The sequence below is a fragment of the Microtus pennsylvanicus genome, chromosome 6, assembly GCF_037038515.1.
Source record: "Microtus pennsylvanicus isolate mMicPen1 chromosome 6, mMicPen1.hap1, whole genome shotgun sequence".
In the NCBI taxonomy this organism is placed as follows: Eukaryota; Metazoa; Chordata; class Mammalia; order Rodentia; family Cricetidae; genus Microtus; species Microtus pennsylvanicus.
The window spans coordinates 113,216,289-113,281,937 of NC_134584.1; the positions used below are offsets into that span (position 1 = coordinate 113,216,289).

At 45.2% G+C, this 65,649-nt stretch overlaps 2 protein-coding genes across 2 annotated transcripts; both read left to right on the forward strand.

Moving 5' to 3' along the window:
* The first annotated feature begins 39,889 nt into the window (after window positions 1-39,889).
* Mon1b (MON1 vesicular trafficking associated B) lies at window positions 39,890-49,460 on the forward strand. Its single transcript, XM_075977398.1, has 5 exons — window positions 39,890-40,646; window positions 42,023-42,382; window positions 42,895-43,714; window positions 44,014-44,161; window positions 46,392-49,460. The coding sequence occupies exons 1-5, from the start codon at window positions 40,499-40,501 to the stop codon at window positions 46,590-46,592; spliced, it is 1,677 nt and encodes a 558-aa protein (XP_075833513.1). The 5' UTR covers window positions 39,890-40,498; the 3' UTR covers window positions 46,593-49,460.
* Window positions 49,461-51,020: 1,560 nt separating this feature from the next.
* Window positions 51,021-59,924, forward strand: Syce1l (synaptonemal complex central element protein 1 like). Its single transcript, XM_075978019.1, has 12 exons — window positions 51,021-51,058; window positions 51,168-51,229; window positions 55,354-55,584; window positions 56,467-56,526; window positions 56,693-56,767; window positions 57,329-57,376; window positions 57,790-57,844; window positions 58,404-58,479; window positions 59,193-59,262; window positions 59,342-59,426; window positions 59,544-59,642; window positions 59,801-59,924. Exons 1-11 carry the CDS (start codon window positions 51,021-51,023, stop codon window positions 59,617-59,619), a joined length of 876 nt encoding a protein of 291 aa, XP_075834134.1. The 3' UTR covers window positions 59,620-59,642; window positions 59,801-59,924.
* Window positions 59,925-65,649: the final 5,725 nt, after the last annotated feature.

Sequence of the window (65,649 nt, forward strand, 5' to 3'; positions counted from 1 at the left end):
GCAACTGTCAGGAAGCCACTGCCCACCATCATCAGAGACACATGGCAGGGCACTCTTTTTAGGTCCTGCCGTGTAAGTTTCAAAACCCAGGGCCTGTCCCCTTCAGCCACTCTTCAAGATTCTTCTCGATAGCTAACATCTGAGCATACTTTGCTTCTAGGCTCCAGCTGCTGGCTTCTCCCCCAGAGCTTAGCCCAAAATAGCAATGGAAAGACCTTGCTAATGCAATAAATATTAGAGCACCAACACAGCCTTGTCCATTGGCCTCTGACCTTTCAAAAGTCAGGTGAGCCACTTCTCACGGGAGCGGACTTCAAATAAAACACCTGGAATGGCTTAAAACACAGGGTATTAAGTTTGGTTGTTATTTTATAATAATTCACAGGTGGATTCGTCCCATTCTGACATGCAGCTATTCTCATGACCGCTATCCATAATTTTTGAAATTAATCTTCAAAGCCAGGCATTCCTGCTTCTCCCTGCTGATCCAGCATCTTTCTCTCCGAGGTTCATTTCTCATGCAGGATGTGAGATGGCAATCACTGCCCACAGAAACCACTCCTTGTCTAATGTATCCTTTGGGCCATACTTCAAAGATTTATTTTATACTTAATTATGTCTATCTGTGTGGGGGTGAGTGCATGAACCACGCACCCACATACACATCCCGGAGGCCGGTGGTATCAGATTCTGTGGTCACTCAAGTTATTGCCGGGTGTCAGCCACCTGACGTGGGTGCTGGGAACGGAACTCAGGTGCTCAGCAAGAGCAGCAGTATATGCTCTTAACTCCCCAGCCATCTCTCCAGCACTGACACCCAGCCTCACCCCCTTATGTCGCTCTTGGTTATTACAGATGGGGACATGGCACATTCAGGTTAGTCAAAACTTCCAAGTTCAGGGGACCAGCTCCTTCTGCCATTCATCACTGCTGCTAGTCACAGGAGCACCTTAGGACATTTTCATCTCAGAGGCAGACGTTCAATGCATATTTCTTATGTGGTAAGCTCTGTAGCAAGCCCTTCCCACAAATTTTCTTATTTTATATCACAATGACACTATGGAGTCATTTCCCAGATAGCGAACCTCAGTCTGAATCTCAGAATTAAAAAAACAAGTCATCCAGAGGATTTAGGGTTTGTACCCAAGAACTCTGGCTTCAGACAGCATTCCCTGACCCACCAAGTCAGCACCCTTGCCCCCACCTCTTCTGTTTCCTGTTATCTTGGGATCTCAGAACCTCAACTGATCGGCACGCATGGAATAAGGATTTCCTGTAAGGGTGGGGCAGCTTCCCGTAGTCTGAAAGACCTGGCTTGAAAAGATGAGTTGAACCCATTTGCATCTCATTCTTTGACATTTGAGATACAAGAAATCTCCCAGGTAGCTATGGAAACTATGATTTAAAGTTTACATGCTAGCTAAGGAGTGTATTGACAGGCTAAATGATACACAAATAAAGCTGGGCCCCAGAAATCTGAGCAGTCAGGGATACTCAGTTAAGGGGGTAGGGAAGAAGTTGATGGGTGGGATCAACTGTGTGAGGCTCATTAACACAGCACTAGTACTAATTCAGAGATTCTGTTGTTGAGGGTCTCTGGTGGTAGTGCAGGCTCTGTACGGCCAAGCATTGGCTCCTGTGCATGAGTTTCCATGTGTGCGCCTAGCAAAATTTCTAAGATGAATCCTGAAGATGTCCTTCCCTAATCCCCCAATTCTGAAGCAGGAGATTACGTTACAAATTAATTGACCTAGAATTAGGGATAGCGTGTTGGTTTACTCAGGTGAGTATCCCGAGCACCCGAGATCACACCGAGTTGCCCGTGGATCATCACACAAGAACCAGGATGAGAGCAGCGAGCAGAGGCAGGAGTTGGGAAGAATCTCACACAAGAAGATGGCACACTGTTGGCTCCCTGAAGGCAGAGGGGCCATGTGGAAAGGGACCGGAGTCCTGCCAATCATCAGAGCTTAAAGGAGGACCCAGAGCCCAGTCTTGGAAATTGCTCTAATCTGAGCTGCACAGGAAAGAAACTGTTTGATCCTGATATAAGAAAGTAATATGAGATAATAAATGTTTTAGGCTTTTTGGGGTGAGTGGAGAACCTGATGAACCAAAACCAAAAACTGAGGTTAACTTAAACTTAACTCCAAGGTCTATCTCATATCATCTTGTAAACATCAGAGAGGGGATTTACACAAACCTGCATCATATGGTCTATTACATACACAGGATACATTAATGTGTGCACGTCTGTGTAGAAGCACATGTGTGCCTATGCAGGATGTTTGTGCATATGAGAAAATAAAGAGATAGGATAAATGGTAAACTGACGAGCCTACTGCCCAGTCTATGAAATACGTTTCACGAGACTTTGTTTTAAAAGAATACACTCACACACAGTGGTAAGAGTACAAAGTGATAAGTACTTAGAAGGGTAAGATCATCAAGTTTCATGCAGTGTATGTAATTTTACAGCACATGCTATGCTTGTATGACTGACAGAACCACGGAGCTGTCTACACCAGCATCACTTCAAACACAGCCCAGCAGGAATCTTTGAATTCCAACCTGATCAGATGGGATGCTGCAGGATGTGGTCTCTAATGCTTGGTGCAATCTCTGTGCAAGACATGACAATAGATCTTTAGTTTCTTAATTGCATGTATTTATTTGAACACGTGTGTGCATATGCATGTGTGCAAGATAGTCAGAGAACAACTCCTGGGAGTTGGTTCTTTCCTTCTAAACTATGATTCTTAAGGATAGAATTGAGGTCACCAGGGTTGGTGACAAGCGTTCCTACCTACTGAGCCATGTTGGAGCCCACATGAATAGATAGATGCTGATTAAAAGTTTTCCTCTAAGAATGGGAAAACACAATGTCTGTGTTTACGATAAACATCATTCCCCTACTTTCCAAGCATGTATTTATTTACATTTCTTATTTACTTCCCAAAGATTTATTTATTATTTACATGGGACAGGCCATGTGCTTGCCATGGCACACAAGTGGATATCAGAGGACAACTTGCAAAGGTCAGTTTTCTCCTCTCATCACGTGGGTCCCAAGGATAGAACACATGTTGTCCTACTTGACAGCATCACTCTCACCTGCCAAACCATTCCTAGCCTCATTCCCCTATCCTACTGGAGCTATACTCAGTTTATCAACCAGTTACCTTTGAGGATAGTCAGTCAATAATGATGGAAAAATGGGAGGTATGTAAATTGTGGCCAATTGAGCTAAGACAAGCATTACAAAAGCAGTATTACTTCTTTGCAATTTTACAAAAAAATACAATTTTAGGAGGAAAAAAATCCTATGAAAGACAGAAAAAAACACTGTATTCTTTAGAGTTTCCAAAACCTCAGTTATAACTGTACAGTTGTGATCTGTATCTGTGATCATTGCTTTGAAAACTAAGTTACCAGTCCAGAGAATGCACAGAATCGCCTGTCAATGAGAGAAGATCCGACCCATTGCATCAATGACATGAACGAGTCATTGTTGACAACAGAGCAGAGCTGGAGGTAGGGATGTAGGGAGTGGTGCTTTGGATGAGAGGTCTCCCCATAGTCCCAGGCAATTGCGTACGTGGTCCCCAGTTGGTGGTGGCACTGTTTGGGAAGGTTTAGGTGGTGCAGCCTTGACGGAGGAAATATGTCACTAGGAGCAGGCTTTGAGATTAAAAACCTCCCTTGACTTCCAGATTGCTCTCTCTTCTTCACATTATGGCTAAAATGTGAGTTCTTGGCTTCTTTATTTCGCCACAATGCCTGTTGCTAGCTCCTATGATTTCCCACCATGATGGACTCTTATCCCTCTGGAACTGTAATCCAAAATAAACCCTTCCTTCTAGAAATTGCTTTTGGTTGTGGTATTTTATCACAGCAATGATATAAATAAGAAAGAGAAAGAGGGGGCATTGTAGCGAAGGTATGTGTTGCATTATATAATCACTTAGGATATGAGGAAAGACAAATATGCGATGTTCTATATACAAAAGATGGACCACAAATCTTCATCATTGTCATTCACTCCATTTCTGACCCCGGTTATTTGGGGACAGGGTAGAATGGAAGGCAATAAAGCAAAGAATTTCCTAAAATAGCAAACCTAGACTATGTATGAGTCCTTGTGCTGTTACCAGCTGATACAACCAACTGTATCAGAAGAAGCGCTCATCACCTCTTGAAAATGCCAAGCATATTTTCCTATAGCCACGAACACAGGCCATGGAAAACAGACTGGCAAAATACCAGAGTCAAGGGAATCCAGCCTCATTGTCCCCCACTTACTTAGAAAATAATCACCTGGCAAGCTGCTGAAAGGAAGGAACAAGGAAGTCCTGGGGTTCTGGTGAGGGGAACCAGGATTGTCCTACAGGGGACACAGTAGACAGCACATGCTAGTAACAGTTGCTAGGCAAACTAGACCCGACTGTCTTCATCTTTTTGTCACACAGACTGAAAGTGGGTATGCCTACCTGGAGAGCAGTCATGGCTCCTCCGTCCACTAGCTTAGCATCTTTGGAGGGATGCCGCAGCTCTCCATCAGTCAGTTTTATCAGTTATGAATGAATGAGCATAATTGTGGAGGCCTTACAGGACTCTTCTGAGGATTGAGTTTGCTCAGTCACTGGCATTAGCAAAATGTTAAACTTTTTAACCTTAATTTAAATATATCTAACATTTTGTTTAAAAAAAGAAGCTTGATTTGTGGCTGGTTAGATGACTCAGTGGGTAAAGGCCTTCCTCCAAACCAGATGGCCTGAGTTTGATCCTAAGAACCCACATGGTAGAAGGAGAGAACCGACTCCCACAAGTTATATTCGGATTTTTACACACATCACTGTGGAAGGCTAGAAGGCACGCACACACGCACACACACACACAGAGAGAGAGAGAGAGAGAGAGAGAGAGAGAGAGAGAGAGAGAGAGAGAGAGAGAGCTAAACAAATAAATTAAATTAATAAAAAAATAATTTTTAAAAGTTGCTTGATTTTACTACAAATATTGTTACAGTTAACTTGAAACTTGAAATGAGAGATCTGACACTTTTCAACCTGGTGACAGTGTGTGTGTGTGTGCGTGTGTGTGTGTGTGTGTGAATGTGTGTGTGTGTGTGTGTGTGTGTGTGAATGTGTGTGTGTGTGCGTGTGTGTGTGTGTGTGCGTGTGAATGTGTGTGTGTGCGTGTGAATGTGTGTGTGCGTGTGAATGTGTGTGTATGTATATATATGTGTGTATATGTGAATGTGTGTGTGTGTATGGATATGGTGTATTATGACTGTGTGTGTATCATATAATATAAATGTTATATACAAATGGCCCTCTTCATCACACGCCCAACTTCCTCACAAAGCCAGTCAGACAAGGCATCTTGGTTTTTCTGAAAGCTGGGAGTAGCGAATTGCTCTCGCCTCACTAGGCTGTGCATGTGGAAGACTGAGATGTGCACTTGAAACAATGCTGACATGGTGAACACAAGCATGTGGGTGTTTCCCATTAAAGAGCCAGTTGTCACCCACAGAGTCCTCAAGATAATCTCCTCCTGTGCCCTCTGGGATCACTGTTGTCTTACTTCTTATGTTTGACTTACAATCCACCTGAAATTGATTTTTGTTGTGTTATGCTGACAGTTATTAAAAATAAGGCCAGAATGGATGTGATAGACTAGCTCTTTGTAGACTATTCTCAATCCACAGGATGTGTTGTTCATAACATTTCCCCCAAACTATTGAATTGTCTTTCTTCCTTCCTTCCTTCTTTCCTTCTTTTCTTCCTTCCTTCTTTCCTTCTTTTCTTCCTTCCTTCCTTCCTTCCTTCCTTCCTTCCTTCCTTCCTTCCTTCCTTCCCTTCTTGTTCCTATGCCAAATTATCTTTACTACTCTTTGAGCCCATTTCCTACAGAAGCATAAATATACAGGAAATAGAATAGATCGTTCTCCCCTCAACACACAAAGAACCCAGGCTTTGTTTAAAATAGTCAACACACTAATACTTCACGGTGGGGCAAACCAGAGCACTTCTCAATCTCTGCCTTCATCTCCCTATACACACTTATCAGGGTATGAGAGCAGGATAAGGAGGGGCAGCATAAATATCTGGAGAGCCCTCTGGGAGCCTGGCTCCGGTTCTAACTCTTTGCTCTCTGGTACTTCTGCTCAGTCCCCGAACAACTAGACACATGGCATGGATCACTCTTGGTACACCCAAGGGGCCATGCAGAGAAGAAAGGGGAGAAAAGACCCAGAGCTAGGGTCCAAAGACTTGCAGGTGGCACTCGAGGGTTTACCGACTCCCTTAGGGAAATGATCTTGAACTCCCTGCAGGACAGAGACCCTGATGCCTAGCAGAACCATCACTGGTGTTCAGACTGAACTCCAGAACCTAGGCTCTTGAGCATGCCTAAAAATCACAACAGTGAAGAATCTCAAATGTGAGCAGCTGGAAATAATGTTCATTAAAAGCAACTAAAGTGGGCTCTGTGCTGTCAAAGGGCTATGTGACACCTGGAAAAATAGCATTCAGAGAAGTTGGGGGAGAGGAAAGGCAACATGTTAAAAAGAGAACAGAAGAAACAAAAATAAAAGCGTTCCTCTATCTGCAAAGGCACAGATTTTTTTCCCAGTTCTGGGACTGAATCATAGGCGACTTTAAAAGTCCTTTAAATTAACAGGTTATAGTGGAAAACGGACACAGCCTTATCTAAAAGTAAGCAAGAACAGCCCCATTACAATGAGAAAACAAAACCATAAGCCTCTGAAGTTGGCTGCATTCTGAGACAAAGAAGTGTTTAGGTCCTTGCATAACAGCGAACAGTGTGCCAACATCGACCGACCGAGTCAGTTTTCCCTCCTGGAGCAGAACAAACAGCGGAGGAATTGGTGGAACTGTTGGTGGCCAGGACGTTTACTGACAAGCAGGAAACTCTGGCAGCAGACACAAGAGTAATGAAAACATAAGGAGAAGCAGGAGTAGGGGCACGGGGAGCCAAAGGAAGGCTTCCCAGGTGTTGGCAGCTCCTGAATCCAGCCTCCTGGGGTTCAGACACTCTCCACCCTGTCAAAAGGTGCGCTTCAGAGCCGCCTGAAACAGGCTTCTCCTCATTTTGTCCAAGAATCCCGATGGCTCTAGAAATGGAGCACTGAGAAACAGGCGCTTTTCTGGGCGACAGACTGAGTTGTAGCACAGGACAAGGCTCTCTGTGCCCTCAGGGTGCTGAATTATAGCTTCAGATCTTGGCCATCAGAGCCACACTGAAGGTGGGAGAGGATGGAACTACAGCTTTCCTGGGAGGAGGCAGGGGTTAAAGAGCTGGTCTCACAGGATGGGACGTGTGGCGTCTCTACTCCCTCCATCACGCTAAAGATGGTCATGTAATTAGAGCCAACAGGGCAGCCCTGGCTCAAAGTGTTCTGCTCACATTGGCCTGCCCATCATCACAGTAGCCCCCTAAGAATTAGTGCAGCAGTCACCCTGACTCGGGGAAGCACAGCTCAGACCATTTCCTAATGTGCTTCTCCCAGGGGGGCTAGTAATGAGATGTGTTCCCGGGTCAAGAGAGCAAGATGTTTTCACACGAATTCATAAAGCCCCAATGTCGCTGGCAACAAGCATTATTTTTTTTTATGTGGTAGACATAAATTGAAAGAAAATACCCATCTCCTTTTCAAAAAACGTGACCTTGAGAAAATTCCTTGAATTCTCCGGTCGCGTTGAACTTTCCTGGGAAAGATATTCTGTATGTAGCATGTAGCACACACTTGCTGAGTAGTTAGGAAAACTCTCTGATGTAAGAAGCTGAGCATAGTTCCTGGCTGTGGTTGCTGACAGAAGTACCGGGCTGCCCTCCACTGACCGGACTGTGGGACCTGGTGAACTAACTCCCTTCTCCTAAGCTATTCCATAATCTAACTGTGGCCGTTAGAGATCCGTCACTTTGAGTTGTCAAATAATGTCTACAGAAAACTCTAGTGGGAAACATAAATTAATAATGAAAGATGTAAAACAATGAAATATCAAAACACCTGAGAAACCTTGCAGCCAGTTGGGCTTTTACAAAATAGTTCTCAAAGTGGGTTACTGCCTCCTAACGGGATCCAGTAAGCAGGAGGTTCAGATTAAGTCTAAAGACTATTGGGACAGGGTCAGATTTGCAGCGTTTACATAGGGTTGGGCTGGCATCACCATGGTTCTTTATCCCCTGTATCTTCTGGCCTCAAAGCAAGGCGGGGGCATTTTGAAGCAGGTACATGGGTTTTTCCTGCCATCTAGTGGTGAAACTTGAGAAGTCAGTCAGCTTTCTTTAAGGAGAGCTGTCCTTCTCTGGGTACTTCATTCTCTTTAGTTCACACATTGGAAGAGGTCGCCCTAAAATCAGGTCTACCACACATGGAAAACAGGCAGCTCCTTGCAGTGTGGACTGTGAGTTTATGACTTATGGTCTGCCTTCCAGAAGGTCCTGAGCAATGTATTCAATGAGGTAAAATGCAAGAAGAAAAGCTAGGAATGCTAGCTCAGTGCAAAGTTCTTATCTGTTGTATAATGCCCTAAATAGACATGACACACTCCCTATCCACACAGCTCAAAGAACAGTGTGGAAATGGGAAGCAAGAGAGTGAAGAGGACAGGGTGAAGGGATGTCTTCAGGACAAGACTGACCATTAACTCACGACCCCATAGCAACCGTGTTTACCTGAACCAGATCAAGTCAGTCAACACTGCCCCAGGAGATGGAGAGGTACTCAAGAGCCACCACCACCACCACCCTCCACCGCTGAGAAGCAACTGGCATTTGATGGTTGTGGGATGAAGAAGGGACAGTTTTCTTAAGGGTGTGTGTGCTCCAGTGACTGGTCCCACCCCCAGGCATATGGACAGCAATAATCTCATTTGGATCTTTTTTTTTAAGGATATGAAGTTGAGAGGGGTATATGGAGGACCAAACTGAAAGATTTGGTAGGGGAAGTTGGGCTGAACATGTTTGTTTGAAAAACTTTCTATATGTGTCCGAGATTCTCAAAGAATACATTAAAATAGGTTTTTAAGGAAGTAGATAATAATTGAGAGAGAGACAGAGAGACAGAGAGAGAGAGAGAGAGAGAGAGAGAGAGAGAGAGAGAGAGAGAGAGAGAGAGAGAGAGAGAACCCTTGTCAGTAGGAAGCAGTGGGTGCAGAAAGGAGAGAAAAATTATCCACTGAGTACAAAGTTTCAGTTTTAATGAGGAATGAGATCTGGAATCTGGGGCTGGTGCCCAGGTGGAGAGAGGAAGCTGGTGGTGGAGCAGTGTACCCCAGTGATGGGGTACATGGATAAGCCACACACAGCAAGGTGACTGTGGATAGCAATATGGATCACATCCGCAATCCCTGTGCTTAGGCTATTGCAGCAGGATCGGGAGATCACGGTCATCCTCCTCTCCCATACAGTGAAGGCAAGGCTGGCCTGACCCCATCAAAATTCAAATCTCTCAGATCTTTCAAAATCACTGAAAGAGATTTCTTGCTTTCTCAACACAGAGAAACTGCAATACTGCAGGCAAGGGGCGTACAGATTAGCGACATTCGATAAATCCGCTGTGTATGCATATCTTGAACTATCCTTGGAGGCTGGAGAGGTGGCTCCGCGGTTAAGAGCCTTTGCTGTGCAATCCTTGAGTTCCAGTGGGCATTCTCTTACAGTATTGCCAATGGGCACAATCTTTAGCTTTATCCTGCAGGGGGCAGCAGTGTCTAAACTTCTCCTTCATAGTCTTCATCAAGCCCTCCAGTTAGATTGTCTTCCTTCACCTGAATCTGATGAATGACTGGCCTTGCTCACTGTAAACTCATTGACTTCTAGATTCCCTTCAGAGCAAATGATTTACAGGAAAGTGTTGTTTTAATAGACAAAGTAACACCATATAGAAGTTTTAAAGGGGAAGGACCCAGGGGACCTCCCATCTCCTGTCGCCTTAGAAAGGAAGAACATGATGTATGTATGTATAAACCTGCATGTATGTATGTACACTGCTTATGTCCCTGATGCCCACAGAAGCAAGAAGAGGGTGTCGGGTCTCTCAGAACTGGAACTAGAGATGGTAGTGATCAACCATGTGGTTGCTCGGAGGAGTAGTAAGCACTGCACTCCTAACCACTGAACTATCTGTCCAGTCCCTCTGATTCCCATAGAAAAGTAAACACTGGATGCAATTTGGCATAAGAAATGTCCAAAGAAGCCCACCAGATCTGATGGCTTCTTTAACCTTTAAACTTGTGAGCATATTATGAAAAGAGGAAGCACAATTAATGTTGCAAATGGGATTGAGTTTTAAATCTAAACTAACAATAGATTATCCTGAAAGTTTGGGTTGAGTCTTGCAGTTGCCATGGTCTTTTAAATGTAGAAACAGGACAGGAAAGATGGCTCAGTGGTTAAAGCACTAACTGCTCTTACAGAGAACTGAGTTGGATTCTAATCATTGACAGGGCAGCTCACAACTGTAATTCCAGCTAAAGAGTATCTGATACCCTCTTCCGGCTTCCATGGGCACTGAACCCACTTTGTATATAGACATACAGACAAGCAAAACACGCAGAAGGTAAAATAGATAGATAAATATAGAAACAACAAAAGTATCTGTATGATGTAAGTTATGAGAGACTCCCTGGCTACCAGTGGCTTTGGAGGTGAAGTGGGCAGTGAGCTGAAGCAAACCCAAGCAGTTCTAGGAGATGGGGAAAGTAATTCTCCTCTTGAACTATGAGAAAGTAATTAAGATACATAAAACTCAAATACCATCAGTGTGGTAAAAGTGTTAGAACAGAAGGGACTATACACAGATGGAGAATAGATGGATGGAATAGAATAGAATAGAATAGAATAATCTTGATAAAATGTACAAGAAAACGTGGTGTGTGGCAAAGACAATGTCTTAATCAAGTATGCAAAACCTACCTTTGAAGTAATCATATTTGACTAAAGGAATTTCCATGAGGAAAAAGATAAAATTAGGTTCATGTTTCACACTGATGCAAGATGGATTCCAAACATCTAACTACATTAAGCAGAAGTGGCAGCAGAGCTCTTCCGGAAAGGCCTCTAATCCCTTCCAGTACAAGTCTTCACTATGACTCAGACTGCAGAGGGAAGAAGCTGTTCTAGCATCACTATGTTGCTAGGATAAAACACCCTGGCACAAAGCAACTCAAGAGTTTATTCAGCTCCCAGTTCCAGGCTATTGTGCTACTAGGGAAGTCAAGGAAGGCACCCGAAAGAGCAGGTCACATCATAGTCTTAGTGAAGAGCAGAGGAGAGCAGTTAATGTGTATGTTCCCCTGCCTGCGTGCGTGCTGGTCCTCAGCTTGATTTCTCTGCTCTTCCCCAATTCAAGACCCTCCCCCCACCTAGAGAATGGTGCCACCCAATGTGAGCTGAATCATACTTGCTTGCTCATTTGCTTGCTTGCTTATATTCAGCTCAATTTCTCTACTCCTATACAGTTCGGGACCCCTTGCCTAGGGAATGGAGTTACTCACAGTAGGCTAGGTTTTCCCATAACAGTTATTTAAGACCCCCCCCATAGACCCATCCACAGACCAATTCAATGTAAACAATCTCTCATTGGGTCTTCCTTCCCAGCTGAGTCTTAGTTCTGTCAACTTGGCAACTAAAACTGATCATCACAGAAGCCAAAACCATTGTTAAATGGTGCTTGGCTTCAGATTACTGTCTCACAAAGGCACATGTGTTAAATAAAAATTTTGTCCCTTGATACTGTCACTATTGGAAGCTGGTGAAACTGTTTAAGATGTGGGGCTGACTGGGACAGAAATGAAACAACCTTATTGTTAAAAGGACAAAATTAATAGCAAGCAGATTCCAATGCGCACAATGCACTGTGTACTTAAGAAAGGACCACTGAAGAAAGACTTCAGAAATGGGGTCAGTGCTCAATAAATACTCAAATAAAAGATGATATCAAAGAGTAGACCCGTGACCATGCAAAGCTGTTTGCTCAGGATATTTGTCTCTGAGGGAGCAGGCTCACTTCTGCTGAAACAACTTGTAAGAAACACACAAATCGTCCTAGAGTTGACATCCCCAAACTTGCTTCTCTGTGACCCCAATATTTAAACAGAGTGGACATTGGTAATTTATCTAAGCCAACTTTTCTTAAACAAATTGCAAGCATTGTGAATATTTACTTTTGTTGAAGAGCCTCAGCTTAGTGGAAGGGAATTGGACGACATGGGTCAAGTTCATAAAGAGGATATTTGGACACTGACCCATTCTCTCTCTCTCTCTCTCTCTCTCTCTCTCTCTCTCTCTCTCTCTCTCTCTCTCTCTCTCTCCCTCTCTCCCTCTCCCTCCCCCTTTCCCCCTCCTTCTCTCTTTCACTTCCTGACTGCCATGATGTATTTTGCTTCATCCTGCACTCCCCACCATGATGGATGTACACTCTAGTGTCTGGTGCAATCAATCAGTGACCATGGACTGTATAAACTCTGAAATTGTAAGCTGAAGGAAACCTTTCACCCTCTGAACTTGCTGACCTCGGGTGTTTGGTCACTTCAGCAAAAACTACAAAGAGGTCTAACAGCACATTTTGTTTTCAGAAAGCTCAATTAAAGTAAACGCTAGCTTTCAAAATGGCAAAGGGGTGGGGTTGCAGCCATACTCTCTAGAGCTGCTGTGGTTAACACAGCAGCCCTGAAAAGGTGAACAGGAGATAGAGATGGCAAAGAAAAAAGCAAATGTTACCGAATGCAATACTATTTCTAGGAATCACTCCTAAAAGGTGTTTTCAAATAAAGCTCAGGTGTAGCCAGATGTAGTTCACTGTAGTACAACATTCCTTACTTGTCTGCAGTTTCACTTTTCAACACTGCAGAGATCTGCAGGCAATCTTTATCTGAAAATACTAAATGAAAAATTCCAGAAATACATAACCCATGAATTCTAAACTCTGTGCAGTGTGAGCAGTGTGGGGGAATCTTACGATGCCCTAAGCCAGTTTGGCCAGCTTATGAATTACTCTTGTGTCCACTGGGTCCACTCCTCAGTCAATGCATTGCCTCCTCAGCCAGTCACTTACACAGCTTTCCCAGTGATTGGACTGGCTGCACCACGATGCTTACGTTCCAATACTCCTTGTCTTCCATTTTAAATGTTTATTATTTTATGCACATGGACGTTTTCCCTGTGTTTACATCTGTGCAGCACATGTGTGCCCAATGCCCAAGGAGTCCAGAAAACTACACGATGTGCATGCTGGTGATCAAACCCTGCTTATATGGAAGAGCAGCCAGGGCTCTTAACCGCTGAGCCACCTCTCCATCCTCTCCCACAGTTTACCTAATCTTGGCTCATAAGCCAAACTTTTGTTACAACATATTGTTACCTTTTTTGTACTTTATTATTCACTAGTGTACACTGTTAATCTATTACTGCCTGATTCATAAATGAAATTTCATCATAACCTAGTACACGTGGGGTTAGGAAGAGCCCTGGTTCTAGGTTTCTTCTGGAGGAGGAAAATTGCTTTCTGACAAATGAAATGAGTTTCTTAATTGTTTTAAAGAATAACAGCAACAAAAAAATCAAAGTCTTAATGCAAATGCAAATTATACAAAGTATATAAATAACTTTTTTTTAGAAAAATCAATAGAATGCTTTATTTGCTTGGTATGGCTTACAAAACGTTCTGCAGAGGGATGACTAAAAAAGTAATAATAAGACTTCTCAGAATCTAAGAGCCTGGAAGTCTGATCCATCTGCCTAAAAGATGTTTGCCAAGGATTATATTGTGATCTCAAAAACAATGCTAAAGACGAATGCAAATGAAAGAACGGCTCCTGATGATGGGCAGAGCCCGAAATCGATGGGTTCCATACCGAGAGATGTGTCCAGTCGCGTGAAGGGAAAGACACATGAGTGTTTAAACTCTGTGGGACCAGACATACTGCAGAAGCTTGGTGCGCCATGGCTCATACCAGCAAAGGTAACGCATTTGAACTGTAGAGCACCGATTTGCTACATGATCTGATATGTGTCCAGTTCAACCTAGTTTCTGTCCAGAACTAGACCATGTCATTCAGGTCCCATCACGAGCACTTCATTCCTGCTGGCTTTTCCTGTGCTGGTGGCAGCCCAGGTACCCAAGGGTCTCCAGGAATTTCTGGTCACCAGCACACAGGTAGCCTGAGACCCATAGATTTCAGAGAATCTGTTGGACTCCATGGGCCTCATAGAAAAGGTAGAACAAGTACACATTCCAATTACATTTGGACCACAAGAACCTCAGTAACAGAAATGAAGTGGATCTGAAGATTTTTCAGGGCTTCAAAGACAACCAAGTCCTTCTAGACCCATTGGTATGCCCGGTCCTTGCTGGGGTGGTGAGACAACACTAGCTTTGGAGGTAAAATGTTTGGTGGCTTTCTCCTGCCTTATGGACACGAGCCAGTGAATTACAAAATCAACACTGAAGAGCTTAAGTCTCCACTCAGATGTGTTAATGGACAAATAGAAAGCCTCATTAGCCTTGATCGCTCTCATTAAAGCCTTACTTAGAACTGCAGAGATGTAAAATACGGCCATTCCAGTGTTGTGGAGTGGATTGGGTTGACGATAAACGAGGCTACAAGATGGATGCCCTAAAGGTATTCTGTAATAAGGACCAGAAGAAACATGTATATCTGTTGAAATAAGAGCGGCGGGGATGCGTTCCCAGCACCCCAGCCGCCTGCTTGACTAGCTTATGCCCGAAATAACAACACACAAACTGTATTCATTTAAACACTGCTTGGCCCATTTCTATCTAGCCTCTTCTAGGCTAACTCTCGCACCTGGACTAGCCCATTTCTTATCATCTGTGTAGCACCTGTCTTACCAGGAAGATTCTAGCCTACGTCCATCCTGGGTCGGAGCTTCATCACGTGCATCTTCCCAGGAGCGGGGAGCATGGCGTCTCTCTGAGGAGTCTGCTCCCGAGAGGAGAGCTGTGGAGTCTGAGCTCACTTCCTCTTCCTCCCAGCATTCTGTTCTGTTTACTCCACCTACCTATGTTCTAAACAATAAAATGGGCCAAGGCAGTTCCTTTATTAGCCAATGACCTTCCTCCATCATATATCCACCCTTTGTCTCCAAGGTAAGAACTGGTGGACAGACCCTGGTACTGCTAAGGAATATATTTATTTGAAGAGTCCACGAGAAGTTGTTTTCTGTTTAGCTATGCTGACTTTGACCTTCCTAAAGACGTCCTCCAACCTCTTTCCAGCTGGACCTACCAGAAAACCACAGACTAATGCCAAAATAGCCTTGCCTGTCAGGATGAGACCAGTAGGATATAAAGTCCTGAGGCTGATGAGGTCAAATTAAAGGTGAATTCAGCACAAAGGAAAAAGTAAATTGACTTACGCTGTTCTGGAATATAGTTATGCTAAATACATGGGGAAGGGAGAAAAACTGTCTTTGAATATCAAACACATAGGGACTGAGACTACTAACTACAGACATTGTACTCCTGATACCAGGAGTCTTTACCAAGAATTTGGTGTGGAAATTGACTGTTTACTTTCTATGAGCTGGTCTCTGAACTATAGAAACACAATACCTCACACCTGAATTTCAAAGTTGAAAATTCTAATTTGGTACATGTGACGAGCTGTCCTGGTTTTCTTTCTGATGCTGTGATAAACACCATGACCAAATGAGACTTGGGGAAGGAAGGGTTTATTTCAGCTCACAGTTGTAGTCTCTTGTGAAGGCAACTCAAGACAGGAACTCAAGGCAGGAACGTGGGGGCAGGAAATATGGGGGCAGGAACCTGGAGCCTCCAACTGAAGCAGGAGCACTAGAGGAAGGCTGTGCAATGTCTTTCTCCCCATGGCTTGCCCAGCCTGCTTTCTAATGTAGCTCAGGACCACTGCCCAGGGTGGCACCACCCTCGGTGAGCTCCCCCTTTTAACTGTCAATCAAAAACGTACCCCACAGACTTGCCTACAGGCAAATCTGATGTAGGCAATTTTTCAACTGATGACTTGTCTTCCCAGGTAATGCAGTTTGTGTCAAGTTGACAAAAACCAACCAATATTCCAACTAAATTCCATTTATTTATTTCCAAAATGATTTAGATAACTACAATATGACAGAAAAATAAACATTTTTCTATCCCACCCAATATACTTCAGAGGTTTTCAATTTACTTTTTTAATCAAACTCAATTCCCAAATGTCTCAAGGATACAATAAGAAATCAACTTTAGCATTCTAACCATGGGACAATAAAATAATTCCATGTCTAGGTATTCAGATAACTCCTGTTGCTACTGGTTGCAGCACTTCTTACTAAATGTAACTAGGAAATATATACATATATTCCAGTCATTTATAATCACCAATCAAAATAATGTATAATTGTATATATATATAATTATGATATATATATATAAAATCATGCTCTCATACAGATATTTCAAACTCTAATTGAATAAAGTGAGACTCATTCTATAGCTCAGTCCTTAGTTACTTATACTCATGACAACAAAATCTTATTGTTCTTTCAAAGTTTTTTATTTTATTTAATAACAATTATCATATATGTAACTTCAAAATTGTACACAGATATCCATGCAAAAACTAAACCTACAAACTGAAGTTTGTTTATTCTGTTGTATTCTGTTTTTATAAAAGCCTCTCTCTCAAATTCTGAAACGCAGGGATCTGCTTATCTAGAACTCAGATTTCTCAAGGGCACTTGTCTCCAGTTCAAGAAGAGAAATCTTGCAGAGGGAAAGTTCATAGGATGGAGACACGACCTATTATTCCCACAGCTCCATCTTGACCCAAGCTCTGAAAGCTCTACATTTCAGACTTGCGATGCATGCGTTCTCAAAGTTACATTTCTAAGCATAATATAGGGCTTCTAACTAAAAGCAGGAAATGTAACTGAGCATAGAAATGATTCCTAGACAGATGTTGCAAATATCTATGCTCACTGTCAATGATCTGACCCTTTTGCAGTTAACCTGACATGTTAGAAAGGAAGGGGGATTCTGAGAAGAAAGTTCCATGGCACAGATGGACACTGGAACCAAGAGGATTTCTGTGTCTACAATCTGGATTCAGTGTCTCTTTCTTAAGATAAAAAACATGCTGAAGTCTTCAGAAGAAAAGGCGTCCAAGAGCTTGCTACTGGGGACTCATCAAGGCATTCTCTATTCATTGTCAAACACTATCAGATACCATGGCAACAAACAGAATTCAGCTCTACAGTGTGGTGAAATCAACACCAAAATGTTATTCATAAAGCTTATCTAGCGTCTAGGAGATGGAACTCAGGCCTCCACACATGAGTGCATTCCTGCCTGTGTATAAACACACACACACACACACACACACACACACGTGAACTGACACACGCAAACACACAAGCATGCACGCACCACCAAGAGCAGCAGCAGCAGAAATTGTTTTCAGCTTTCCTCAAATGCTATCATTACCTGAAAAGATGTGAGGGCAATTTTGTGTCCCAGCAAATGGCAATTCAGTTCGAATTATTTACATTCAAAAGAGGAGACAGTGAGTCAAAAACCTCTTATATCCTAAGTAAAAGGTCCTCAGGTTTGTGCTGAAATTCTTCCCGGAATGACAAATATTACAGAAGTCAAAAGTTACATAAACCATCTTGACAAGAGAAAACTATTGGGACTCTATATGTCATTGTTTATAGAACGTCAACGAAAGTTGTTTTGGGAAATGTCAGAAATACTAACAAAAGACTTGAGTATAGAAAGAACTGATGCTCATTTCCAAATAATACAGCCAATATATGTTCACTCATGATATGAAAGTAGGTATTAATCCCTCTGTCCCTACCTCTACTTTATAGACGGTATTTAAAAGCTAGCCAATTTTATTACTGCCTTCTTCCTCTGTACAATTCTGCTAGGAAACTGTTCTGTCTTTGAGGATTTATCTACCACTGAGCCCAGCACACACTCCCCCATTACTGAGAAGTCATGTACAGCTCCTGGAGAGATAAAGATAAGAATCATGACTACAGCTCTCAGAGAACTCCATTCCTGACCTTCAGATCCTCCATCGCCCCACATTGCTCACAATACTGTGTCAACATGTAGCCTAACACTGGTTCATAGACCATCCTCGCTGAATCTACCATTGTCTTCAATAGTAAACACATAAAATGAGGGGAAAAATATAGAATGAAGGACAAAATATTGGTAATCTGGGGAAAAAAAGGGTAAATTGAGGAAATGAGAAAGTTCATGTGACAATGAAGGAACAAGAGGAGGAATCCTGTGTGATAAACAAGACAGAAACCATAAGAAAGTATTGGGAGGGTATTTCAGGGATTACTCAGGCCCTGAAATCACCTGTGTTTATTTTCCACAGGTTTTATACCCAATGTAAACTGGGGGAGAAGATAACAAAAGACTTTATTAACATGATACAAAAGGTTAACTCACACAGTCAACTCTGGGACATCCAATCATTAGCATTTTGTCTTTTTTGGGATATTCTGCTTTTCTTTCCTTTTTCCCTATAGCAGAGTCAGGTTTCTGTCTTGTTATTCTATGGGTCTTCATATCCTTTATTTATATTTCTTCAATTCCCATGCCCCTACCCTGGTAAGAGGTAAATTTTCAGACTGCCTGTTCTGGGAACCACAATCAAGTCTTCATTTCAAAAAGTTAGTAACCATCTTGCAACCCTACTTTTGTTTAAAAAGAGTTGTAATGGTTACCTTGTTGTGTCTACCTTGCAGCCATGTCATTGTCTCAGGAGTTCATTAGACCTAACCTGTTATATCTATGTTCTGCCCCTACAACCCTGACTATTTTGTCCACCAAATCCCCCATTTGGAAACCCCTGAGCTTCATAAAAGCCTTGGACCAACAGCTGGATACAGTTTTGTAGCAACTAGCTCGATTCGGGAAATAACCAGGCCAGCTTTAAATATATATATATATATATATATATATATATATATATATATATATATATTGTTATAAGGGGAAACTCACTCCACAAGAATGGGAAGTCCAAGTTCCTCTGTGTCTGGCGGGAGTCACCCAGAAAGAACATGCACCTGGTCCGACCCAGTTTTTCTTCCTGGGCTCTAGATAGCCATGCCTTAACTAGGCTTCACTTCTTAAAGGTTAACAGAGCTTCCCCCATCAGATCAACAGTTAGATACAGTTTTCTTTATCTCTTACTTGGAAAAGCTATGTACTCCAAATTCAGCCATGGGAAATAGCAGACAAATTGAAATTAAAGAAATTTTGTATAATATTATTATGTAACTTTCTGGAAATATGATGGCTGTAGAATAAAAAAGCTAACTTAGGAAATATTTCTTAATCTGGAAACCCATTAAATCACAATAACTAAATAAATGTTAATCTTGATCTCTGATTGCATCCTGGGACAACTGGTTAAGACAAATAGGAGATACTATGGAGACAGAAGAAAACTGAAAATTAACAAACTTGTAAATCAGTGGAAAATGTCTTGGTCCCAAAAGAAAAAGTTTTAATTTTAGAAGATATTCAAAAGTAAAATATCTTACCTCCAAGTATGCAAACTACATTTAAAAAGCTCAAACACATTATGTCATTCAAGTTAAGTTTCAAAGCACATTAAAAACCATGACAAACCCTGAAAGACACAAAAATCAGCTAAATGAATAGAAACTAATGACATGCTTGAGGTTCTTCAGATGACGGCTCTCAGGGGCAAGCTCGTGTTGTTTGAGAAGAACGCACTCCAGATGAAGAGGGCTCGCAACCTGGACACAGATGGAAGAATGGTTGTCAATCTCAGGCGCCCAAACTAGCAATAGCTATCTTTAGCCTTTTCCTGAAGCAGGCACTGGTGGGTAAGCTTTGTCTCAGCTCTCAGAAAGGGAATTGGCTTTGTCTTCCTCCCCCTGATTTTGATTAGTCTTTCCAAAGGTGACCAGGTGGTCATAAGCAGGCTGCTCTAGCATTCATGCAGATCAGGTATCACAGCAAGACTCCATTTGCATGGAGCTTGAGTTCCCATAAATATCCTTACAGATTAAACTGGATCAAGTGTCTGGTGGACCTGAATCCTTGGAAAGAAACACTAACTCATGCTTCCTCGTTAAGTAATACTCAGTGGATTTCTATGCTGTCTAGGTCAGAATATTATATCTCAAAACCTGAGACTATTGCTATTAATTGCTGAAGATGCAATAAAATTTGTAAATTGGATAGTCGAGAATCATTTTATCCTAGATGTGTGGGCTGAACCAGTTTAATTACAATGATCTTTTAAATACAGTAGGGTTGGTGACACGTGCTATAACGAGACAAAGGCTTGCATAGCCATTGGTAGCTGTGATGGCTACCAATGAACCAAGAATTCTCATAAAGATGATGAAGCTTAAAGAGGACATTGTTGTAATTTTTAAAAAGTGGCATGCGACAGAAAGATGTCATATGACAGAGTTCAGGTAGAGAGGTTTTCAATGGAGGAATGCAAATGGGAAAAAGATAGGGGAGAGGTGGGACTGGCCTCTGGAGACGAGAGCAGCAGAAGAGAAGAGGTGGCATGGCGGGGGGGGCATGATGACAGACAGACAAGACAGAGAAAGAGAGATGGGAGGTGGGCGTGGCTCTTTTAAAAGGGAACGTAATGAAGTGCACAGAAGTTGCTCTTAGTAACTACAGCTGAAGATGAACAGCCTAAGGTCAGGCCAGTACAGAAGCCTGAATACTAACAGACCCCCCCGTGGTTCTATCTCTTAATGGGTAGAGCTAAGAGGTCCTTGAATAACCACACAGAGGAGGGTGCTAAGAAGCAACTGCATACAGGAGTCTATCACATCTGCCTGGGTGATGTGTCCCAAAAACACAAAAGGAATTTGAGTAGCAGAATGATTCCAAATGATGGCTAGAACCGTTGTCCAAGCTGTTCCTAGCTAATGGGTTTGTCATCGGAAAGTCAGCTGAATACCGAACTCCACGGTGCAGGGATGAGCTCGGAGAAACAGAGGTGAGACCTTTTAAATGGAGGGCTCCAACTAGGTATATCTGTTCCATGAGATATAGGAAGTGGATCACCCCAGACTTCTCAGGTCCCTAGACAATAACACGTAGATGTCATGAATTCGACCCAGTTCCTGTCTAGAGATGGGTGGAAGAGCTAAGGAGGAGGATGTTCCTGTCTCGGTTTATGGTCTGTGTCTTCTCACTCATGTTGTGATCTCCTGTGCTCTAGGCTCTATCAACTCCTGGTGATACTTGCTGGTGCAGCATCTTCAGACCTTCACTGCACATCAGAAATGTTGTGGGAAGTCTCTGCCAAGGATGGGGTCTCACTATCGGGTGTAGAAATAAAAAGGGATGCCGATTTTACGGTGGTGGAGCTTAAGTCAACAAATCCATGAGCCTTTTGACCCGTTTCTCCCTCCTTCCAGTCATCTTACCTATACATTAAAGTAATGAGCATAAAAATAATAAAAAATAAGGTATAAGAGCCAATGTCACAGCCGGGTGGTGGTGGCACATGCTTTAATCCCAGCACTCAGTAGGCAAACACAGGGGAATCTCTGTGAGTTCAAGGCCAGCCTGGTCTACAAGAGCTAGTTCCAGAACAGGCTCCAAAGCTACAGAGAAACCCAGTCTCAAAAAAAAAAAAAAATAAAAAATAAAATAGTAAAAAAGAATCAATGTCACCAGATCTTGCTGAACAAGTGAGTTTTTGGAATTCACGGGTATCTTTGAAAATCTATGATCTTAGCCCTCTGCCATAGGTAATCAAGGATCCTGTGGAGATGCACGAATTCCATGAAGTCCACGCTGGACTTCAGAAACCTACCTCCAAGCACAGTTCCCTATAGCAGCAGAGCAGCCCTGTCCACACACAGCCTCCCCATAACTGCTCCCCAGAGGAGCGCTCCCTGCATTTCTCCAGCTCCGCCAGCAGGGGGCCTCTTCTCTACAAGCTACCAGCTGTTTTCTCAGAACAAGCAGGACCAGGAGGACTGGCCGATTCTGCCAGTTTTAGGATTTCCAGATTCTCAGGAGCAGACGGTCCATAGATCACAGCTTGGTCCCCCCAGGGGACAGTCACTTGTGCTGTGCTGACCCTCTGGCCATGCTCTCCTTTTGTTTCAGAATATCCAACAACATGAAATGTGTACAAGACAAGATGCGATTTGGCTTATGAGCGGTGCTAACCCACCAGAGAGCAGCGTTTTAAGTCAGCACACAGAATGCGCAGGAGCCTACTAAGTGTTTTTCTTTCCTTTTCTTCCCTTCTTCCTTCCTTTCTGTTTTGTTCCAGTTTACAGTGATGTAGGTAACGTGTCGGGAATGAAAGCTTTTGCCTGGCATTTGTACTCTTAGCCTAACACTACCTACCCACACTCCCAATTCCAGCCTTCATTGTGCAAATCTTTTATGGGGAACCTCCTTCAGCCAATGGCCTTTGAGAGGCTGGACCAGGTTGGGCGTGGCCTTGGGTACCAAAAAGTTACAGACTCTTCTGCTCACTCTCCCTTTCCCTCTCCTGTCTCACACCTGGATGTTAGATTCCATTCCTGGTCCCCGTTGCTCTGTGAGTCCCCCCTTAAATAAAGAACCCCTTACTATACCCTATTCGGAGCTAGTGTGTGATTACTTTATGCATGTTCCCCTTCATCTGGTGCGCTCCCTTTCAAGTCCGCTTGTGTAAAACATCTGGAATAAGATGAAGCTGCCTCTAAGAATAGTGATTCTGTGTGGGCTTGGCCGGGCCTTCATGGGCAGCAAAGAGACCGCACGATCCCTGTGCCCATTGTCCCTGACCTCATCCTCCTTCCTTCAGCCTGAAACCTTACAGACAGAGGACATCTGTGGAGAGTAAGCCCGGTAGGGAGGTGGCTGCCTGGCACAGAGAGGGCTCCTGTGACTACAGTCTGGATCTTACAGCTCTCTGTTATTTAAAAGTGTGAAGAATATGGAGGCTGTCATAGAATTTGCCTTGGATTGTGCACTGACAAATTCCCCGGTGACTACAGAGCATTAAAAACCAGCCATTAACCACAGAAGCTTATCTCCACAAAGACCAGAAAGAGAACACTGGAATTCTAGCTACTGAAATCATTTTCAACAGTAATAATGTTTTCAACAGCAATAATGTAGTGATAATTGGGGAAAATTTGAATCCTAGCAAATTTCTCTTAAATTTTAGTTAAAAGGGAGACGAGAAATTGAAGAATTCCTTTATCTTCAGAAGAATCATGCCAACTTTCAAATTAAAATCCTTTTGAAGAGCTGAGGGTGTAACTCAATAGAGTACTTGCCTGGCACACAAGAAGCCCTTGTTGAGAACCCCAACATAGCACAGATAAAGTGTGGTGGCACGTGCCTATAATCCCAACACTAGGGAGGTAGTGACAGGAAGATCAGTGACTCAAGACCATCCTTGGGATCCTTGGCTAAATGAGACCTTGCTATTAAGAAAGAAAAAAAGAAAGAAAGAGAGAGGGGGGAGGGAGGAAGGAAGGAAGGAAGGAAGGGAGAAAAGAAAGGAAGGAAGCCAAGTAGTGGTGGCGCATGCCTTTAATCCCAGCACTCTAGAGGCAGAGGCAGGTGGATCCGTGAGTTCAAGGCCAACCTGGTCTATAGAGTGTGTTTCAGGACACCCAGAACTACACACAGAGAAACCCTGTCTTGAAAAGCCAAGTCAAAAAATAAAAAAGTAAAGAAAATCTGCAAAAGAAGTTATGATAAACATCTTCACGTGAAAAAAATACTAGGATGCTCATTGCATGGCACAGTTTGCAGAATTTCAATATTAGATGCCATGTAGAGGATGAGAAATGGTTAAAATTTGTTCAGTATTGAGAGCATTGAGTTTCCGTTCCAAATTATGAAACCAATGTATGTTCTGTTAATGTTCTAAAAAAAAGAAGAATTAGTCTACTTAGTCCTACCTTTTTATAGTCAATCTTATTTGGATGTGAGTCTAAGGGTTTGAGGAGGTAAGGGTGGAACTCAGTAGAGTCCTTGCCTAGGATGCTGAAGAAGGTCGGTAAGAAGGTGTTACCTGTTCAGAAGACCCAAAGGAGGGCTTAGAAAGGATGTATGAGGTCAGCAGGTGTCTGTAGCGGCGTAAACGAATGCAGACAGTTTGTAAAAATATATATAGTTTTAATGTAGAAATAGACTTACAGAACCACCGTTCCCGCGGAGACCAGGAAAGTAGAAGCGACAGCTCGGAGCACGCTGGCCAAATTTATAGGCAGACATTAGCCCGAGGCGAACACGCCCCCTAAGGGGCGGGACTTATCCCTACAGGTGTCGGTGAACATGTATATGTTCTTAGCATAGTGTTCCTTGGTAAAGCACAGTGGCTTTAAAGCCTAGGATTTGACATCTAGCAAGTCTGTACCCCGTCATCTTCTCTACTTCACAGCGCACACTTCTGAGGTCCTAAGCAAAAAGTACATGAGCCTTAGATTTTCTATCCTTGGGGATACTGAGCCTAGATGAGTCTTGGCACAGCGGATGCTTGTCTGGGTACATTGTTATGTAGACCATAATGCCGAACCACATATGTTCCATACATATATGATCTACTGCTCACCAGACACATTTGGCTAGAACATTCTATGTGCCATTAAGCGAGAGGCCCTAGGTTTCTACCTTCTAAGAAGGAGGAAGCAATTTCCAAAGCAATAAGATAAAGAATACATTTCTCTTCTTGACTACCCCCATACTTCTGTTTACCTACTGCAGACATTGACGAAACCACGTGCTGATGAGTGTAATAGTGAAGTGAGGGAGAAGAGGGCTTGTAGCCTGCAAGGGTGTGAAAAAATTACACCTCATTTTCTTCCTTAGCTTCAAGATGAAAATGTACTTTCTGCAAATATAGAAAATGACAGGTTGTATGTATGATAAATTGTAAGAGTTTGTCTAAGACATCAGCTGTTTTGAAGAAAATAACAACAGCAACAAAACCCCCTCTAAGAACTTTTCTCCAGGGGTTTGGTTTCCAGTTTCTCTTCCTTGGAAGCTTATGCTCAAGTCTGAATCTTCTGTGCAGCGTTCCTGTGGTGGGACCGATTGCTCTTTCCTTGGGTGGAGAAAGAGCCATGCCCGCCTTCAGCCTACTGGGGAGTTTGCTTGAAATTACTGATTTTGCAGATCAGGGCTGATGAAATGATAGGTCTTTACAGATACTTAATTACTCTTTCCACTATTATGTAATAATCTTAGATATTTTGGATAATTGTGTTGATATTACTTGCTTTCAATAGTTTAACATTTGCATTAAAAATAATATTGAGAATACACAGAGAAACCCTGTCTCAAAAAACCAAATACCACCACTACTACTACTACTAATAGTAATAACATTGAGAACTGGATAAATGGCTCAGTGGGTAAGAGCACTTGCTGCTCCTGTAGAGGACCCAAGTTTTGTTTCTAGCACCCACATTAGATATTCACAGTGGCCTATAACTATAGCTCTAGGGCACCCAAATGCCCTGGACTTCACTGGCACCTGCATGCATGTGCAGTAAGTATGTGCATACTTACACATAGTTACATAAATAAAAATAAATCTTTATAAAGTAATATTGTATGAGTTGATAAAGCCAGTTTCCTCATGGGTTCAAGAAATCAGTTCTGTGACAATATGCCCTCTATAGAACGCACATAAGCAAAAAGCAGGTAAGTTAATGATAAATGATATGAACTGGGAGCTACAGTTTTGAAAGTCAGAGAAATAATGAGTATGGTAATTTGAACATCATTGGTCCCATAATCTCATGGGGAGTGGCACTATTAGGTGGTGTGGCTTTGTTGGAGTAGGTATGGCCTTATTAGAGGAAGTGTGTCACTGTAGGGGCAGACTTTGAGGTTTCCTATGCTCAGGATACCTCCCAGTGTCTCAGTAGATTTCCTGTTGCCTGCAAGATGTAGGACTCTGAGCTACTTCTCCAGCACCACATCTGCCTGCACGCCACTATGCTCTCAGCAGTGATGACAAGGAACCAAACCTCTGAAACTGTAAGTGAGCCACCCAATTAAATGTTTTTCTCTGTAACGGCGTAAACGAATGCAGACAGATTGTAAAAATATATATATAGCTTTAATGGCGAAATAGACTTACAGAACCACCGTTCCCGTGGAGACCAGGAAAGCAGAAGGGACGGCTGGGAGCACACTCGCCAAATTTATAGGCAAACATTAGCCCGAGGCGAACACGCCCCCCAAGGGGCAGGACTTATCCCTACATTTCTCAGAAGTGTTTCCGTTGTTGTGGTGTCTCTTCACAGCAATAGAAACTCTAACTAAGACAAGGATCACACATGGGAGAAAATTGAATGATATACTGACTCTAGATTAGACAGAGATGTTAATATAAAGTCATGGTTATACAAGAATCACACAACTAGAGAGATGCTGATAGACATTTATGGGCTGTGGCTGACATACTCCCTAGCTCTACTGGTGAAAGGGCCAGGAAAGCACTAAGCAGAGAGCTTCACTAGCATGCACAAGGAAAGCACTAGGCAGATGCTTCACTAGCATGCACAAAGCCTCCCCTTCAATCCCTAGCACAGAGAGAAGGGAGAGGGGAGGAAGTATAGGAGGGAGAATGTACATCTAGAATTCATATATTGATTTCGAATTTTTTCAAAGACAGTGTCTTTCATTGAACCTGAAGCTCACTGACTTGGCTTGGCCAATGAGCTTCAAGGATCCACCTGTCTCCACCCCAACCACAGTGCTGGGATTACTGACAGGCATCTCCATGCCTGGATTTTTATATGGATGATGGTTGAACTGATGATTGGACGCAGTTCATCACAATAGTAGGGCAAAATCTTTACTGACTGAGCCATCTCTCCAGCCCTCTGAATTGTGTCTTAAAAGATATACGTATCTATGGAATCACAAGTCATGTATTATCACAAATATTTAAAAGAGAAATCTTTATGAAAACAAACTTCCAATTGTATATGAATATATTTACTTCTCTAGAAAATAACTTTCTTTCTCTTGAGTGTTGGATAGATTTAATACTGATTTACTTCCAAAGGATGAAGAGAAAGAAAACATGGCTATACAATGGAAATGTTGGGCAGAATCAGTTTTAACCATGTAGTCCATGTTAACACCCCAGTGACAAGTCATGTTGACATGAGAGAGTCAATGTAAGGCCAACTCACCTATGGAACTAATCACAGAACCCACAACCCCAGTCAATTCATTAAGCAAAGCCAAGTGCTGACATATGCAATACACCTAAGCACTACTTCACAAAACTACATTAGATCCAGAAGGGAGGAAAGACTGATTTGCTCTTACTTCTGCATCATGGCACCAAACGTGTGGCATCTGGATGAGGCATTAGCCCAAGAACAGTAGCACAATGAGCATGGCAGAAACCCATGTCAGTTCTGAGGTTTTGTTGGTAGAATTATACTGTACTAATTCTGTTTCCATATTGTTATAGAAGAAGTTACCATTAGGAACATTTGGGTAAAACATATATAAAAGTTATCAGCAATATGTGTATAACTTTTCTTTAAATCTAAAATTACAGGAATCAAAAATTATTTTCCCTTAAAAAAGAAACAATATAAAGTGAAACCAATGGGAAACACGGTGGTCATGGTAAAGGGTTCTCCTTCCTTTCGGACCCACCAGCTTCTAGGCAACCCATCTGGTGGGGTAAGAGCACACAGCAGGCCTGTCTCGGCAGAGAGAAGCAGCAAATAATAGGCCAGTCTGGGTACAGAGCAGAGAGTGGAGGAGGGGCAAAGCAGAGACTACTGTGGATCATGCCGTTTGGAAGCCCTGCAAACAGGAAAAGACCTTTCTGAGTCTCTATCTTCCCTGATACAGCACTAATATTTCTGACCAAAGGTGGGTGCTCGCACTGTACCCTGTTTCTCCTGGGAGACACACAGGTCGACTGAACAGAACCAAGGCTCAAGAACTCCGGTTAACATGCATCCTCTGGGCACAGCTGTCATCCCTTGGGAAGGGTCATCCACTCCACCTTTGCCCCAGAGTCCTCGACTGTGTCACATGGATGACCCACACCTTCACCACGGGGCCAGTATTTCACACATGGAAGAAGCCTGAGTTCTTGAGATGAAAGCCTCGGTTGGTGGGTTCTGTTTTCTGCTGTATGTATTATCATTACTCAGTGGTTAGTAGTTATTGGGACTAACAAAAATTAACATTGTTTTAGTAAATGAGGACCTACCTCTGCTAAAGTGCACAAAAACCATTAAAATATGGATTTATCTTCCTGTTTACAAGTATCTCTTCATTCCTAATTATAATATTCGTTTCAATTATACTATTAATGAAGTCATACCAATGACGCATAAACAGTGTCTAAATTGCATATAGATTAAGACACAGCAACAGGAGCCAGAGTGGAATTAATGATACCAGAGGGGTATTAATCATGGTTATATTATGTTAATGCAAATGAACAAGATACTGAAGACACTCTCCCCCCAAATCCCCAAGGAGAATCTCATATTCTCTGACAGAGTTTATTATCAGGGTTGTTTCATCAGCCTTGAAAGGTCTTGGGATATGAACAAAGCCTATGGGATGCGACAAAGAGCTCGCAGTGTTCCACGCATGCGCTCCACGTGCCCCATCCACTCGTCATTGTCCCCCTACCCTCCACCATGCAAGAAAATATTTGGGGGCTCTCTACCCTGAGCAGATGTAAAAGGTGTCATGGAGGCCAGAAGAGGGGATTGGATCTCCTGGAGCTGGAGTTACAGATGGTTGTGAGTTGCCCAACATGATTGCTCAGAACTGAACTCAGGTCCTCTGGAAGGGCAATGTGTGTTCTTGAGAGCTGAGCTATCTCTCCTGCCCCAACAATATCTCTTTTATAAATAATCATCATAATCCTGATGATTTTATTATTCACCATCTCGGTATTTCCTCTATTTTTTTAAATATGTTATATGACTTCTTAGAATGTATTTATGATAAACGCTAGTAATTTCACTCTTACTAAAACCATGTCTCATCCCCATGCATGAACACACGCGCAAAGAATTCCTTGTGACTTTTTTCCTCCTGTGTGAATTTTACTTTTTTATTTCTTGTCGGGTATTTATCAGAAGTTTTCCAATTTTACCACGCTGTGGTAGTAACTGTGCTTTCTGCTCTCCCCTCCTCCACGAGTAGCTTTGTTTAGTTGATTTCTTTCTCTGTGTGTTTGGTGGGTTTGCAGGGGCTGCATCCCCAGCATGCTGCTGTTCTATTCTCTAGTTGATTGATCTAGCAAGCACTGCAAGCTTGGGTGAGATACAGGTTTCCCATTGTCTCCGAAATTGCTCCTGGGCAAAGATTTCTCTGTGCTCTGTGGGTAGTCAGCCTGCCCAACAAAGCAGAACAGCATCCAGTGCCCAACCACTGATTCAGAACAGGCAGGCAGATGTTCATGCCAGGGAGCTGTTACAGATTAGGAGCAGGGCTCCAAAGCTTCTAAACTTGTGTTATACTAAGATCCATTAGCCTGATTGGGGTGTCTCAGTTGTCTGGGCAGGGTCAATTCCTGCACAGCTTTCTTTTTCTTTTCTTTTCTTTCTTTTTTTTAAAGATTTTATTTTTTAAGATTTTAGTTGTCTTTAGACTTAGTTTTATTTTAATCTTATGTGTATGAGTGTTTCCCTGAATACCTGTTTATGCACCATAAGTGTACCTAGTACCCAAAGAGTCCAGAGGGAGTAGCAGATCTTCTGGAAATGGAGTTAAAGAGGGTCATACGCTATACCATGTGGGTGCTGGGAATTGAGACAAGGTCCTCTGAAGAGCAGCCGGGGCTCCCAACTGCTGAGCCAACTCTTCACTCCATTTTAAATCACTGAACAGAAACATTTCCAAAACCTGGGCGAGTGTGATGGCTCAGAGGGTAGAAACATCAGCACAGCTCTGAGTAGTTGAGTTTAATCCCCAAGTCCTGCAAGGTAGCTGAAGAGAACGGAATCGGGAGAGTTATCCTCTGCCTACCGTATGTATGCCGTGAGGTACACATGATCCTGCACGCGTGCATACACACACACACACACACACACACACACACACTCACAAATTCCAAAAGCTGAAACAGTCTCCAAGCATTGTGGTGGAACGATTTATCACAGAATGTAAAAAACAGCACTATGGAACCCCTGCAGTTCCATGAAAGGCAACCATAAGTATCATATAGTGGTGGCTAGCCGTGGACAATCTGCGTTTTTCAAAGTTTCTAAGTAAAAGGTTTCTAACTTTGTAGCTTCTTCAATGAAATGACTGTGGAGATTAAACTCTATATTGTGTCCTCTATGACCTTTGCCGTAGCGGTCTTCATAGGTTGCTGACCCACATGAGCTGGGCTTATGGGCAAATACCACACAGCCAATCAGCTTTGTCACTCATAAAATGGTCACAATTTCCTTTACTCATGGGACAGCTAACGGACTGAGAAGAGCAGTTTATGTAAACTGGGACTAATACGGGCCCAGTTACTATATATACTTAGTAAACACTATATTTACTTTGTTTTGGTGTTTTGTTTGTTTTGGTGTTGGTTTGGTTGTACTTTCTCAGACAGGGTCTCATGTAGCTTGGGCCAAATTCAAACCCTCTATGTTACCCCAGCTGATGAGACTCTTGTTAGAAAACAACCTAGATTTCACGTGCAAATGCCTTTGTGTGCATTTGAGTCTGTCTTTGATTCATATAATAACTCCAATCTGCTTTCTACTTTCCCACAGAGAAGCACCCCCCTCATCTCATACCTATCCTTGCATTTTCATGTCAGTGGCCAGTCATAGCTGGATTCTGATCCAGGACCCAGAGGTAGAGAGTTTTACTCTGAAATGATGTGATTGTGTGAAAAGAAAGTTGAATTGTGTAAAACCCCTGGAACTCCATGTGTCAGCCTGTGAAGTGAGTGTGGAAGCCCCGTTGAAAAGTTGCCAGCCAGGCAGGGGGCCTGGCGGTTCAGACTTGTGATCTCAGCTAGACAGGACGCTGGGTAGGAAGACTGCAGGTTCATTGCCTGCCGCTGGTACACGGCAAGCTCAAAGGCGACCTCAGCCAATGAGTGAGACTCTCTAAACTGATTGAAAGACGGGAAATACGCTCAGCAACAGAGTATCTGCCTGACATATGCAATCCGGTTTCCATCTTAAGTACCTCAAAGGAAAAGAGAAAATGAAATCATAAATCTCTGAATATATTTTCCTAAATTGTGTTTATATTTTTTAAAAAGATTTACTTAAGTATAGTTGCATGTATCTGTGAGTCTGCAATTATATGTACTTATTTGTGTGGGGGGCTCACAAAGCCTAGAAGGGGCCAGTGGTCTTTTGGAGCAGAGTTACAAGAGATTTTGTGCTGCCCAATATTGGTGCTGGGATATAAACTCTATTCCTCAGGACTTAGCAGCAAGAGTTCTTAACCACCAAACCTTCTCTCCAGTCTCTAAATTATCTTTAAAAGGTCGTTATTGCATTACTTTCATGCGTGTATGTAGCATTTAACAAGAAGTCATTCTATCGTCCGAGAAAGGTGCTGTCCTGGCTGGTGCTGTGTGTCAACTTGACACAAGCTAGAATCATCAGAGGGGAAGGAGCCTTAGTTGAGGAAATGCCTCCATGAGATCCAGCTGGAAGGCATTTCTCATCTAGTGATCAACGGGGGAGGTGGATGGTACCATTCCTGGGCAGGTGGTCCTGGGTTCTATCAGAAGGTGAGCTGAACAAGCCATGGGAATCAAGCCCGCAAGCAGCTCTCCTCCATGGCCTCTGCATCAGCTCCTGCCTCCAGGATCCTGCCCTGTTTGACTTCTTGTCCTCATTTCCTTCAGTGATGGACAGCAACGTGGAAGTGGAAGTGTAAACCAAATAAATAAACCCTTTCCTCCCCAACTTGTTTTTGGTCATGGTGTTTTGTTGCAGCAGTAGAAACCCTAACTAAGACAGGGACTTTATAGAGGGACTGATGTTTTTGTTGTAAAGCCCACAGAAGACTGAGACCAGCTCTTGCTTAGCAAGCGCCTCCTGATACCTGTGGCTCACACTCGTTGCTTCAAAACGATGAGCTGCCACCACATTCTCTCTTCCTTCCTTCCTGCAGCCTGCCTCCTCTTCCCTTTCTCCCTTTTCAAGCTAGTTTCCTGTATAAGCGGGCATCCCCTTAGGGCATTAAATTGCCTTTTCATCTTTCTGAAGTCCCCTCATCTCTACAAGGTATGCAGTCTCTATAAGCTGCCTCCCACTTTGCCACTCTTGGTTAAGCTCTTGTGGAATCTCCCAAGCTTTGAGAGGTGAGGTGGAAATGGCTGTGGAAGGAGCCAGGGCATGCCCTCCCCACTCCTGCAGCCTCTCCTCTAATCTGGTCCGAGATGAAAATGGAGGAGATAGTAGAAGCACCCTAGAGGCTTCCCTGGAAGCCTGGGTCCAAAACAGGGGTCTACATGTTTTACTCTCAGCTTTGGGTTCCAGTTAGCAATTTCCCTGCACTCAGACATCTGCCAAAAGTTAACCTCCACTTATATTTAGATAGATGTGCAGAGAAGTGGTAGTACAAACAAGAAACATAGGTACAAATACACTGTATCTATCTATTTGTCACTTTTAGGTGATACTCTGTCTGCCCACTTAAGGAGCAAAATCCCAAGTGTAAGCTCCCCACTACAACACAGTATCCACTGTGGCCAACCAGGAGACTGTGGGTGATTCAGAGTGAATGCAGATCTCACCAGGGGCTCCCAGCCACCCTGAAAATAAAAATATATGGTTGCAGCCGAGCAACCGGAATGCTGCTCATTAAAATCATTCTGCATATTGTCAAAGACATATGTGATGTCTGAAATAATAAAATCCCTGTTTTCGGGAGATTAGAGGAAAAGAACACAAATGGAAGGGGGGGGAGGAGAACGCTTCTATCTCAAAAGGCACAGATGTTTCCCAATTCTGAAGATGTGGACTGCAGCCAGCTTATAAAGTCCCTTGAAATTGACAGGGTATATCACAGGTGCGGATAGGACCTTCTCTAAGAAGGAAAGGACAGCCCCATTACAAGAAGAAAAGCAAAAACAACAACTTCTGGAGCCTGGGACAATGAAGAAGACCCTTCCTTGCATGAAATTTCAAGTCACTAACTACTTTAATTCTGTTTGAATAGTTAAATTCATTTCCAGAAGCAAATGGTGGAAATCTAATATTAAAATTAAAATTAGAAAGAGCAACCAGAAAAAGAAAACTATTGATGGTAAACCATATGATATACAGCATGATGGGGGGTCATTAGAACTAAAAATACCTTATCTAACTTTGGCAGAAATCCCTAATATATTAGGATTGAAAAATCCCCCCCCCATAAGTTAGGCAATTATCTTTGAAATATTATTTCTTAGTCTTCTTCCTAAGAGAGAACTGCTAAAAGTACGATAACATCTCTAAACCTAAGGATTATTGCCTGATGCAATGGAAAACCTTGCTAATTGTAACACCAGATATGCAAACTCCTTTGAAGAGTTGGCATGGGTTCTGTGGATCTGTGGCTGTGTGGACGACCTCCTTTGAAGGTCTTTGCAGGGAAAGCAGTCTACCATCAGGGGAAAGATTAAACAGGGCCTGTGGAAACGCTCAGAGATCACTTTGGGTCGAGGCGCAGAAGCTAATGCATTAGATCTTAGTAAACCAAAATAAAGTGTTGTAAGCAAAAGAGACTTAAGAAGAGTTCCTGACGGAGGGACTCAGAACTACAGCTCACATCAGTGCTGGCTTGACTCAAAGATTCAATGTTTTATAATTTTATCTTCTCTCTCTCTCTCTCTCTCTCTCTCTCTCTCTCTCTCTCTCTCCACACACACACACACACACACACACACACACATACACACACGTGTGTGTGTGTATGAGTGTATGTGCAGGTGCTTACAGAGGCCAGAGTGGCAGGTTCTTCTGAAGCTGGAATTTTAGGCAACTGTAAGCTGCCTGATACACATATGTGTGTGCTGGGAACTGAGCTCCAGTCCTCTGCAAGATAAATAAGCACTCACTGCTAGCTGCTGAGCCAGCTTTCCAGCCCAGATTCAGTGTTACTTTAGGACTCCTGATGTCTGACTCCACCTTGCAGCCTACTGCCTCTTTTGCCATGATTCCTTATAGAGAGTCCCTCTGCATGGTGGATTTTTTGATTTGAATCTGCTGTTCCCATCAAAGGCTCGTGAACATTTGTTTCCCAGCAAGTGACAATGTGAGGAGTCTTTGTCCCACCAGCTCCCGAGTAATGACGCACAGTTTTCTTATTAATTATGAAAGCTTGGCCTTAGTTTAGGCTTGTTTCTAACTAGTTCTTATAACTTAAATTAACCCACTTATGTTAATCTACATGCTGCCATGAGGCTCGTGGCTATTACTCTCCTCCTACACATCCTGCTTTCTCTGCCTCTCCTGGGGTCTCCACCTTTCTTCTTTCCCAGCTCTCTCTTCCCAGAAATCCTGCCCCTACCCCCGCCTAGCTATTTGGCTGGTTTAGCTTTTTACTAATACAATCACAGTGACATATCTTTACACAGTGTAATTAAATACCTAGCAACAGACAATATTTGGAAGAACTTGGAGCCTTAAGGAAGTGTCACCTGGCTACCAGAAAGAAGTAGGTCACTGGGGCAGTAAACCTGTATTCAAATAAACCTCACCTTAGGCTCCTCCCAGCACCTTACCTTTCCTGTCATGATGGACAGTGATACTGTTACCACTGGTCAGTGTGTAGACCAGGTTTTTACAGGTTTGTGACACTTTATTCAAAGAATTATAATTAAGGTGTAAATATATTACAAAGTAGCACAAAATCTATTCTAAATCAAAGTGATTAGTAGTATGGATCAAAAAGAAACAAACTATCAAGAGTAACAGAGAGCCATAAGGGTGACATTAGGCAAGAGTCCCAAGCTATTGCCTAAAGCTTCTTTTATGACGTCTAAAAGAAAGACTGGTTACTAAGGAGTCTAATTTGTGCAATTCTCTATTTTGATTGACAGATGAGTCGTATAACCTTTTTCATCTATTGTGTGGTTATATAACTAGATATAGATATATTCAAATTATAACTGTTTTTTTTTACTGTCCTTTCCTCCACTGCATCTAACTTTCTTACTATGCATCCCCAACTATGAATATGTATAAGTTTCACCTTATTGGGTATGCATTCAAACCAGCTCAGGATGGATCAGCCCCTTTCTCTGGTACGCAGCTGTAAACTGGAATTATTTTATGATTCAAACTATACAGAGCGGATGGCTGTCACAAGGAAAAGAAAGTTATCCTATTATTTGGAGTAGGGTGACTGTGTAGCTTGATGTGTCTGGTGTCTTAGACCGCTAAGCACATTGTCAGGAGGGAGGTGTATGTACAGTCCAAAGCAAGTAGAGTCCCAGGCTGCTAAGCTATTCCACATGCTTTCCTACCCCCAAAACATGAGCCAATATAAACTTCTCCTTTCTTATTTCTGAAAGAAAGTTTGGTCCCTTTGATGCAAACAGTGACCAAGACAGCAGGTGAGAAGACTTTGAGGGTCCCACACTTACATCACTGATCACCCCAGAAAAGAACTAGGGTTATTTCATAGGTGGTAAAAGGCCCAAGAAGAACTCTTCATTGTTCCATTTCGTCCATCTTGGGTCACTCTTCCCTCCCTAAACTAACCATATGGTCTGTATCTGAAATTAGATACCACAGGTCCTCCATTACTGAATCTATAAAGGCCCGGGAGCTGATGATTTGTGGGCCAACAGGATTCCTTTGAGGTGTGGCACTTTCAGAAGATATAGAAGAGAATTACAGACTACACATCCTTCTGTCATTTTGCTGGTGTCTTCCTGAGGGAGGCAGAATCGTGGCGATACCCATAAGGGCTTCCTGTCATGCCGTGTGTGTGTGTGTGTGTGTGTGTGTGTGTGTGTGTGTGTGTGTGTTTGAAGTCTACTCAAGAAAGGCTCAAGAGGGGGCTGAAGAGATGGCTCAGAGGTTAAGAGCATTGCCTGCTCTTCCAAAGGTCCTGAGTTCAATTCCCAGCAACCACATGGTGGCTCACAACCATCTGTAATGGGGTCTGGTGCCCTCTGCTGGCCTGCAGGCATACACACAGACAGAATATTTAATACATAATAAATAAATAAATATTTTTTTAAGAAAGGCTGAAGAGTGTAGCTCAAAGTAGGTTACATGACCTGCAAGCACAAAGGCCTGGGATCAATACCAAGAAACATATAGACAAATCTACCACCACCACCAAATTATCTCACCATATTTTCAGAAAGGACTTTAAGTTCTGCTTTTCCTGTGTGGCTGAAAACTAGATGGGAATTAGAGAACTTCAGCTGACCTGGGTACACAACAAAGATACACAGAGAAAATCATGGGCAGAGACCCAGTGCATAGTTCTCAGGCTCTCTCCAGTCTGTTCTCTCCAGTCTGTCTCTCATGGTACCCTGCCGGTCTCCAACCACTATTGTTAGGAGGAATGCGGGTGCACTTCAATAGACTTTAAAGGAAATGCCTGCAGCAGGCTTCTCTTACTTGCAGCTAAGAACCCTAACTGAACTGTACTAAGTTTTAGGAAAGAGACCAGTGAGACACTCTTTCCTAGGCACAAAACTCCTAGTGTAATGAGAACAAAACTGGTCCCAGGAATGTTCGTCTCTAGCACAAAGCTCTTAAACACCGAGTCACACCACCAGAGGTGCACAGCAGGTGGGAAGATCTGGAGCCAAACCTTGCTTTGGAAGGACACAGAACAGTAATGAGTTGGTCCTGTGCGGCAGCGAGCTCGTGTTCTGTAACTACTCCATCACTGAACTAGAGAGGATCGTGTAAGCTGGAGCCAGCGGGAGAGCCTGGGTTCAAATATTCTGTTCACATCAGCACAGCTACTGCCACATGATTTCCAAACAAATTAACTTAGGGTCACGCTGACTCAGGGCAAACCAATCATAGTCACTGTTCGAAGTAGGATAGTTAATGAGATTTTAGCACAGGCTTCATCCGGTCAAGAGAGCAATTACTATTCATCTGAATTCATAAGGCCTCAGTGTTGCTAGCATCAAGCTAATTCCACCTACTAAACACAAATGAAAAAAATAGCCGTGTATCATTTTCAAACCCTGTGAACTTGGGCAAGCATTTGATCTCTGAGTACCAGCATGCTTCTCAGTTAAAACTGTTTAAAATGTCATGTCATATGACTGTTGCAAAACAAACACTTTGTAGATGTGTCCCTTTTAAAACTCATGTTGAATTTTAGGTGCCATGTGACAGTATTTAGCGGGTAGGCATCGAGGATCCACCATCTAAAATGGATTAATGCCATTATACATGGAGCAGGCTTATTATTGTGGGAGAGGGTTGACTATATAATTAATTTTTAAATGATATAACATTGTACATATACATCGTATGATATTTAAATTAGAGTCAATAGGCTGGTTAGTTTATTTGAAACAAACTGCAGTCACCTAGCAAGAAGGAACCTTAATTGAAAAATTGCCTCCATCAAATTGGCCTGGAGGCAAGTCTGTGGGATATTTTCTTAATTAGTGATTTATATGATAAGGCCCAGTCCATCATGGGTGTTGTCACCCTGGGCAGGTTGTCCTGGGTTATATCAGAAAGCAGGCTGAGCCAGCCACAGAAAGTAAGCCAGCAAACAATGCTCTCCAGTGGTTTGTGCTTCAACTGTCTGCCTCAGCTTCCCCGGATGATGAGCACAGCCTGTAATCCAAACACACCCTTCCTTCCCATTGTTGCCTTTGGTCAGTGTTCTATCACAGCAATAGGGAGGCATGCTAGGGCAATCAGCAAATCTAACTGCTGCTACTCCTCCTCCTGGTTCTCATTGTTTTAATTTGCCTGTCTGTGTAACACCACATAAACATGAGTATCCCTGGAGGCCAGAAGAGGGTGTCAGGTGCCCTGGACCTGGAGTTGCCTGATATGTGTGTTAGAAATTGAACATGGGTCCTTGGCAAGTGCTTTTAACCACCAAGCTATATCTTTAGTTACCACATTTTCCTTCTTAATGCTTAATAATTTTGCCTACTACATAGTTCTGAACAAACACCAGCTCACAATACTTCTGAACTATAACAGTGCCTTATTTCAGACAGGGGAACTTCCCCTTGGGCAAAATTATTCCATATATCTCTCTGGTCACTTGAGATTCACCACTTTGGGTTGTCAATCTCTGCTATAATCCAGAACATTCTAGTAACAAGTGCGAAGCAGCATATTGAAGCCTTCTGAAAAGGAGTTTTCAGAGTAGACTCGGTCCTCCTAACGAGTCTTAATGAAGAGAGAAGTAAGAGGGAAACAAGACTCTTGGGACAGTTTGAGGTTGGGTTCTCCTTGTGGAGGTGAAGACCTAAACCCCTGACAATTTTCTGCTGTTTTCCTGATATTCACGGGGCAGTGAGTTAGCTGATGTTGGAGAGTCTCTATCGTGTGGATTTTCTGCCATCTACTGGTCATTCTTGTAAGAGACAACTATGTCCTTGGAGTTTGGTCAGTTTGTCAGTAGTGTACTTGGAGGTTTTGTCTTTAAGTGTCTAAATATTTAGGAATGCCATGTCTTCTGGATAGAGACACCTCCTTGGTCTTGGAGCTGGGAATGTAACTCAGGTGGTAGAGTGCTCGCCCAGCATGCACAAACCATGCACAGGTATGAAGTCCAGCACCACACAAACCTGGTGTCGTGGGCCCTCCTGTAATCTCACATACTAGGGAAGCAGAGGCAGGAAGCAGAGTAATCCTTGCCACGTAGTGAGTTTGAAGCCAGCCTGGGATACATAAAACCCTGTCTCAAAAACAGAAATCATTGGCCTTTATACCATTATAGTATTTTTCTCTGATAGTAATATGGTAACACTCAGAGACACAAACTGGAAGGCTTAAACAGTCTCAAAGACAGATGTACAGAAAGACCCAAAGAAAAAGGACCTGAGAATCCAGAGCAGGTCCATCCACGCCCTCATGCTAAACCTGATTGCTTTGCCGGAGTGCTGGAGCACAACTGGAATCTGTCCTGACGAGTTTAGGATGGAGATAGAGACTGAGGGAGGAGGATCGCGAGTTTAAAGCCAGCCTGCATATATAAGGAGTCTCTGACTCAAGAGCAAAATGAACAAAACTGTCAGCTTGGAGCTCCTTCTTCTGCTCACTTAGACAACCCCCACGCGCGCAACCTTAAAGATGTACCTCTATGTGCTTAGGGACACCAGATTTCTAATACAGTGACTGTCCCGCGGCAGAATCCTCAGCCAACCAGAACGCAGCAGTCCCTGAAAGCCCCACCCCTCCACCCCGCCCCAGGCTTGGGCTGATGGTTTAGTTGGCTCAGTCAGCAGCATCTCTCCTTGTCAGTGGGGAGAGCTCGTGCTTCCCGCACATACCAGCCCTAAGCAGCCTACCTTTGCCTCCGCAGTGCCCCTTCCCGCACAGGCTGGAGCGGTTCAGACTCCCAAGAGCGAGTCCCACAAGCAGAGCCCCGCCTCTTGATTCAGCACCCGAGTTCCATAGGCTGACTGGACTGCGCGCGACGTTGCAATTGGAAGAAGAGACTGTCCGTCAAGCAGACGCTCCGCCTCACGACCGCCCCAGCCTCTCTTGTTGAAAAAAGACTGGCGAAGTTGTCCTAGTTCTGAGGGAGCGAGTTCATTGGTTTGGCGCGAACCCGCTCCAGTCAAGACAGGAACAGACTCAAGGTTTCGGTTAGAAACAGCGAGGTGTCAGTCAAGGGATGGCATTTACCAATGAGCGCACAGTATTTGCAGAGGCGCTACCAGAATGGGGCGGGGCAGAAGGGAAAGGCTACTCTTGATTGGGTGAAAGAGAGAAGGCTCCGTCCCCTTGACCCAGCGTGCTAGCTGCGCTCTCTTCAGCCGGTAGTCTTCGGTACTAGCAGTGACCCGCTCCCGCCCGCTTCACAGCCCACCCTGGCTGCGTTCGGGAGAAGGTCTCTCAGAGAAGATTCTATAGAGTTTCTTGAGAGTCTCGCGCCATCCGTATGGTGAGGGAACGCAGCGTTCGGCGGCCCCCGGCGCTGCGGGGAGTACCTGCCGCTGTGAAACCGGAAGTGTCCCTGGAGGCGTCGCTTCCGGAAGTGTGGCATACCCCCACCACCACACCAGGAAGTGTGGTGCCGCCGCGGCTCCTGGAAGTGTTGCTCTCCACCCAGCTGAGATGCGGGGTTGAAACAGGTGTCAGTGTCTCGCTGTTTGCGAAGGCTCATCGGAACGTCACCCTTCCCGAAAGTGCCGGAGGGTGCAAGTATTTGATCATGGTTTTGAATGCCGCGTCCTGTCGGAAACTGTAGAGGAAACAGCGCTAGGAGCGTTGCCAGGGGGCCTGGCTCCCTAAAGGATTTTAAGAAGTTTTCTGTTGCTGCCCATCACCCCCGATTCCCCTTCTTCCCAGGGATGTGCAGATGGAGTCCGGAGAAGGTTGTGCTGTCCCAGACCCCGGGGGCGTGGAGGACTTGGTGGACACGCAGTTCCCCGTTGAGGAGGCTGGAGACAGTGAACGGGTTCACTCGAGCACGCCGGATCCCGGAGATGGGGACCCGGAGGACACAGGTAGAGCTCTCCTCAACTGAGTCTTGGAAGTAGTCCCTGGGGGTTGTCATTGCTAACTGAGGGGTTTGGGGCCCCAAGAAAGTAGCTTGAGGCATAGCTCGATCAGACTTGCTAATTTAATTGAAATCATTGAGAAATGGCAAAGAAGGCAGTGGGTGTCAGCTGTTGTCCGGGAGGGTCAAATGTATCCTATCGTGAGGGGTCAGTGGTAGGAGGATGGGCTGTGTTAACTTGTCTCCAATCTTACACCTGTCAGAATGGCTAAAATCAAAAACACCAATGATAGCCTTTGCTGGAGAGGTTATGGAGGAAGGGGTACTTTCGAATCGGCCCATTTTAACACTGGAGTTCTCACATTCCGGGACACCCTTCTGTTGTGGGGAAGTCAGAATGTACTGACTGAGCTTAGATCCTTGAAGAATCAAGAAGGGCATGGTTGGGTTCAAAAAGGGAATGGAGACAAGTTGCTTGGGTATTTGGAAACGGGATTATCAGTGCACAATTAAGAAAATATGAAAACATGGGGTGTGAGAAAATTAGATGAGGTTGCAAACCGATGATTATCATTGGGTGGCTCAGTAGACGTCAGTGGCTGTGGGGATGAATGTGTGTGTGGAAGGAAGCAAGGGGTTTCATCCTGGGGGAAGAGCAGTGGATGTAGGAAAGCCTTATATGTTAGTGATGATTAATGGTGGACATGGAGAGAGTGGAGGGGCATGGAGACCAAAGTGTTGCTGATATTAATATGTACTTGCTGGGCTGTTAATGTAGCAGTAGAAGTATATAGGAGAAGTGGTTGAAGGTTTGGGGAGTCCTGGTGATCTGGATGTCGGTGGCTGTTAATGGCCACTCTAATGGGAGAATTAAGGATCGTTACTGGGAGTGTGGTTAACCAAGAGTGTCAGTGGGCATCACTGGGGATTGGAGGATATGGAGGAGGGTCTAAAGGATTAGGAGAGTCAGTGGGTGTGTTTCACTGGTGGCCTTTGAGGGGTTAAGTACACGTCAGAACACACAAGCGGTCAGAGAAGTTAGTGAAGAGCCACTGCAGATAAACAGATTAATCGTTATTTGGAGACCGGGGCACTTTGAAGACCTAGGAATGGCAGTGCTGAAAGGAAATAATGGGGGAACCAGTAAATGACAGTGAGAACATGTTGGAATATTTGTGTTTTTGGGTGGGGCTCATTCAAACCTTAGTGGACACAGGTAGGAAGGTTCCAACCATTGTCACCCATTATTCACTGAATAGCTAGGAAGACTATGGAAAGCTTTGTCAGCATGCATGGGTTGTTGAGGGTCGGGGCTGGTAAGGATTTGATAGATTGTTGAAATACGGATTAGCAGGAGATGAGCCACTCAGGGCTCCCTTTCAGGATCCAAGGCCGAGGACCAGCCAGCCAGCCTCCTACCACCTTTGCCTCCGGCTGAGGCCCTGGCAAGCACTTGTGAGCCCTGGAAAACTGCAGCTTCCGACGACAATCCCCCTGGAGAACCTGAGAGGAGCACTGAGGGCCAGGGAGAAGACCCTGGTGATGGGGACCCCAGTGACGGGGACCCCAGTGATGAGGACTGGCGCAGCCAAAGGAAGCACGTGTTTGTGCTGAGCGAGGCAGGCAAGCCCATCTACTCACGGTATGGTAGTGTGGAGGCCCTGTCTGCCACCATGGGTGTGATGACGGCCCTCGTGTCCTTCGTACAGAGTGCAGGAGATGCCATCCGAGCCATCTACGCTGGTGAGTGAAGAGAACGGGGGACATAATGGGGCTGGTGGGAATAGAGCTAGGAGTTCGGTGGTCTGTAACTAGCCGTGGGTAGCTCTGCCTGTCTGCTGTATATGTGAGTCTCTGTCTAGCCACCAGAAGTGAGTCAGTGAGGGTGTCTGTCGGGGGATTCATCTCTTTGGGTTCCATCCATGTGGCTGGCAGTATACCACCAGGTTGTCTGGGAGTGCAGAGGTGTGCTGTGTGGCCTGGCTTTGTTTCCATCCTTGTCTGGTTTACCATTCCCACCACCCTGACTCCATGTTGTCTGTCTAAATTACATGATTCCTCCACAGTCCACGTATTTCTGCAAACATCCCAATATCCCCAGCTTGTCCGTGCCCTAATTTGAGTGCTGGCGGAGTCCGAGTTCGGGCTCAGGCCAGGGGCTGTATGTGTCGGAGAGTGTTTGGGAAAGCTGTCCTGTCTGATCCCTGGCTCATTCCTGGTCTGCCTCTGCCCCCGCCCACTCTTCCTTCCCCTAGAGGACCACAAGCTGGTGTTCCTGCAGCAGGGCCCACTCCTGCTGGTGGCTGTATCCCGGACTCCACAATCGGCAGCGCAGTTACGGGGCGAGCTGCTAGCAGTGCACGCACAGATTGTGAGCACACTCACACGTGCAAGCGTGGCCCGCATCTTCGCACATAAGCAGAACTATGACCTCCGTCGTCTGCTGGCTGGCTCAGAGCGCACACTGGACCGGCTCCTGGACAGTGTGGAGCAAGACCCTGGTGCCCTGCTCCTGGGGGCTGTGCGCTGTGTGCCTCTGGCCCGTCCACTGCGGGATGCCCTGGGTACACTTCTGCGGCGCTGTACAGCCCCGGGCCTGGCCCTGTCAGTGCTGGCTGTTGGCGGTCGACTGATAACAGCAGCCCAGGAGAGGAATGTGCTGGCGGAGTGCCGGCTGGACCCAGCTGATCTGCAGCTGCTGCTTGACTGGGTGGGTGCACCAGCCTTTGCAGCAGGTGAGGCATGGGCACCTGTGTGCCTGCCTCGCTTCAACCCAGATGGTTTCTTCTATGCCTATGTGGCCCGCCTGGATTCCATGCCTGTCTGCCTGCTTCTGCTTGGTACCAACCGGGAAGCCTTCCATGCCATGGCCGCCTGTCGGCGTTTGGTTGAAGATGGAATGCACCACCTTGGTGCCCTGCGTACCCTTGGGGAGGCTGCCAGCTTCTCTAACGGACCTGCAGCCAGTGCCCCTGCCTACAGTGTGCAGGCTGTGGGAGCACCTGGCCTCCGGCATTTCCTCTATAAACCACTGGACATCCCTGACCAACACCGCCAGCTACCACAGTTTACCAGGTGGGCCCTGACCCTGCAGGCGATTGAAGACATGTCTAACCAGGACTGTCAGCGTCTTTTACACATGAGTTAGGAGAGCTAGCCAGCCGTGCCCTAGAAAGGGGGAGCAGACAGTTCTCTGATCTAGTGGGAGAAAGGGCCTCCTTCCTAGTTTAATGGAGGCAGCTTGGCTTACAACTGAGGAAACCCTCAAGCCTAAGGCGGGAGGCTGAGCCCCTTAACCTAATTGTAGTCCCTAGACTGTGCTGGGAGGCAGGCCCAACGCCAACTCACGGTGCTACTGCCTCCCTCTGTTGCAGTCCTGAGCTAGAGGCCCCGTACAGCCACGGGGAGGAGCGACAGCGACTGTCCGACCTGTATCACCGCCTGCATGCTCGCCTCCATAGCACCTCCCGGCCCTTGCGCCTCATTTACCACGTGGCTGAGAAGGAGACGCTGCTGGCCTGGGTGAGTTGGTCAGGCTGTCAGTAAATCAGTTCCCTACTGCAGGCCTGCTTTCCCTGTGATGAACCTTTAGCTTTAGTACCCACCATAGGCACACAGGGACTTGCCCAGGCTTTGCCTCTGTCTGCACCGCTGACCCTACGGGCACACGTGTCTTAAACTACAGAAGGATTTCTCACTGTATGCAGTCCTACCATAGGCCTGCCATTCCTTTGCTTTTCCCCATGAGCAGTCAGGACAGGCAGGGTCTTGGCCTTTCACGGATCGCATCTGCAGCTGTCATTGCGCTTGCCAATTCCCTGTCTACCAGGATAGAGTCCCCAGCTCTCCTTGACCACTGCAGGTTCAGGACCACTCCATGCCCTCTCCCCGGAGTGACCTTCCTGTGGGACTGTTAAAGATCACCTACTGAGGGAGGCTGGTGGCCAGGCACGCAGTTCCATAGGAAGGAAAGCCTTCCCTACCACATTCTGTAAACAACAGTGCATATTCATATGGATCCAGCACTGTTCTAGGTTAGCATTTTGGTTTTTGTTATTTCTAATTTTCAAGTAACTCTGGAGTTGGAAGTAGTAAAGCTAGTATAAGGAATTACCATAAAACGACCTTGCACTCACGTTCCCCAAAGGTAAATGTTCACAAAAGTGTGGTGACGTGCCAAACCCAGGCAGTTGCCACTGCTGTGACACAGAATTCACAGGCTTCATTAGCCTTCTGCCAGCTGTCCGTTCATGTCAGCTTACTGGTCCAGAACCCAGCCCAGGATCACATGGTGGACCTGCTCTTTATGTACCCTGGTCTCATCTGTTCTGAAAAGGTCCCCCAGGCTTTGTGGCCTTGGCACTTGGGAAGGACATCAGTAAGCTGTCTTGTAGAGGGCCCCTTGGCTCGGGTCTTTGTCATGGTGGACCGTGATCACAGTGAGAAGTTAGGCACCAAGTGGCACAAGCCAGTTTCCGCACTGTTTCAGGGCATGTGGTGCACGCTTGGATGCTTAGTTAAGGTGGCACGTTTCTACTATAAAGTGCCTCTCCTTTGTAACTAGCATCTGTGGCACCTGTGGACTCTGTATTTGTGGGTGTTAGAATTATACACCTCCTCCTCGCTTTAATACGCCTCCTTGGTTTGAAATACAGCAGTTACTAGGTTTTTGCCTGCTGGCAGTTTTCTAACTGCCCTACTTTTTACATTTATAGTTGGGACTTTATATTGGATTTTTTAATTAAGAACTGCATTTCCTTAGTTAGCATGTATGTGTGCACACATTTGGTAAGTGTAGAGGCCAGTGGACAGCTTGTGGGAACCCTTACTCTCCCTTCTCCTAGGTTGTCAGTGCCTTCCTCTCACTGGCCCCAAGTTTTATATTTTGTTTAAATATTACCCTATGAGGTTTCTCTTGGGTTTGGTAGTCTAAAATAGTATCTAGCATTTACTGCACTTGTTTCTGACTTAGCCTGTGGACTCCATGACTTGGGCAGCCTGGGCCCTGCTTTCCACCGCACATTTCTGTCACTGTGCACACAGCTGGCTCACTGTACTTACTCCATCCTTCCTGGACGTGGCATTTTGCCAAGGAGCCTCACCAGCTTTTTCTAGAGAGTTGGCATTTTAAAACCAAGACACAGTGGGCCCAGGGCTGTACATCGGTGCGTGGGAGGGGGTTTGCTGAATAAATGACTTCCCACTGGAGTGAAGGTGGCGAGCTGCCTAGGGGAGCAGCTGCAGGCATAGAGAAGAGATTGCAGGGCTGCGGCTGGCTGCATTTGAGGAACAGCAAAGAAAGACCAAAGTTCTGGGGCAGAAAGAGATCACCAGGGAGAGCAGTGGGAAGTGGCACAGAAAAGGAACTGAAGACCTCTGGGGTTGGTCTCGGGGTGGTGTGAGGACCACGTGTGCAAGGGCATAGGGGAAGGAGGACAGAACAGCCTTGTGTGTGATGATTGCTTACTGAGTACTGAGTGTTGGTGTTACTATTATCTCTAATCCACAGCTAAGCAAACTGAGAAGCACACTCACACACACACATACAGAGTCAGAACGATCCAGTTGAGCCACTGATCCAGCTGGCCTTGATAGGATAATCCCAGGTTGCCTGCCTTAGCCCAGCAAGTCATATCCAGTTGCTGCCAAGCATGTCTCCAAGCTTCAGAAGCACCCAAGGTTGGCTTTGGGAGGCCAGGATTATGCCTGGCCAGCTCTAGCCCATCTGACTGTCTCCTCCCCATCTCCCCAGGTGACCTCCAAATTTGAGCTCTATACTTGCCTCAGCCCCCTGGTGACCAAGGCAGGTGCCATCTTAGTGGTGACGAAGCTCCTGCGCTGGGTGAGGAAGGAAGAGGACCGGCTTTTCATCCGTTACCCTCCCAAGTACTCCACACCGCCCTCCACCTCGGTGGACCAGGCCCCCAACAATGGCTTGTTCTCTGGACTCTGACTGACTGCTGGACTCACCACTTTTGGCTTCTAAATTCTGTCTCTGGAAATGTGGGAAGAAGTCAGTGTAGGGCTGGTCCTGGGCAGGTGGGCAAGATCTCAGGGTTTGCCCGTAACTGGGAGAAGGGGCACAGCAGCTAGGGGCACAGGTTGCTCTGTGAGCCCCCTTATGCACCTCCACATCTAGGAAAGTAAAAAACCTCTTTTGCCCTCTGCTTCACCCCCTTAACTAACCTGAATGCCACTGCACCCTTTACCAGCTGCCCCCCCCGCCCCCAGCCTCTCCTAAGCAGCAGAGGTAGCCCCATGTCCATCTTCCAAGCAGACCTGAGACTGGGCTGAGGCTTCCTCAGGGTAGGGGTGAGTAACCCACAAGGGCTCAAGAATTTGCAATACAGGACTAGTCTTGAAACCAGCCTAGAGCTGTTTAAAGAAAACTACAGAAAGGGCCTAAAGTTGAATCCCACAAGACATTCCTCTGTCCCTCTGTCCTTCATGCCTTTTTTTCTCCATCATTCCCCCCCCCAAAAAAAAAAAACCAAGCCCCACCGATTTGGGCTGTTTCTTACACGAATAATAACCTTGCCTCCAGTGTCTACCTGTGTAACAGATGCCACGTGACTTCACCCGGCGGCCGGGATGCAGCTTTATGAAGATGCTCCAAGCCTCTAAGGCATGAGAGATAACTTTCTTTTAGCCCTTTCACTGGAGATACGTGGACGGGACAGGGCTTGGGACTCTGTCGAACACATTTGTTCTGGATGTTGGCCGCTTGCAGCAGCAAGAAAAAACCCTTAAAGAGCTGGCACTCACAACCCTCCTCAACAACCCACTACCTTGCTTCCTCAGCCTAGTTTAGCATATGGCCCTGTGGTTGTGCGCATGCGTGCTATCTGTTGCATTGCAAATGTTCTGCGCTTGCTCAGAGCAGATACCTATGTCGCCCCACCCCCTGGTTTCCTACAATCGCTGTTGCCGCACGCGCTGCTTTTCCCAGCCACTGTTTTTCTACATGCGCAGATGCTCCACGTTGGGAAATGGCTGCCAAGTGGCTGGGAGCTGAGGAAGCTGAGGACGCTGGAGGTAGTGAGGGCCCACAGGGTAGAAGGGAGCGAGGCTTTGGCCCAATATAATAATCGAGAGTAGTTTTTTTAGAAAAAAAAATGTTTTTAGCCTGTTGAGATTTTTAACTTCCACACAGTGGAAATAAATAACTTGAGTGTTCTCATCACCTAGGTTAACTTTCCAACATTATTGACATTATTAAATACTTAGGCAGTTCTTTTCAGCATCCATTACTAAGCAAATCGGGAAGGGATAGTGATGGTCTCACAAAAACTGCCCTGTTGCTACAGCCAGCCTAGATGATTACTACTTGGACTGTTCAAGGCCCTTGAGAATGGTTTTCTCACAGTTTTCAGATTTGTTTTGACTTAAGTAATGAAGCTTCTCCCCTCATTGGTGTCAAGGAGATGGAGTTGAGCCTAGAAACTAATGGAAATTGCAGTTCCTTCCGAAGAAAATGTGTATCACGGTAAATCCACCAGTAGAGCGTTTTTTTAATTACAGAAAATTCCCAAACATTCCAAAGTAGAGAAAATAGCATGACCAGTGACCCTGACCCTGCTTCAGTGGGTTCAAAAGGCTTCATATTTAAATCCACCTTCCCTTCCTGAGCACCAGGTCTGTCACCATGTGACCAAATGTGGGAGGCAGCATCTGGCTAGACCTGTCTATTCAGATTCCAAAACAACGGTGTGACCTTCAAAAACAAGACCCACAGTTTCCCTGGGCACCCAAAACACCTACTTGGTGCTTGATACACGATTTATTTTTTCTTTTTTTAAAATGGGTGAATGATGAAATCATTCTAACAGAATCCGTCTTAAATTGTAGTCTCATTTGGGTGCCCATTTTCAAAGAATAATGAAAATCAGACAGACAACCGTGAATCACACTTTACTGAGAGGTTGATACAGTGCCACAGAGATTTAAAATCTTAGCATCAAACTTTCAAATTCCTCACGTTTAATCAGGGACTTCACCGGCCCTGGAGGAAGTTGGAATGAATATCAGGTTATGTTTCTTTGCCACTGAATTGGGCTTAGGGGGAGCATACTTAGCACCAGTGGCATCCAGGCCTGCTGCTGGAGGCTTAGGTTTTTAGCAGATGCGCTTCCACATCTGTAGCTTCCATGCTAGGTAATCACAGGAGATTGAATACCCAAACACATGGACCAAGAGTGGTCAATGGTGACTTACCAACAGAGGCAGGGATACAAGAAGTGGTCACAAAAATGACCAAATCTAGGGAGAGTCGTGTAGATTGTAGATTTTTGAAAGAGGTGGAAGAAACATAATTTTCAGTTGATAAGATTGTTCATTTATAAAAGATGGGCCCCAGAAGTTTTCTTTTTCTTATTGAGTAGTTGGGGTTGTCAAGAACAGCTTCCTGGAAGGTATCTGAGGTAAGCACACTTTGATAACTGGTTAAGGGCCTTGGATTTGGGGGAGGGGAGCAAATTGAGGCCTCTTGTGATTCATTGTTTTATTTATCACTTAGAAAACTAGGTAGTAATACGTAATTTAAAATTAAGAGGGAAAGGGAAAGTTGAGGAGCACCTGAGGATTATACATTAGCATCGGACCAATGTTAACACCCAGGTTTTAATGGCTATTGTACAGTTACTTGGAGTCTCTGTATATAGGAAATATGCACTGGAGTATTGAGTATTAATAGGTCATACTGTCTACAGCTTACAGATGAAAAACACTCAAAACGTGGCGGGGATAATAGAGTACCACAGCCTATTTCTACGACTTTTGTGTACATCTGAAATAATTTCTAAATAAAATGTTAAAAAGGGGACTTATCCTCCACAGGCTCTCTTCTTTTGTAATAGGGAAGGTTTTTGTTGTTTTAAGTTAATAGAGATATGAAGACCAAAGCTGAAAAGAAATCCCACACTCGCTCAGAATTGAGTATAATAAAGGGTTATTTATTTAGGGATAGACTCAGATCACAGTCCTCTGCTTGAATGGGGAACAGCAACTGAACCCCGCAGCCAGAAAAAAGCAAATGTGTGCTTTACATAGGCATTTATAGTATACGAGGCCACACCCAAGTGGGCAGATAACTCAAAGGCTACTGGCTATAGGAATTTCTAGAACAGAGATATTAAATTTAAAACTTTTTAAATTAAAATTTTAAAATTTTCTTATCACTTGGGGGCTTGAGAGATGGCTCAGTAGTTAAGAGCACTGGCTGCTCTTGCAGAGGACCAGATTCAATTCCTAGCATCCACACTGGCTCACAGCTGCCTGTAACTCTAATATACTCTTCTAAACCTCCACAGGGATAAAGCATACATGTGAACAGACAAACATGCAGGGCAAAACATTCAAACATGTTAAAATAGAGATAAAAAATTTTTAAATTGTTCTTATCACTGACCAGGAGTCTTATGACTAGCAGTTGAAAAGCAGAGAGAGGAAAGCCATGGATGGAGCTTCTGCAGAAGTAGTTGCAACGGCCAGCTGGAGAGCACGTGGCTCTTACATATGGTCTGAATGTTGGCGATACTACGTGGTGGTTGCTGATCATACTGGGAGTGAGTAGAGTAGCAGAAGAAACAAAGATGGCTGGATGTTACCAGTCCTAGTGTCTGGGCCATGTATATTAGGGTTCATCCCGACATCCTCACTCTGCGCTTGAAAGTTTTCATAAAATGTTAAGCAGACAGTCACCTTTCTCTGTCATGTGCTTTTCTTTCTTTGCAAAAATATTAAAATGATTTTAAATAATAAAAATGTCTCAGGAGGAGATATATCCTATATATGTGTGTGTCATATATATACATATATATGCATATATATATGCAGAGATGAGTGTATCATGGTAAGGAGATTCAGGACCAAAGAGAAGGGGAATTTTTATTTCTTCAAAGATTTTGTAGTGTTTGGAGTTTTAGGATGTTATTTCTGTATTAATTTTTTTAAGTAAGTGACACATGAAATATATTTATTTTAAAAGATGAAAATATAGTCACTGAGCTGCTGACAGTGGTTAATTCTGAGAAGGGAATGTTGGTGAAATGAGACTTTTAAAAAAGATTTTACTTATATTTTAGTGTGTGTGTGTGGTATGTACATGTGAGCACAGGTGCCAGAGAAGGCCAGAGAGGGCACTGGGTTCCCCTAGCTGGAATCAGGTAGTTGTAAGCTGTCTGAGGTAGGTGCTGGGTACTGAGCGTTGGGTCCTCTGGAAGAGTAGTACTCCTGCCTTGTTACCTCTTAGCCCTTTCTCCGTCCCATGGACATTAAATGACATGTTCTACTATCCATGTCTAAGTAACTAAAAATAATTAAAGTGCAGAGGCAAACAAATGATTCCTAGTTCATTATAGCGAGAAAAAAGGGTGCGAAGAAGATGAACAAGCGCCCAGCATTCAGCAAGACGAGCTCAAGGTAAGAAAGCAAACAAAACAGAAGAGCCGCTGTACGATGTGATTGCTACTGGCTGTAAAGAATTTCACCCTACCAGTGTGCTGTAACTGATGCTCTGAGGTGTCTTCAGGTTCCTACTGGATACTATGTTTGGCACTGGAGCAGTGAAGGTCATGTCTACCTCCCTTAATGGTGCCTTTAAGATCATTCTTTGGAATCGAGTTTCTGATATGGACAAGATAAAAATGTCTTGGTGCAGAGTCCCAGAAAGCTTGAACTCAGGCGCTGGTTTTGTCAGTAAAATGTAGTGATAGGGACAGCCTCTGATGTAGCGTGCAGTCTCGAAGTAGTATTCAGATGTGTCCCGCAAGCACTGGCCAAGGGAAGCAGAAGCACGTGTCGAATGGATACTAGGTAAAAGTGTGCCCCTCAAGCTGGCCACGTAGCTTAGCATGTGCAGGGTTCCAGGTTTGATGTGGTACAGCATCCCAAAGACTAATTGAAATAAAACTATGACCCCTTCTCCAGCTTGGGCCCACCAGAGCTTCAAAGTATTATACATGATACATACCTATGAAGCTGTTGCAAAATAAAAAAAAATGCCAAAAATGACCTTATTTGAAAACAGAATGTTCTAGTTTCATTTCTGTCGCTGTGATAAACTATTCTGATAAAAAGCAACTTAGAGGAGAAAGTTTATTTGGCGTACAGTTCCAGTGATAGTGTATCACTGTAGTGAGGAGCAGCGGGCCGCTTCCTGCCGCCCAGCTCCCACACGGCTAGCTTTACCAGAAATAACAACACACAAATTGTATTCTTTTAAACACTGCTTGGACCATTAGCTCTAGCCTCTTACTGGCTAATTCTCACATCTTGATTAACCCATTTCTAATAATCTGTGTAGCACCATGAAGCGGAAGCTTACCAGGAAAGATCTTAACGTGCGTCTGCTTCGGAGAGGAGAATCATGGTGACCGCCTGACTCGGCTTCTTTCTCCCAGCATTCTGTTCTGTTTACTCCACCTACCTAATTTTCTGTCCTATTAAAGGGCCAAGGCAGTTTCTTTGTTTAACCAATGAAATCAACCCAAAACAGAAGACTCCCTCATCACATCACAGCTGGGAAGTCAGGGCAGGAACTCACTGAAGCAGCTGCTCATGCCACACACCCTCGGCCAAGAGAGGGAAACACGTGCCGCCATGTTGCCTTCTTGCTCCCTGCTCTCAGCCTTTTCCTCTCTGTCAGGACCCTAACTCAGGGACTAGTATAGCAATAGCTGGACCCTCCCGCATTAACTAACAGTCTAGACAATCCCCCAGCACTGTGCCCACAGACCAACCTAATCTAGGTCATCTCCCATCCAGGCTTTCTTCTCCAGTGATTCTAGGTTGTGGCAAGTTGATAATTAAAACTGTCAGGGCAGGAGAGAGGGCTCAGTGGTTAAGAGCACCTGGCTGCTTTTCCACATGACCTGGGTTTGATTCCCAGCATCCACACAGCTGCTCACAACCTTCTCTAACTCCAGTTAGGGGATCTGACTCCTCTTCTGACCTCTGGGCACCAGACATGTAGAGCACAGATGTACATGCAGGTATTATTGATACACATCCAGACCAAACAAACTACGAAGTAACCAGCATATAGGATCTTTGTAGATATAACTACTCAGAATGAGGTCATACTGATTTAGGATGAACATTAGTTCAGTGGTAAATATCCTTACAAGAGAAAGGAAACATGGGGCACAGTGACATCAGACACAGAGGGAGGACCTACTTTATAGTACTTTGTCTCTGCAGCTGAGAAAAGGAAACAGTAACCGTGTCACATTTGTGGCTGTGAAGGAGACAGCCTAAAGACAGAAGTAGGACGCTGCTCTTAAATTACGGCATATGTACCCTCAAAGACTGCACCGCCACCGAAGAAGAAACTGAGCACTTGTCAAGTGAAAACCAGGAGAGCTGTGACATCCTGTGCAACTTAGTGTCCTGCCTGTGGAGAAAGGGTGTTTGCCTGTGTGTCAAGCAACAGCTTGGGTCACTGAATGACTTCTAAGGAGAGAAACTGGGAACTTGCGGTCTGAGGCCAAGGGACTCTTTACTGCTGTGGAGAAGCACTTTCTGCCTGTGGTCTGTGTTTATGAGCTATATTTCTTCTCTGTCCTGCTTTCTATGGAAAGGAGCAGGTCACTGGGATTTGAGCTTTTATCATTGATCTCAAGAATTTGTGGCATTCTTCCTAGGACTGTTGTTTGAATTTTGAAAGTACTGTGGGCTCATGCTGAACCGTCTATAGAAGTATGCATCATGAAAAATGCCTTTGCTCGAATCAGGAGCCACATCAGTTCAGTTCGTTGTAGTGTGTTGATACAGGCCTCAGGTCATTCTTTCTCCTTTTTTATTTCTTCTGTGCATTCGAACTCATGTTTGAAGACATTCACAATATTAACTGAAAATCTTAGAGCTCAACTTTCATGATTTTAGATCTCAATATTGGAATTATGTTCAAAATTATTCAGCCCCAAACTTTGGGGCTTAGGATCTTTGGCCTTAGGATATTTACACCCCAAACAGAGTTGACTGTTAAGTTCTACAGCTTCAAGGAAGAAACTGTTAACTTGACTGATGGGAATATCTCCTAATGCTGCTCACTCTTCCATTGTTGACGTTTAGTAGTTATCTATGACTGTACGAAAAGAGTCGAGAGGAGAGGTTCTTACACTGGCTCCACATAAGAGTGCATAACCAATTACAGTGTAATAAGAAGACAGGTAATGCAAGTGCTCAGTATTTTTGAGGCCAAGAGGTTAAACCTAAGGAGTTCACCAAGATTCAGGAATGAAAGCCGACACAAGATGAACTGTGAAACTGAACTGAGGGTTTAGGAGAAGAACGAAGTCACAAGTCACCGTTCCTGGCAAGGACAGTAGCGTATTTCCCGCCATCTTCCTTGTGCCTTTAAACACAAGGGAGGAGGGGTGGACAAGACTAAGGTGAACAGAGGTCCCTGGGTCCTGCCCTCTAGTGATTGGCTCTGTCCCTACCTCTAGTGAGGCTTGAGAAAGATGGGTACAATCTTAATGTGGGGTTTTTCCCCAGTCTCCATGGTGCATCTGCATGTACGTGTGAGTGTGCGTGCGTGCGTGTGTGTGTGTGTGTGTGTGTGTGTGTGTGTGTGTATTCTCAAATGAGGCCTGAGAAATGTGGATACAAGTCTTTCTTAATGTTGGATTTTCCCCCAATCCCTCCATGGTACATCTGCCTGTTCGCGTATGTGTGTGTGTGTGTCTGTATGTATTGATTCCTAGTCTTCATAATATTGAATTGATTCCCAAAAGCATCATTACCATGTTCACCTGTCCTTTCTTTGTATGTATTTTGGGTTACTATAAAAAATGTCAAAATCTTGGTGTAATTCCAGTGTTTTTGGTGGGGTCTTTCTTTTTTTTTCTTCTTTATTTATTGTTTTACATTGTGACCACAGCTTCCCCTTCTTCCTCTCCTCCCAGTCCTCTGCCCACTTCCTCTCTGTCCCCCACCCATTCCTCCTCCATTTCTATTCAGAAAAGGGCAGCCCTCCCATGGATATCAACAAAACATGGCATATCAAATTGAAGTAGGACTGAGCACGATGTTGGGGGTCTTTTATGCTTTCATAAACAGTGTTTCGGCTGTACATCAAGAGGTTCCTCAACCCACTTTTTTCTGCTTAAAATGCTTAGGGACTGGGGCGATGGTTGCGTAGGTAAAGTGCTTGCTGTGCAAGCCTGAGGACCTGAGTTCAGATCCCACACCAAGTCCAGCAGTCAGAGTCTGTAACCCCCGCCCGGGGTGAGCAGGGATGAGGGTTGGATATGAGTCAGTTTCCGGACTCAGGCTGGGTAAGTAGTCCAGCTGACAAGAACAGCCCCACGTACAGTGAGAGACTCTGTCACAGAAGTACAGTGGCGTGTGACAGAGAAGTTGGCTTCTGTCCTGTAAATTTGTCCACATGAATAAATGCACCTCCCCATATCTGATACATATGTACAGCAACATACACACATGAGTTAAATATATATGTGTTAGCAGCATGCGTAGTCATGTCTAGACCCATCAGTTCGTTAGAATTTACAAATTAGGGCTATAATTAATTTTAAAGAAATCAGTATGTAATCTGCCTTCCCTGTCACATGGATTAGAACTTCCCCATGACTTTCAGCAGCGGCAGAGTCAGGGATACATTCTTAGCCTGAGTTGGACCACGGGGAGTTCTGGAGTGTCTTTTGTTCTCTTGTGGAGAAGCTGGTTCATTGGCTATACATCATGCTCCTTAGATACAGAGAACAGGGTTCCCTGGGTGCCCTGCTCTGATGGAAACCTGACCCTCATCCCAGCCTTGGCTGCAGCCCAGGAGTCTCTACAGAATCCTCGCTGCTCCTCTACCGGGGTTTATGTCTTCCGTGGCTTTACCTTTACTGTAATTATGGTTTTCCTTTCTACAGGCCAGGCCACATCTCTGAGTAAGACTGAAGACTTGCTGGAAACAGTGAAAAAGCTGCAGAAAGGTCAGGTATCCTGTGTCTGAGTCTTAGATTTTGAGTCAGGCAAGCAGTTAGAATCTAAAACCCTCCACCCACGGCTCTGGAAAACAATCCTATTGCACAGACTTATTCTTTTTGCTTTTTTGTTTTGTCTATTGATTTTATTGAGCTATATCTTTTTCTCCATCCCCTCCTTTCCTCTTCCCTCCCCTTCTGCCCTCCCCCATGGTCCACATGCTCCCAATTTACTCAGGAGATCTTGGCACAGACTTATTCTTACTCACTTTTATTCTTTGAGTTGAAAATCAAGTCCCATAGCTAAAAATTCAAAATCTTTAAGAGGATGGAAAAGCCTCCAATTACAGAGGCACATACATACACACACACACACACACACACAGAGAGAGAGAGAGAGAGAGAGAGAGAGAGAGAGAGAGAGAGAGAGGGAGGGAGGGAGGGAGGGAGGGAGGGAGAGAGAGAGAGAAATACACATACACGCCATTCATCAGCCCATCCATCCATTCATCTGTCCTTGTGTTCATCCATCTATCCATCCATCCATCTATCCATCCATCCATCCATCTAACCACATGCCTCCCCATGGCACACAGGGCCTGTTTCCATATCTCAAGAAGCACCAATACCCATCTGGTCCTTAACACCTCACCTGGTGTCATCTTTGTAACTGGTACTGCCCCCAGACTGAGTCATAGCCAGCCCGCCACCCCACCCCACCGAGAATGCAAGCCCTGCAAGGACTTGTCACAGATCCCAATGCAGAGCAGCTGCTCCCTGGGAGCTTGTGGTTGGCTACCAGTAGAAACCCAGCACCAGATAGGAGTCCTCCTCCCACCCAGGACAGCCGAGCATCTGCCTTTCCTGCCTCAATCTGCCTTCTTTCTTCAGAGGGAAGCCTGGAACCCCAGATTGAGGACCTGATTCATCGAATTAATGAGCTGCAGCAAGGTAAATGTGGGAACCTAGACTGGCCGGTGGATACCAGCAGGAAAGAGCCTGGACTGGGTGTACCTCCACCCAGGTCTGTCAGAGAAAAGAGTAAGCCATGCCACAAGCTGTAGGAAAAACTCCAGGGCTGTACTCATGTGATCCTTTCTTCCTTTTTTTGGTCCAGAAAAAAGGAGATCCAGCGTGGAACTGGGAGAGGCCCAAGCACTCCAGGAAGCCATGAATCAGGAACTAGATTCCTGTGAGTGGGACCAAAAGAAGGAGCCAGGGATCCCTTGACTGCTGTTGGCATTTCCAAACAGGCCTCGGGGCCTTCGCACAGACTGTGCCCCCACCTGCGGTCCTCCAAACCCATACAACTCAGATTGCCCACTACATCCTGCTATCTTTCAGTTCCCAGCTCAGATAGCCCTGATGAGCCCATTTTTGATGATTTCATCTAAAAACAGAATCCTGCCCCCTCTCCATCCCCACTTCTCCCTCCCTCTGCTTTTGCTTCATTTCTTCCTTCGGAGCCTATCTATTTTTACCCGACATATTTGTTTCTTTAACAGTTCACTCTTCCTTCCTGAACGAACTTGCACTTCCTTTGGATAGTCGCTCCTTTGCCTCTGTTGGCACTTGCAGAGGACATGGGTGTGGGGGCCTGAGGGGAGGTGGCTCCTGTGGGAGAAGATTGCAAGGGAAGGAGAAAGATACCTCCATCTCCCCATCTTCTGTGTGATTTTTCCGACTGGATGAAATTGCAGTGGGGGTATGGGATGTAGGCTCCAGAGGCCGAAAGTGTCACCGTGTTTTCCAGTGAATGACGAGAAAGCTCACCTAGAGGAGGTCCTGGGCAAGAAGCAAGGTATTCGTTCTTCATTCTTCCCATTGCTTCACAAAGCCCGCCCCCTGAGCAGCCATGGGAGTCCCGCTGACCACCCCCTGAGCAGCCACGGGAGTCCTGCTGACCACCCCCTGAGCAGCCATGGAAGTCCCGCTGACCACCCCCTGAGCAGCCATGGGAGTCCCGCTGACCACCCCCTGAGCAGCCATGGGAGTCCCGCTGACCACCCCCTGAGCAGCCACAAGAGTCCCGCTGAAAGCTGGGTCCCCGGGCTTCTCTCAACTCTTTCCCTGGCTGCTCTTGTGGAGAATACACCCAAGCCCCATGAGTGCCCACCAACATCCAAGGTCATGTGGGGCCTCCAGACTCCGCCCAACCTCGTTCCCCCAAAGTCAAGGTCCCCCATCTGTCTCTCTTGTCTGCTTTCTCCACAGAGGCTCTGATGATTCTCCAGAAGCATTGCCAAGAGAAGGAAAGTGAGACTCAGTGGTAAGAGTCTTCCCTAGCTCTTCCCCCTCTTGAGGAGGAGAGAGCAGAAGCTAGTATAAGGAAGCATGGATACACAATACACATTCCTCTTTCCCTTCTCTAAAACAGAGCATCAAGACAGGATCCTTCCCTGGCCTTGAAGTGTGGTGATAGAATCATATCAACAGTTTGACTAACTGCACCCTTATACAGTTTTCTTGGGAATTAGATGGACAGGGCTGTTGTCTCCCAGAGGGATGCAGACTGGATCACTCGTAACAAAAGAAGAGAAGCATTCATGGAAAAAGTGGAGGCTCAGGCAGAATCTGAGGGCAAATGATCTGTCCCCTCCCAGAAAGTATACAGTTCCATTGTCAGGATTCCGACCGAGCAAGCTGGGGTTATTCCTAAACCCAGGGTCTGGTGGACAGCTAAGTCAGGTGGGAGTGGAGCTCATATGAAGAAAAGGTGCTGAAGAGGAGGGTTTTACAGAACCATGAAGGGAAGCACTGGGCAGGAAGCGCCACAGGCCTGACGGACTGACTGGGCCCTGGACACAGTTCTGGGTATCTGTCCACAGGTTGAATGCTAACGGCCAACTGGAGGAGCAAGTGGAGGATCTGACAAATCAGCGCAAGGACCTCTGGGAGTTCCATGTAAGCCACTCCTCCCAGGATTTGAGCATATACCCACCCCATCCTCTCACCCCCCAATCCCCCACCCCTGCTTAGGCCCAACATCCTGGGAGAGACCCTGACTCTTCTCTTCATGTCACCTTTGGCCCCACAACTGGCTGCTTTTCCCCACCCCCTCTTCCATACCTAGCGCCCTTTGCTGGCTGTTGTCCTAGCTTCTGTGGATTCTGCGTCTCCTGAAAGTGGCCCATGGGACCCTTGAGGAAATGTTCATTCAGCTGCAGATGGGAGCATCAGACAGCATCCAGGCAGGGAGGGACAGTGGTACACCAAAAGGCCCTTTCTGCCTCAAGGGGCAGGGGACCCAGAGTCCAGCCAAGGAGGCAAAGTAGATAGATCCTGTAATCCTGGGGCACCGCCTCTGACCTGTCGGTATCTGACCACATGTGTTGAACACTTGAGTGTAGAAGTGTTCCTTCTTGAGAAAGGCCGAACTCCTGGAACATTCAAAGAACAGCAGATGGGTGTAGGGGTCAGAAGAGTTGTAAGAAGTAGATTGAGAAATATGGGCACATTGGGCTGAAGTGAGTCTGTAGCCCACAGCAGAAACTGCAGAGTTAAAGAATGAGTGCATGACCTAGTGCAAGGAAGGACTTCGTCAAAAGCACAGAGAGGGATGAACTGGAGGTGTAATCAGGACAGAAGATCAGAGAGACGAGCCTCTTTGCTCGCAGGTCCTGCAGCAGCGGCTGACCCAGGAGATCAGCACAATGGAACACAACCAGGATCAGCTGCTGACGGAGAGTGAGACCAGGGCAGTGATGGGGGGGCGTGGGACACAGGGCCTCAGGGAACCGCCCTTGACATCCACCACTTCCTGCAGGGACTCTGCTGTGTGCCAGACTGCAGGAAGTGGAGAAGAGGCTGCAGACAGCTAAGGAGGCCCAGAACCCCCTTGGCAACTGTGGGTGAGAGGAGGACCATGCCCGTCAGCTCACCCCTCTGATCTTTAGGCCTCTGTCTTGACTCTTCCTCCCTGATGCCCTGGGCAATTGCTCGTTTTCTTCTCTCTGCTTTCCTCATAGGCTGGAGGAATTGGGGGGGCAGTCCCAGAGCATCCTGGAAAGTCAGAATGACAGGGGAGACATAGGCACCCAGTGAACAGAAGCAGAGACTAGAGAGAAGTAAGTGGGGGCCCTTGGAGATCCCCTGAGAAGGGGGATCCAAGGCTTCCAGGAATTTCTAGTACTGGGACGTTCTGAAGGAGCCACCTGGAGCTTGCAGGTGCAGACAAGAGGGTTTGAGATTCTGGGTGTCAGCCACCTGATTCCACTGTTCTTAGGTTGACCAAAGAGGAGCAGCATCAGTTGGAGCCATCCGGAGAGCTGCCAGGGACAGGGATGCCCTGCTCGGCCATGAGGAGCCACCAGTGCTCACGTCCCTTTAACGCCTACCAAGAAATAAAGATGATTGCTAGAGTCCACTGAGTCTGTGCATATGAAGTTGCTGGAAGTGAGAGGCTCCAGCCGTGAGGTGGGCAGGTAAATCTCCAGGGCATCCCTGTGTGTAACATCAGCTGGACTTCATTCGTCAGCCATAGACATACAGAAGATACTCAATAAATGCTTCTGGGGCCCCCAGGGAATGAGTGTCAGATGATGAGGGTTCAGTCTATTTCCCTGGCCATGCCCAAAGGTACAGAAGCATCTACCCATCAATAGAAACCCAGGCAGACACTCCAATGGTCCAGAGAAGTCCCAGCCTCCCCAGGTGTCAGTGTTCCCTGTAGGGTGGGTCCTTGACATCTCAGACCTATCCCTCTTGCCTGTGGTCCCTCTCGCAGCTGGGCTCATGTCCTGCTGAAGTCTTTTCTTGCTGTCCAGACCTCTAGGCCAACATCCTCACAGAGCAAGGCTTCATCTGGAGTGCCCATAGCACTGGGGCTCCTGGGGGCTTTGACAGTCACCCTTGGGCTGTTAATAGGAATTAGAACTGAGGTAGAAAGAAAGCAACTGTGAAGAACAGGAAAGGATCCAGTGGAGGCTGGTCAGGGAAGTGCTCCAAGCACAGCCTGAGCAGCCACTGCAGGGGATGAGGCTGGGAGAGCGGGTTTCCTTAGAAACAAGGTAGGGATGTATTGCCTACTTTTTGTTGCTGTGCTAAAATGCCACGGCAGAAAGCAATTTACTGAAGAAACAGATTATTTGTGCTCACCATTCCAGAGGGCTAGAGTCCATCATGGCAGGGACAGAATAGCAGCAGGTGACTTGAGCGGGAAGCTGAGACATCACATTTCTGCCCACATGCAGGAGGCAAAGAAGGAACTGGACATGTAGTCAGGCTATGCACTGTCTGAGCCAAGCACCAGAGACACGCTTCTTCCAGCAAGGCTGCAGCACCTAAAAGTCCCATAACTTTCCCAAACGTCACCGCTACTGGGGACCACCTGTCCAAGTACATGAGCCTATGGGGAGGGGGACATCCTCACTCATGCCACCCCAGGGGATAATGTGCCTAGTCGGAGATTGGACTCTTTAGTGAAGATAACCTGGGGCCGGACTCTCTCCACTACAACCCCAGCTCTGCTGCACACAAGCAAGCTCTCTGGCTTTGAGCAATTCCCTTCCCTCTGTCTCAGTCACCTCCCTCTGTCTCAATAGCTGTGTAAAACAGAGCGATAGTGAGGAGGACCTAGACCAGCAGTTTTCAACCTGTGGGTTGTGACCTCTTTGGGGGTGGCATATCAGATATCCTGCATATCAGAGATTTACATTATAATTCACAACAGTTGCAACACTACAGTTATGAGGTAGCAATGAAATAATAGTATGGTTGGGGGGGGGTCACCTCAACACGAGGAACTCTATTAAAGGGTCACAGCATCAGGAAGGTTGAGAACCGCTGGCCTAGATTGATAACTTTCCACATGCAAAGTGCTTATAACCCTTCTCAGCCTATGGCAAAGAGAGCATAAGTGATAGCCATCATCGTTATGAAGATCTTTCATATCATTTAGCCAGCATCCCAGTCTCGCTATACAGGTGACCTGGGACTTAAACAGAAGCCATGGGCAAACTGGGGTTCATGCTGAGCCTTCCTGAATTCCTCCTGCTCTCCACCCTGAGTCTTCTTGAGTCCAAGCTCACGGCCCTGGAGGCACAAGGTGGAGAAACCATGCCTGGGGGTAGCTTCCTTGCTGGCACTTTAGATAATTGGAGACACACAGCATACCTGTGTGTCCCGTCTGTATTTCCTGTTCTTGTAAATCATGGAAGGCCCCCCCTAACAATCTTAGTGAATTCTAGTTATTTTCCAAAAGTCCAGACTCTGAGCGCCAAGTCCCACTCAGTGTCCACCCTCTTACTCCTTCACGACGGCAATTCAATTTCACGGAGCAGTTAAATGACGCTTGTTTATTTGGTGCTGTTGGGGATGGAACCTAGGGCCTTGAGGGTGCCAGGTAAGCATGTTACCCCATCTCCAATCGCAATAGGGATAAATTTCAGCTCGTTAAAAACTCAGACTCTGAAACTGTAACAGGATTATCTAATTGCCCCAACTCAAGCAGTTCAACCTGCTCTGACTACCCACCCTATTCCTGGTTCTTTGCTAGTTATTGAGAACATTTAGAAAATGACGCTCTCACAGGGTCTGCCATCACAGAGCCCAGAGACTCAGAAGGAGGACGTGTACTGAGTCCTAGAAGCCAAGGGTGCCAGTGGGGGAAGTACCTCCTCCGCAACGGGGCACTTCCCTTGTGACTCAGTTCCGTGTGACCTTGCCAAGGAAACAGTGATAACAAAACCCTCTGCCAACCCAGGAGACTTGCACACGAAATGTAACCAAGAAGGCGGTTTTCTCATTACATTGGCTTTAAGTCTGTGTGGGGCCACAGCCCAGGCAGTCTGCTAAAGAGATCACAAAGACATATACAGCCTTTGAGGGCCAAGCAGATCCACCCTGTAAGCAACAAGCAGTCTTCAGGTAAGTACACATTGCATTTTGTCACACGGTTCATCCCAAATCAGGGTGACCGGCTGTGTCTCTTTGCTTTACACAAGTGATGATCACAGCTGGCAGTTTTGGAGGAAGCTCAGCTTCTACCCCACCCCTGGGACCAGGCCACAGGAAGATGGCTCTTTGGTCCTTGAAAAGGATCTTCCTGGCTCATGAAGGTGGCCAGCGGCTCTTCGCTTTGGACAAGATTTGTATACAAACACAGAGAGGAAGTTCTAGCCAGCCATGGAGGGCCACAGCTATAATCCCAGCGCTGGGGAGGCAGAGCTCTCACTAAAGCAATACACAGGCCTCATAGAAGACTCTGTAGACGACTTTAAAAGGCAGGGAATGGGAGAATTAAGCATTTTATTTCCAAATGCTATTTGTTCTTACAACTTCTTCTGGCACCCCCTCCCCTTTCTGTGTATAAAGAGACAAGGGATGCATATGTGTGCTCACCATTTTTAGGCCTGGCTAAGGCTGTCTGAAGCCCAGCTGACTCTGGTTACCTTTGGCCTTATTAGCATGTCCCCCTCCTTCTGTGCTTGTAATGAGGAGCCCTCTTATTCCTCATTGCACTGATGCAAATCAGCACACTTACAGCTGGTGCCTGTAGTAACACCTATGATTGATTTGGGAGCCATTTGAATAAACTCCCTGCTTTTCTGGTATCTTCTTTGAACTATCTACTCCAAAGTTGGCAAAGAAAGCAGAAGAGATAAGGCCAGGATTATGTCCCTCACACCAGCAGAAGTCTAACAGATTCCGCCTTCTGTAGTTCTCCCTCTGCTGGCTGCTTCTGCCTCCAGATCACCCATCAGTACTTGTATAACCTCTTTGGGACTTGGTAGGCCTTACGCAGCAGTAAAGAAATATCCTTAAAGACATTCCACAAACATCTGTGATCATTCCGCATGCCTGGGCAAGGGTGGAATTCTCTACAAAAGCCCCCAAAACCAAACAAGGAAACTATATAGAGTTATCCATCTATAGAAAGTCCGAACAAGTCACCAGCCATCCAAAGCGCATTTGTGTTCATGAGAATATTCTACACACTCTAATTTTTCAACTGGGATGCAGGCTAAAGTCAACAGCATCCTGGTGAGAACAAGGATGCCCAGAACTGCCTTCAAAGGGTACGATTCTGTCCCTCTGGGAGAGAATATTCCAGCTATGTATGGATTTACTTAGGGAATTTCCAGTAGATGCTGTGTACTTGTCCTTGTGGAGCACTTATCCCCGAAATAAGAAAGAGTATTGATTGAGGTCAGCCTCCCGGAAAAGTGATATCTGGACTCCCTTGCATCAGCAGCACCCGGGACCTGGCCGGGAACTCAAGAAGTTGGCTCCCATCTCAGGCTGACTGAGAGGAACACTCCAGGTGGACTCAAAGATCTGAATTCCACAAGCCCACACTGGAGAGCTGAACTGTTCCAGAAAAGACTTTCTGGCTTTGCTTTTCATTTGCATTCTTAGGGAGTTTTTCAAAAGATGGCTCTTGGGGCCAGGCATCCCTGATCTAAGCCAGGCACCGTCTTATTATAAAGTGCAACTCAAGAGGGTAGGCATGGTGGCACACACACATGTGATGCCGTCTCTCGGGAAGCTGAGGCAGGAGGATTGAGTCTGAGACTATGCTGAGCTGTACAGAGAGACAGGTTGCCTGAGAAAGGAACAAGTGGTCATTTGTCAGGTTAGATGTCAGGCCGTGGGCCAGTAAAGAACTGCCCTGAAACACACTCTATGAATAATCTGCCAGAAAAAAAAACCAAAGTATGACTCAAGAGAAATTATTTACACATGTAATCTGCACCTCAACCGCAAAGTGGAGACTGAAATAATAGCTTCAGTGGAGTTATGTAAAAGGTCGATTTCCTTTTTCTTCTTTTTAAAAAAGCTATATATCATCCCATTCTGCCCTCCCCCCAAATTCCACTCATGTCTCCCAACCCAAACTCATAGTCTCTTTTTAATTATTACTGTTGCGCACACACACACACACACACACATACATGTATGTATACATATGCTTTTCTATCTATGTATGTATATGCATACATATGTAGTTGACTTTTTTTCTTTTACTCTTTGAGGGGCCCCTAACACAGCTCCCAAATAAATACACAAAGGCTTACTTTTATTTATGAATACCCAGCCTTATCTTGGCTTGTTTCTGGCCAGCTTTTCTTAAATTATTTGTCTATCTTTTGTCTCCAGGCTTTTATCTTTCTCTATTCTATATACCTGCCTTTATTTCTTACTCCGTGACTGATGTGTAGTTGGGTAGCTGCCCCCTGGAGTCCTCCTCTTCTCCTTTTGCTCCCCAGTCTTCTCTTTCCAGATTTCTCCTCCTATATATTCCCTCTGGCTGCACCTATCCTTTCTCCTGCCTAGCTATTGGCTATTCTGCTCTTTATTAGACCAATCAGGTGTTTTAGACAGGCAAAGCACGCAGCTTCACAGAGTTAAATAAATGCAACATAAAAGAATGCAACACATCTTTGCATCACTAAACAAATGTTCCACAGCATAACGCATCTTCAACTACTGTTCCTCAACACACATTCAGCTTACCGAATCCATTTAGCATTGCTCATATGTACATGTGTCCTGGGCTGATCACTTGGAATTGGATATCTTGTGGGAACTTATCACAGAGAAAACTAATCATCCGTTTCCCTGAGCAGCCATTGACCTCAGATAGCTCTTCATCTGGGGGGAGGGATCATGTGAAATTTCCCCTGTGCACATTGGTTTGTATCCTGGTGTTGTCATCATGCGGGTATTCTCTATACGGCCACGTCATAGAGGTGTTTTGTCATAAAAACACAGAGAATAGAGGACTGTGGGGTACCCAACCCTAACGGATTCATCTGCAATGCCACCTTTCTCCTCTGTGTAAGGGAATTAAAAAGTACAAAACTTGGTGTGAATGATAGGCATATCTGTGTTTAACCTATACCTCAGCTATAAATAATAATCATTTACATCTCTCAAAATAGAATTATTTTTTGAGATAAGGTCTCACTATGTAGCCCTAGCTGGCCTAGAACTTGCTGTGTATTCTGGCCTTGAATTCACAGGGATCAAGTGGCTTCTGCATACTGAGTACTGGAATTAAAGGCCATTCACATGCCAACAAGATAGTCTTCTTTATCAGAAACTTAGATCAGTGTGGGACAAATGTCATCA

What these genes read in the sequence shown, in the direction of transcription:
- Mon1b (XM_075977398.1), top strand. Translation starts at nt 40,499, where the DNA reads ATGGAGTCCGGAGAAGGTTGTGCTGTCCCAGACCCCGGGGGCGTGGAG. An exon ending in CATCCGAGCCATCTACGCTG is followed by an intron (nt 42,383 to 42,894) that starts GTGAGTGAAGAG and finishes TCCTTCCCCTAG; the next exon opens with AGGACCACAAGCTGGTGTTC. An exon ending in AGGAGACGCTGCTGGCCTGG is followed by an intron (nt 44,162 to 46,391) that starts GTGAGTTGGTCA and finishes CCATCTCCCCAG; the next exon opens with GTGACCTCCAAATTTGAGCT.
- Syce1l (XM_075978019.1), top strand. Translation starts at nt 51,021, where the DNA reads ATGAACAAGCGCCCAGCATTCAGCAAGACGAGCTCAAG. An exon ending in AATTAATGAGCTGCAGCAAG is followed by an intron (nt 56,527 to 56,692) that starts GTAAATGTGGGA and finishes TTTTTGGTCCAG; the next exon opens with AAAAAAGGAGATCCAGCGTG. An exon ending in AACCCCCTTGGCAACTGTGG is followed by an intron (nt 59,427 to 59,543) that starts GTGAGAGGAGGA and finishes CTTTCCTCATAG; the next exon opens with GCTGGAGGAATTGGGGGGGC.